Source organism: Magnolia sinica, chromosome 15 (genome assembly GCF_029962835.1).
Source record: "Magnolia sinica isolate HGM2019 chromosome 15, MsV1, whole genome shotgun sequence".
Lineage (NCBI taxonomy): Eukaryota > Viridiplantae > Streptophyta > Magnoliopsida > Magnoliales > Magnoliaceae > Magnolia > Magnolia sinica.
Window position 1 is genome coordinate 16,753,236 of NC_080587.1, and position 72,089 is coordinate 16,825,324.

The following is a 72,089-nucleotide window of genomic DNA, read 5'->3' on the forward strand; positions in this document are numbered from 1 at the left end:
GAGAGATAGCCCTGTGGGCCCCCCTGTGATGTATGTGTTATATCCACACCGTCCATCAATTTTGACGGATCATTTCAGATCATGAGCCCATAAATGAGGCAGATCCAAATCTCAATTGGGACACACCATAGAAAGCAGTGGGGACAATGATGCAGACTGTTGAAACCTTCCTAGGGCCCACCATGATGTTTATTATCCATCCAACCTGTTCATAAGGTTACACAGACCTGGATGAAGGGAAAACACAAATATCAGCTTGATCCAAAACTTCTGTGGCCCCCAAGAAGTTTTCAATGGTAGGTGTTCAATCCCCACTCTTTCCTGTGGTGTGGTCCACTTGAGCTTTGGATCTGCCTCATTTTTGGGCTCAGCACTGAAAATGATCTGGAAAAATCAATGGAAGGTGTGAATATAACACATACATCATGGTGGGGCCCACAGAGCTTTGCCATGTCAACACAGTACTGACCTCGGTTCTGTCTGTGTTCTACACTATGCAATCCCAGTCCGGTGGTGTGTCAGGGTCTGGCTCTATGTCTATCTTTATGTAGTTTGATTTCTAAGAACTTTGGCAAAAGAAGGAAAGAGCCCCTTTTCTTCAACTGTAAGTACAAAAACATTTGAACAAAAATAAAATATATAAGGATTATATATATATATATATATATATATATATGTTCTGATTTTTTTTTTTCTGAATATATATTTCTATATGGATTGATGCTTCGTTTGAGTAGAACACAATCTCTTTTGTGTGTGAATGTCGGGTTTGATGAAAATGATTTTTCCTGTGTTCTATTTTCATTTGGGTGTTGTTTGTATTCATTTCTATTGCGTTTTGATGAATGGGTTTTCAGTTTTCTTTGTTGAGGTTGATGGGTGAGAGTTAAAATGATTTTTACACCTGATTGAATAGAAACCCATTTGTCCTTAAATGGATTTTGATTAAAATATTTGTTTCTTCCCTCCAGTTCAATGTTGTCAAAATTGTTATCGTATTGTAAATCAGAATAGGGGTTGAATTGTATTGAATTGCAAATCGTATATATATATCTGGGAAATGGTACTTAAATGGATTTTGATGAAAATATTTGTTTCTTTCCTCCAGTTCAATGTTGTCAAAATTGTTATCGTATTGTTAATCAGAATAGGGGTTGAATTGTATTGAATTGCAAATCGTATGAAGTTGAGCTGTGTGGGCCCCACCGTGATGTGCATTGGATATCAACACCGTCCATTTGATGGGTCCCCTTTAGGTTATGGGATATCCTAAAATTATTTGTATACGGAACTCAGGTGGGCCATACCATCTAAAACCATGTGAAGACATGCCTAAAACAAATAAAAGCACTTGGTGGAGCCCACCTGAATTTTGGATGCGTTTGAAACTTGGTCTGGTCCCTCATCCAAGCGGGACACACACAATGGATGGTTTGGATTTTTGAACCACATCTCGGTGGGCCTAATAAATGATCGTGAAGATTTTAATGGGTGGGTAACCCCTCTCAACTGTTGTATGTGGTGTGGCCCACCTAAGTCATGGATTTGAACTGATTTTTAAGCCCGTGGCGCACCACGGAATGATGCATCTGACTGGTGGGGTAGATGTTCAACACACATCACGGTGGGGCCCACATACTATGTATAATGCGAGCAGCTTTTGGACATTTTGGCCCCCACAACTAGTTTGGTAGGGCAAATAACTTTTGAATGTGGGAAGACATTTTAAAGGAAGGTAGGGCACTTTAGGAATGGAAAATGTTGTTGGATTTTAGGTTTGGCCAATTTTAACCCTAGAATAAGGAGTAAGTTTGCTTTTTCAAAGAGCATTTTTCTACTTTCAAATCCTTCCTGCAACTTGCCTGCATCACGTATCTTCATTGTTTGTAGTCCCGCATAGAAGGCGTCTTTTAGAGAACCTGTGTGACAAAGGCTCCTTAGGGTCCACTGTAATGACTATGCAACATATAAACCCTACATCTATTGTATTGGCTTATGTTAGGATGTCAACCTAAATGAGGCAGATCTAAAGTTTGAGTGGGCTTTGAGTGGGCCACACCACCGGAAAAAAGTGGGCATAGGTTGCCCATCGTTGATACCCTTCTCTCTTTCTCTCTTTAAGTTTGATAATTAGAATTCTATCAATGGAGACCATGTGTGTGAGATCGTTTCCATTCTTAGGCAAGTTGCCTGCACTATATTTACAATATAAACAATTAAGCTGGTCTGCTTGTTGGATTGTTGGCATGTGTATGAAGCAAATGCATGGTTGAAAAAAGTGATTAACGGTTCGTATACAATGTAGTAATGTGGCCCATCTTAGGAGTAATATGGTTCACATTTCGCTCATGTCTAGTATGTTGGCATGTGTATTTGCAAACACGAGTAACCTTCACATTTTGTTTTGGATTTGTCTTCTTCACCTGTTGATTCTGTTTAAGGAAACCTATATTTAGATATAGGCTGATTTTTTCTCTCTTTTCATGGAACCAATTTTTTTTTTTTTTTTTCTTTGTAATTTTTCTATGTTTGTTGACAGTTTATCTTGTTTGGAGACCCTTTTGAATTTAAAATGAACTTTTCTTTTATGGACTAATTGTTTGGTGGGGTTGAATGAATTTAACACTTTTTGTGTCACATACAGGGTGTTTGGACGCACCATGGATTTGAATTGAGTTACAATTACTAGTCTAATGAACTGGAAATTGTTGAAGGAGTAAATAACCAAATGTAATTTCCTTAGCATTCAGAGCAAGGGCCTAGCTCCAAATTGCAATTGCATGACTTTCAAGAATCCAATCAATATCATGGTTTTCAAATTTTATAATTACTTCATTTGGCAAAATCAGATTTATTGTCTTGCTTTTTGATGAAATGGGCCTTCAACTTTTCATATTGTTCTTGATCTTGCAGGGGTGTTCAAAACCATGCACGCAAAACCCAAGAGGAGAACTGTTACGGAGAATGGCAATGGTGGCGACGAATCGGCCATTGCCACTTTGATAGGGAATGGGGAGGATGTAGGTCCCATCGTCCGGCATGCGTTTGAAATCGGAAAGCCTGAGACCCTCTTGCACCAGCTTAAGATTGTCGGGAAGAAGAAGGAGGTCGAGATCGAGGAGCTTTGTAAGCTACATTATGAGGAGTTCATTGTTGCGGTCGATGAGCTGCGAGGCGTCTTGGTTGATGCTGATGAGCTGAAGAATGCGCTCTCAGGCGAGAATTTTCGGCTCCAAGATGTCGGGAGCTCTCTTCTCGTAAAGCTCGAAGAGCTCCTTGAATCATCTTCGATCAAAGAAAACATAACAGAAGCCATACAAATGTCGAAGGTGTGCGTTCAAGTCGCAGACCTGTGTGTGAAGTGCAATGAACATGTATCCAACAGTCGGTTTCACCCTGCATTGAAGACATTGGACCTGATCAAGGACTACTTGCCGAACATCCCTGTCAAGGCTCTTCGGAAGGTGATCGAGAAGCAAATACCAGTGATAAAATCACATATCGAAAAAAAAGTAAGTAGCGAGTTCAATGACTGGCTTGTCCAAGTTCGGAGCAAAGCCAGGGAAATCGGGCAGTCGGCGATTGGGCAAGCAGCATCCACTCGCCAAAGAGACGAGGAGATGCGGGCCCGCCAAAGGGAAGTCGAAGAACAGAGCCGGCTGGGGGAAGGGAATTGCGTGTACACCTTGGACGTTGAGGAGATCGATGAAGACTTGGTTCTCAAGTTCGACCTCACGCCCGTCTATCGAGCCCACCATATCCACACCTGTCTTGGCATTGAAGAACAGTTTCGTGATTACTACTATAAAAATCGGCTAATGCAGCTGAATTTGGACTTGCAGATCTCATTGATGCAGCCATTCCTCGAATCCCATCAGACGTTCTTCTCTCAAATTGCGGGATATTTCATAGTAGAAGATCGGGTGTTGCGGACTACGGGCAATTTGCTGTCAACAAGCCAGGTGGAGACAATATGGGATACGGCCATCGCAAAAATGACGTCGGTTTTGGAAGAGAACTTCTCAAATATGGATGCTGCGAGCCATCTTCTCTTGATAAAAGACTATGTCACTCTCCTATGTGCAACTCTTCGACAGTGCGGGTACCAAGTAACGCCATTACTTGAGATTCTTGACAGTAGTAGAAACAAGTACCATGAGCTTCTTCTTGAAGAATGTCGGAAGCAAATGCTTGATATTCTCGCAAATGATACATACGAACAAATGATAATGAGGAAAGAGTATGAATACAACATGAATGTTGTATCATTCCATCTTCAAACTTCGGATATGATGCCAGCTTTCCCGTATGTTGCACCCTTCTCTTCTTCAGTTCCCGACACATGCCGCATCGTACGGTCATTCATTGAGGATTCCGTGAACTACTTATCATATGGGGGGCAGATGAATGTTTACGACATTGTTAAGAAGTATATCGACAAGCTCTCAATTGAAATTTTGAATGAGGCTCTATTGAATTCGATCCATAGTAGCGCCACGGGCGTGTCCCAAGCGATGCAGATCGCAGCCAACATAACTGTTTTTGAGCAGGCTTGTGTCATTTTCTTGCGGCACGCAGCCCATCTGTGTGGTATCCCCGTCCGTGTCGCGGAAAGGCCTCATGCTAGTTTAGCTGCCCGCACGGCTCTGAAGACTTCACGGGAGGAGGCCTACCACGCATTATTGAGACTGGCGAACTCAAAGGTGGATGAGATAATGTCCCTCACTGAAAATGTCAATTGGATTGCCGACGAAGCCCCGCCAAATGGGAACAAGTACATAAACGAGCTGGTGATTTACCTCGACACGTTGATGTCCACAGCGCAACAAATCCTGCCATTGGATGTATTGCACATGATAGGAACTCAGGCACTAGAGCATATCTCTGGCTCCTATGTGAATGTTCTTCTCAACGAAAGCATCAAAAGGTTTAGCATTAGCGCGATCATAGGCATTGATAGTGATTTGAAACGGTTGGAATCTTTTGCAGATGAGAGGTGTTACAGTGACGGCTTTAGCGAGGTCCACAAGGAAGGCAATCTGAGAGATTGCTTGGTAGAGGCCCGCCAACTGATGAACCTTCTGTTGAGCAACCAACCTGAGAATTTCATGAATCCTGTGATAAGGGAGAGACACTACAGGGCATTGGATTATAAAAAGGTGGCCACCATTTGTGAGAAATTCAAGGATGCACCAGATAGGCTGTTTGGTAGCCTCTCGAACCGGAATACAAAGCAGAATGCTCGCAAGAAATCAATGGACATGTTGAAGAAAAGATTGAGAGATTTCAATTAAGACCCAAGTATGTTATTTAGACTGCCTTTGGATGTATCAGTACCACCCTAAGTTCAATAAGTGGAAATGACCCAAATGCAGATCTCCCCTAAAATTCATATTGAGAGAATAGCCTCCGAATTGTGATTATTTTCAAGTTGGAATCCTACGGAATGCAACTGTAATTATTTGGTCATTTCCACTTTATTGAACTAATTATTGCAACGCAATTGAATTGCGGATTTGAACACAACTTCGGATTGAATAGTGGTTTTAAATGCAGCTTTGGATCCTATTTTTCGTTCCTCCATAGCTTTTCAGCATTTCAGTAAATTTAGGATGGAAATGATTATTCTCTGTTTCCTTCGTTTGCATGCTCCATAGTAATTTCTTTAAGTCAGGACAAAATGCAGATCATATCTATTTGTGAGAGGTCCTAACTCGTAACAGCATAGGATTGTAGAATGTAGTGATGGAATTTGGAATTTTCAAATCAAGAGGCTTGTTTTTTTTGTAGATATCTGATTGAAGTATCAAGTGGGTTTTGTCCATATGATTTAGTTATATTTATTTCTTTATAGATCCATGAAGGTTTATGTTTTTAAAGAGGAATATACACTGTACAATACCCAACGAACTGTACGTGTAGCCAACCTTTTGGTGATCCAAACTGCTCATATGTGGACCCTATTGTGGATGGTAGATGCCCCAAGAATCCCGAATTGGATAATCCTAACCATGCAATTTGCAGCCCCCATCCTCTTAAAAGCAGACCATTAGCTATGATGTTCATCTGCAAGCCAATGGTCAGCCAGTTAGATAATCATGCAAGGGAGATATTGGAGCATTGCATATACTGTGATGGGGCCTTGCAGATGAACAGCTCATATTACCAAAAGGTGGGGTCATCCCTTGTTGGCTTCATATATTCACTGGGAAATGATCTTTGCACAGCTACTTTAATATGCATATAGTCATATTTGAAACATGGGTACTCTAGATGGTTCAACTAGTCTAATTCTCTCTTCATGGGCCACCAAGCTGAACATCACGGTCATCAGATGATCATAACCAGAACAAGCAATGGGTTGCAGAATGGACGGTCAAAGATGTAGTAAGAAAGATTGAATCCACGAACCAGATAGCCCATAAGAAAGATCTGAAAAATCACTTTGATATGATGATCTTAAGCATCTGACAATGGATGGTTACAAAAAGGAAAATTGTTGGGATGATTAGGATCATCATGCAATGAGAGTATTAGTAGCATAATGGTCCATGAAGAGTGGGTAGAGTACATAGATGGTTCAAATCAATTAATATAGTTCTGTATGAATTTCTCGACCGTTGTATGATATTGGATTCAATCATTGTTCTAAAGCTCGCTGAATCGACTTGAAACTCAGCTGAGTCAGCTCGTGGAGATTTCGAGCCGGGTACCTGGGAAACTCTATGCAATGCGTCTCCATGACTTGAACCAAGTCATTCGTCTTATGAAAGCCAAGATTTTATTGAAAATATAAGGCAAGAGTGAGATTTGAAGCTTCAAGCTCAACCAAGCAACCTACACCCTTAAGCAATTGGGTAATAATGGTGTTGTTGTATACTACTAAATCTAACTATTTTAAATACTTTCCAACCATCCTAATTATTTATAATTTACAATAATTAAATCTAACTATTTTAAATACTTACTAACATTCCTAATTATTTACAATTTATAATAATTAAATATTATGTTGAGGGTTTGAGTCAACTCGACCGAGCTGAACATTGAGTCTAAGTTTTTGGGTTTTTGAACTATGGATTTGATTTAAAATATCCATAGAGAGGAGCTATTGATGATACATTCCAATACTATGAGTTTGTATGGGAATTGCAATGCATTGATGTTATGAAATGATACATAGGATACTTTCTGGTAGAGATTATTGAGATGCAGAAATTTATTTGTGTGGTGTCATTGCATGGATTTATCATAACATACATGATACTTGTTGGAGAAGAGAGGAAGAAGAGATTTTTTGGACTTGCAGTATTGCAAATAGAATGCTTTTGAATGTTTTGAATTATGAAAGTAGATATTACAATGCTTTGAATTGTTGGAAGGGAGGATTTTTCTTCTTATTTTGGTTGTTTCCTCCATGCACATGAAGACCCTTTTTATAGACTCTTGAGGAATGATCTACATACAAGAGTAAATGCACTACAACTTTCTATAATAAGCATTAATTACCTAGGAAACTCAAAAGACACTTTCTAGACATTTCTCAAATATATTTTTTATTTTCAAATTATATTTTCAACAATACTTTGCATTTTGATCAGCTTCCAAAAGATAAAGAGAGAGGTGTTGTGAGCCTGGGAATTTCTTGGAGGTTTGCTCTTCCTGACTGTAGGATTTTCTTAGGTTTTTTCTCATGATTTACTTTATTTTCCTTGTGTTTACTCCAGTGGTTTGCAGTGGGTTTGCTAATCCCCTGTAATAGACTCTGATCCACATTCCTAACGGTTGGATCTTCAATACTCCAAAGAGAAATCCCCCCCTCATGCTTTGGAAATGCTAATCTTCATTAACCTTTGATTTAAACTTTTATTTATTTATTTAAATGACGATAGGGTATCCCCACCCCTTTTTTTAAGGCAGGACTAATCCGGTAATCCCTGCGGATGCACGCAATCACCTGCAAACCACCTTTGATTGAACCGTTGAAAATGGATCTTACGAAATAAAATATCATTTACGATATTGATAATATGTTAAAAGCGATTTTAAAGATATGGATTAATTGACCATTGTGGTGATTAACCAGGCCTCCACCATGAATGGTCAAGATCAATAGGGCTACATGGCCATTGATCCAACAAAAACTACATACACGCCTTCATCTCTTAGTAACTCTTTCTCTGTTTCAATCATAGAGGCGCATGGCATAAGTGCTATAGTTTTGAAGCTTTTCTGGTCCTGAATTTGGATTTGGGTTTTGAACTCTTCCTTTGATCATTAAAGCTTTCCAAATTCTCAGATTATCTACTCTATGTTTCTCCAGATTCCGACTGGTTGCGTTGATACATGGATGCAGAGCGGAGCGGTCTTTCGCATATTTGTAACTTCATGAACGGCTGCTCGAGATGAACGGTCCAGATCTTGTCTTGATTCCAAATCCACACACGACCTACTTGGATGAGAACCTGTTCAATCATATGTGAGTGACACCACCTTGGCTAATACTAATTGAAGGATCTTTAGTCGTCCACTGGAAATGATTTTTTGCACATTGAATGTGGGTTATTCCTTTTTTCATAGTATCCATTTCTAGGTTACTGATGAGATGGTTAAGAAAGTTGGGTCTGCGTTATCTTAACCCATGGACGATTCATGGTCTACCGACTTTATGAATGTGGCCTAGTCACAGCTAGTCGTTGAACTTTTTCCAAACGATCATATGAGAAAAAGAAAGAAACCTCAACTACTTGGGAAAAGCTATGATGATGATGACATGGCAGACCTTTTTAAGGAGTATACTAAGAATGCAACTTCAAAATTGCAATACTTAAATAGGAGTCTGCTAAGATAGAATCCAACTTCATAATTGCAACATGTAAAAGCACCATCCAATTGAGCCATAGGTTCAACCCTTGATATAGACTTATTGTCGCCGATCAGTTTATTTTGTAATTTCATAGGGCAGTGGAAATTATGTAAATCACCCCATTCATTCGTTAGTTTTCAATAGGAGTGAGCATTTCGTGGATCTGTCAATAGGAGTCAAGAGCACAAATGTTTGTATTATATCACTTTCCAGTGTCTTTGTAGAATCTATCGGATCCTCCGTCCTTGTGATTTTAACTCCGGGTTGGCAGGGATTTGTAGGTCTAGAACTTTGAGGTCTTTAGAATCTAAACATGGGATTAAATGGTATGGAATTGTATTAGATGGAATGAACACCATTATTGCACAATGATTGCATGTCTGGAAATACCATGATATTTTGACTGTCCAATCCCACATTTGGGATCAAATTCGTCCTATGGGAAAAGCACTATATTAAGTGAAACCCGCGTTTGGTGGACCATGGAATTGTAATCAACAGATCAAATTCCACAAATGATTCCGGTCACCTGTACACACATGCTACTCGAATGCCACATGTAAAGGGCGCATATGGATGGACAACGTGGATAAAACACATGCATCAACGTGGGGCCCATAGATGTGGATTTTGAAATCCATCAGAAATCCCGCAATGTCTATTGTTGGGACCAGATGATATGATACCTGAATTAATCCAATCATTCCGGTCATTTCCAAACGCTGGATGGAATTTGCATGGGACCGAATGCAATTCCATACCAATTAAGGCCTGTTTGGATTGGTGGAATTGAAAAGGTAGAGATGGAAATAAAAACATCATATTTGAGGAAAACCATGGATGCGGAAATCCACGGAAAAGAATTTTAAGAAGTGTTTTAGTGTTTGTGATTCTCAGGAAAATATGGAATGGTCAATGGTCAAAAAGTGAAATTTCTCTCAAAAAGTGTGGAAATGAGGATTATCAAGTTTTGCTTCTTTGTTTTTCTTTTTTCTCTTTTCTCTCTCTCTCTCTCTCTCTCTCTCTCTCTCTCTCTCTCTCTCTCTCTCTCTCTCTTTTTGGGGTCAGGAAAAGTAAAACACCCATTTTTCAAAAGAAAATCATTGTTAGGAAACAGTTTTCCACGGGTTACTTTATTGTCCCAGTTAGTGGAAAACGTCACATCTACAGAAAGGGCTTTCTTTTCCACAGTAAATCTGATTTCCACCAATCCAAACAAAGCCTATATGTGAATCCCATAGCATACAACCCCAACTTTTGATGTTGCAACCGAAACATGATAACATGATCATACTCATTAATACAATTAATCCTCTCTGCACCCACATCCTAAGAATTTGGGCCATCGAAGATCAATGGGCCCCTCCGCCCCACACCATTGAAGGAAATTCTAGAAATGCTATTGTGCCAGCCTCTTGGAAGTGGACATTTCTTGTAGATCATATTATCCCGAGATTTCTTTTTTGAAGGTTAATTTTTGTCTTGCTCTGAGAGAGGCTAATTCGATTGCCGATTTTAGTTTTATGTATTCTTCCTTGGTTGATTTCATATCCTTTGCACTTTCGTTTAATAAAATGCTTATTACCAATCCTGAAAAGATCGTTGTTATCAGATCCTTTCCGCATTCAATAGCCATACTTGTACTAGAAATATCTCTATTGACAGTACATGCAATTGATGAAAACACATATGAGATGACCCAAGAATGTAATGCGTGCCACGATTTTGTCGGCCAACATTTTCAAGTTGTATACTTACTAGTTGTACTAATCTGAGCTGTATTCATATCCCAGAATTCAGAATTTAAAAGATTGTTGCATCTCCGTACCTATATCAGTATAATATTTCTATTGATTGTTCGTGTCATAGATGAAAATTTCTAGTTGTATACTTACTAGTTGTACTAATCCTAGCAGTATTCATATCCCGGGATTCAGAATTTAAAAGATTGTTTTATCCCCATACCTGTATCAGTATAATATCGCTGTTGATTGTTTGTGTCATCGATGAAGTCACATACAGGAGAAGCCTTCTCCGATGATTTTGCATGGGCCACGATTTTGTCAGCCCACATTTTTTGTTGCTGCTGATTGTGTGGATTGACTAGACCAATTTCATCTAATCTTAGAAAGTCTGCGATTAATGTCAAATGAACTGAGTTGGATTGATCAATGGAAACAGCATGGCTTCTTTCAGATTTTTTTTTTCGATGACTGATTAATCATGTTTATCAAGAAGCTAATTAAGCTAATAATTTCCTATGGAGCAGCCTTTGTCTAATCTATGTGTGGGTGGCATTACCAAATGGTGACCTCAATTACAGGCCCATTAGATAAATTAGGAATATAATTGATCTTATCTTCGCAAGTACGGTGTCTTTTTTTTTTTTTTTTCCCAGCAGTCTGATGCTGTCTGAACAACCCAAAAGGATAATATTATATTATGTTTGTTTTCTTTGATTAAACAGAATATGCCAGTGTTCTAGAGAGGTGTCTTTTTTTTTCCCCAGCAGTCTAATGCTGTCTGAACAACCCAAAAGGATAATATTATATTATGTTTGTTTTCTTTGATTAAACAGAATATGCCAGTGTTCTAGAGAGAGAGAGAGAGAGAGAGAGAGAGAGAGAGAGGTGAAGACAATTGAAATTGAAGGTGAAATACATGGAATAAAAAGTAGGTAAGAATCAAAAGTCATTGAAATGGTAGGCGATTGGGCTTAGGTGCAATGGTAGTTGAAGATTGACTAACATGCCCGATGCAATGGTAAACAAATTTGTTAGAATCCTAAGTCATTAATTGATGAGAGAGAATCCCAAGTCATTAATTGATGAGAGAGAGAGAGAGAGAGAGAGAGAGAGAGAGAGAGATGAAATTGAAAAGGGAATTGTGTAAAGACTGTTGATGTATCTCGGTCTCCAGGCCCGTCGTTGGCGTTTTACTCCTAGTTGCTTGGAGGGCGTTCTTGTGAGATCATCTACTTTGCTCTGCTTAGCCATTTGGTGTTGACGTCTGTCTTCTAGTTCCGTTGTATTGTGTCAATCAAGCAGCCATTCATATAGCCTCCAACACTGTTTTCATGAGCGAGAAAACACAATAAAGTTGTGGGGTCATAGGGTTCATTCCTAATACATCAACAAAGATAATTGAAATTGAGGAAGTTGTATCAAGGAAAATTTGAAATTGAAGGTCAAATGGTAGTTGAAAATTGACTAAGAATCCAATGTCATTATTGTAGAGAGAGTTGAAATTGAAAAGGGAATTGTATTAAGACTATTGATGCATCTCGGTCTCTGGGCCCCGCCACTGGTAATCCACTCCTAGTTACTTTGGGAGGTGATCTTGTGAGATTGTCTATTTTGTTACCTCCCTAGTCATTTGGTGTTGACGTTCGTCTTCTAGTTCCATTTTATTGTGACAATCAAGCCGCAATTCCTATAACCTCCAACCCTCTATTTTTCACGAGTAGATAAAGCACATTAAAGTCATGGGTCTAGCCCCGATACATCAACAAAGACAAATTTAAAATTGAGAGAGAGAGAGAGAGAGAGAGAGAGAGAGAGTTTTTAGTCGAGATAATTTTTAAATTGAAGGCCAATAGTAAGCAATTGTAGTTGCAATCCTAACTAAGAATCCAAAGTCACTAGTTGGTGGGTGGGTGGGTGGGCGGGCGGGCGGGCGGGTTTGGGTGGGTGGGTGTGAGAGGAAAACAATTTGCAAGTGAATAATCCACTAATGCCTACTTGTAAACTCGGCAACTAAAACCCAGTCAGCTCAGGCTCCGGCATAATGAGTTCATCTCATTTTATTTAATCATAATTATGTATTAGAGATCATTTTTTTTTTTTTTGTAAGGATTAAAAATAATCTTAAATAACTAACAATCATCATCGCTAATATATAATTGTAATTAACTAAAAATTAGGGCTGTTAGCGGGTCGGGCCTTGGGTTGTCCCAGCCCAGATTTTGAACCATTTCGGGCTGAGCATATTCAAAAATTTGATTTTGGTAGGATCGGATCAGACCAAATCCAACCGGATTGGATTTCGGATTGGATCTGATTGAGTTGCTACATGAACTGAACTTGACTCGTCAGATTCGAGTGGATCTACTCGATCCGACCTGACCCGACCCTGGCTTTCGGTTCGGATCGGATCCGACCGGTTCAGTGGAGTTGGATTGAGTCAAGTGGGATCTTGCCCACCTCTACTCTTGAAACACTAAGTTATAGTGCTCCTAGTTGAATTGTTCACTTGGACAGTCAATTCGACTGATCTGAACTGTCCATTATTTCCATAACACATTTTGTAAGTGATCATACAAATTTCTTACTATCGGACGATCAATCCATCTTTGATTTGGCCTTATTTTCTACATCCATCCATTTTCAAATCCACGGATGGGATGGTTGCAATTGCCTAATAAAAGTAATTCTTTAGAATCATAAGCAATCGATGATAGACTCTAACAAATAGATGGATCAAATTGTTGATAGGACCTATTTTTGTGCAAATTATCTTGGCCATTCATATTAAAGGCCATTTATCAAACGGATCATATTTGTTAGATCGGAGTGATTTTGTCTATTAGCCCATGAAATTTTCCCTGAACCTATTGAACGGTCTAGATCAATGGACTGGACTAAGTTTCCCAATGCAACTAGGAGCACTATAATCAAGTGGTGTGGTCCACCTTAGATTAGATCTCCCTCATTTTTTGGATCATGCCCTAAAATGAGCTGAAAAATGGACGGGTAGTGTGGATACATCACATACAGGATAGTGGGGCCCACAGAGCTTTTCCAACGCCACATAGCTACACCATGCAATCCATACAGCCCACAGGTGAGTGTACGAAATCCAACCTGTCTGAAAGGTGCACCTCACCATGATGATCAGAACAAGAAAAATCTATCTGATCAAATCATCAGGTGGGCCACACCATTTTACATCATCCAAAAACATCAAAATTCATGTGGAGCCCATCTAATGATTGAATTGCCTAATTCTAGTTCATCCAATGTCAGGTGGTTCGCATCTGTCGAGGGTTGGATGTCATGAACACTACATAGGCCCCACAATCCTGGGCATCCAAAGTGGGCCAAAGATCATATATATATATATATATATATATGGAATGGTTTCAGCTGTAAAGAACTAGAACTAGCTAATTATCACTCTTTAACTAGTTTGAATAGCCAATTATTACTCTTTGCCTGGTTTGAAAGCAAGGAAAAGAGCTGATTAAATTTATGGGCCCTACCGTGATTTATGTGATATATCCACACCGTCCATCCTTTTTATCTGAAGATTTTAGACCATGAGCAAAAAAATGAGGCAGATCCAAAGTTCCAAGTGGCCACACCATAGGAAACAATGGTCTTAAAATGCTAACCACCGAGAGATGATTCCTTCCTAGGGCTCACATTGATATTTATTAAATTTATCTAACCTTTTTCATAAGATCATACAGATATAATTAAGGGGAAAACAAAAATATCAGTTTCATACGAAACTTCTGTGCCCCTAATAAGTTTTCAACTATAGGCATTCAATTCCCACCGTTTCTTATGGTGTGGTCCACCTGAGATTTGGATCTTCCTCATTTTTGGGCTCATGCCCTAAATTCAGTTGGCATAATGGATAAGCCGCATACATCATTTTTTTTTTTCACACCCAGCGTCAAATATTACCCATTTACAAAAGAAAATTTGAAAAGCAAACAAACCCTAATAGAAACTAACGACATGATTTATGGTTTATATGAAAAAAGAAGGGTTTATTTGACAATACTTATGAGAGATTTTTGGTGCATTGGTATATGTCGAAAACTCTCTATTGTAATAAAATGGATTTCACTAGGATGTGTTTGGATCTCACTTATTTTTCATTTTTTATTTATTAAATTTGCAAGTGGCATGTAGATGCCGAAAGCTAGTCTTTCCCCATTGCTTTTTAAATGGGTCAACAAAGCATTGATTGATTATCTCTTATACATATGTTAATGAGACGTAATATTTGACTATATATGTGAACCTTTTGTCACACTCGCCATCCCAAAAAACACACACGGGTGAAATTTCAGGTCCATTGAATACTTGAGTTGGACACAATGTCATATTAAATTCATGTGAAAGCATAGTTTTATTGCCATCCAAACACGCCCTTCGGAAACTGTTATTTTTAGGGTCCTCCATGCCATGTCATGGTGAGAATGCAGGTCCCACCATAGATTTCCATAGGCTAAAATATCCCCTGATTGGATTATCTAGCATGTCCTATTTAGAGAGAATTATGTGGGGAATGTGTGTTTGAAAATCCAAGATGGGTCATGTTTTAAGTTCATACAAATGGGGTCCACAGTTAAGTAATCCAAAAATCTCCTTCTCAAGATAATCATTAAATCTCAATATGTGTCATGCAAATAGGCCTTGAAGAAGGGAAATAGAGCAAAGATCCACATTTAACTGATGGTCCAAATTGCTAGGCTTCTCTAATATTGGTTCACTCATCCCATGGTTTTAAGATTCCTCACTCATATCCACTCTGACTTGGTCGGACCCAATCAGGTTTGAAACCTTGAGTCACCCCGACTCAGACGAGTTGCGACTCGACTCAAGACCGAACGAGTCAGTCCGAGTGGCCGAATCACTTAACCATGATTCCCCACTTAAAAAGAAGAAAGAGAAGGCAGAAGAGCGATCCGACATAATAAATAGAAGGATTTGCGCCTCAACGCATGCAGGAAACATGGTGTGTGGTGATCTCATTTAAACCCAAAACTAGTAACCATTGGGAGTTTTGATCTTTTTGAACCAAGGATAAAAGCATCTAAGCTGCCTGATGCTTCCTAGTTTTGTCCAAATAGCACAGTTTTAGCTGTCCGATATAAGGTAATATGTGGCCATATGACTAATACGGTTTAGGGTTTAGGATTTAAAGTTTAAGGCAACATGTAACGACATGACTAATACAATTTAGGATTTAGGGTTCAGGGTTTAAGCAGGGCTGTACACGAATTGATCAGTTAGCTCGCTCAACTCGACGCGAAAAAACTTGATTCGATTTGGTTCGAAACTGAGTTCGAGCTGTGTCGAGCCGATTTTTTGAGCTCGAAAAAATTTCGAACCGAGTTTGAGCTTGGCTGAGCTCGACTTAACTCGGATCGAACCCTAACTCAAATCGAACTGGAATCGAACCAGTTCGGTGACTCGATTACTTTGATATTGATGTTGCTCACCGAGTGTTTGATGAAACGACCCAATGAAGTGTTGACTAGTGGCAAGGAAGGTATGTATATGAAACAAATATCCATTTTTCTTGATTTTGATGTTACCTACAAGGTGTTTGGTGAAATACCTGTAAAACCGCTGTTGTTGTTTTACAAACTGTGAGAATTTGAAGGTGCAGTCCATGTGTTTGCGAAAATGCCACAGAGGCGAACTCGGCTTGAACTGGCCCAAGCTGCTGATTGAACCGAGTTGAGTTGGCCAGTCAGGCTTGAGGATCAAGCCAAGCCGAGTTCGAGCTGGGGTCAGCTAGTGGCCGAGCCGAGTCGAGCTGTGCCAAGCTCGACTTGTGTACACCTCTAAGTTTAAGGTTTAGGTGCACCAAAACCGATATTTGATTCCAATAGTGAAGGGTTCATGTAAAGGGAATGCGAAAGTTGTTGTGCACCCAGTGCCAGAAGATTGAATTCGATTTACAAACTGGAGTTGATATGATCTAAACAAGATAAAAACATTATCAAAAGATGCCCGAAGCTTACTAATTGTCCTAATTATATTTTTAGCTACATGATGTGAGGCAATATGCAGCGATGTAATTGGTATAATTTAGGGTTTAAGGCAATATGTTGCAATATTATCGAAACAATTTAGGATTTAAGGTTTAGGGCATTGGTGCACCAATCGGCCCCAATAGTGAAGGGATTATGATGCGAACTAAATAAAAAATAAAGAAAAGATGTGGATACACATGGAAATGGTTCTTTCAATCCTACATATAAAAATATGAAAGGTTATCTCAAATGAATGTGACCCACCAAAACTAGATAATAAGGTCTGATTTTTCCTTTAAGAACTAACAAAGTGATAAATCTTGCTCTCCACAATTTCTTTTATATATATATATATATATATATATATATATATATTGTAATGCCCCGAATTTCAAGAACCCGAGTACATGACTCGTATTCCCAAAACCTAGGTGTTAACTGAATAACCATGATGATTAATAGGAAATCAGAGTGCAAGTAGTGGGAAGCAACCATAGCATAGATATAAGTAAAGTGTGAACAATATCTTGGCCCACTAAGCTAGGGGCCAATATACAAAAAATCCTTAAATATAGAAATGATAATCCCAAACATCTAACATAACTGGAAACTACTGATTTAAGCCGTAGTATGTAGCCGCTTCCTGATACGGTTCTTCATCACAAGGCTCCTCCTCGACTGCGGCCTCCTCCTGATCCATCGTGAGTCCATCTACCCCTGCATCCTCTGTATGGTTGATCATTGATGAATGAGTGGCTAGCTCAGTGTGATCTCCCCTCAAGATTACACACTGCTGCCACAGACAAGAAATAACATAAAACATACAGGTAGTCCAAAACATAACGAATGTAGTCTTATTATGTGTATGGATGTATGAATGCAATCATCGCCCCACGGATGCTCATCCGTGCGGTTAGTGGGTTCGTCACCTATGTAATCATTGTCCCGGGAAAGACATCCAGACGGACATTGGGCTCGTCACCCGTGCAATCATTGTCCCGGGAAAGACATCTAGATGGACATATACGTACGTCACGTACGATAGTAATAGATGTTGGTCTGTGCCATGTATGCATGATTAACCATCAATAATTAGTCCGATTAGAATCAACAATTTTAAATAAGCTCACGGTCACTACGGGGAGCTCATGGCTCAACATAGGCCAACGGCTCGGGCATAGTGTCTCATAACTATCATCCCGGGCCCATGAGACTACCGCCTTAGGGTGTGTTTAGTACTCACCAACACGTAGTCAATCAATTCAATATAATGGGGCCACCACCAATGCTGACTGGGGATGAAATGTTGAAATTAGTAAGTACGACGATTAAAACATGACGGCATGAATGGTTCAAAGACGGGTAAACAATGGTATTTAAAAGGTTACAAAGTTCATCCCAAGTCAGTTAGGTGGAACCACACATGGATGGTAAACCCCGTAGTCAAATGCCAACAACCAAAACCTCCATGTCATGGGCCTACTTGTATTGCAACCATTCTATTTACACCCTAAGCACGAACTCTCCTTTGTTAGAGTTTCCCATGGAGAGATTTCAACAATGTATGTATCATAACAACAACATGGATCCTATTATGAGTAAGAAATAGGGAACAACGCATATATTCCTTGAGATTACAATTACATGCTAAATGAACTAACACATGGCGTATGTAACGAATATCTAATTTAATCATTTGGATAATCTAATACACATGTTTAAGCGAATTAAGCAAGTATAAAGCATGGGAGACATCAATTTGAATAAGCATATCAATTAAATACAGTCTATTCCCACATAATTCATTATAAGTCTGAATAGCTAGTAAATTACTATAACAACTACTTCTAGTATAGTTGGAAGTGAAAAACCCAAGGGGAAGAAAATCATCACCAGATAAGTTGTAGGGCGTCCCTTGATATGAGTTCCCTTGAGAAGTTAGCGGCTCCACGTCACTCAAATAGTTCCCTAAGGATTTGTGGTGTTAGACAGCAAGTCCTAAAGCTTTAAGTGTATAGAAAGTTGGTGGGGGGTTTGAAAGGTTTCATGTATTAGGCTATTCGGGCCCGACTTAAGGTAGCTAGGCCCATTAGACTCTTGTTGAAACCGGTGACCCGACTTTGGGCCCAAACCCAGTATTCATTAAGAGCCGAACTAGGCTTAGGCTAGGTCCGCCCACTGGCGTGTAGTAGTGACCCTGAAAATAGGCCTTTACTAGGCCAGATTTGGCCCGTAGGCTAATAACGTGTGGCCCACCTACTGTTAGTGTGTGGCCCACCTACTGTATGGTGAGGCCCACAGCAAAGGGGCCTGCTGCACCTCATGGCAAAGCCCACTGAACCTTTGGTGCGGCCCACCTTTGTATATAGTGAGGCCCACTCATTTTGAAGGTGCGATCCATTTGGGCTGTAAGGTGCGGCCCACCTGGATTTTTAACCAAGGTCAGACCCACTGCTGTTAGTGTGTGGCCCACCGTTATATATGGTGTGGCCCACTTGTTTTCAAACGGGGTGCGGCCCATTATTATATATGGTGTGGCCCACCTGTTTCAAACAGGGTGGGGCCCACTGCTCTGCATAGTGCAGCCCACCCGTGCTGGTAAAGTTGGAATTATGAAACCACGATACACAACGTGTATTACAATGTAACGACCTTGGAATTTTTGTGCTAATCTTTCCTTAAGTAGTTGTTTTGGGGTAATTAGCGCTTTACTCGATTGCTTGTGAAATCCGCATCAATCACTTTAAATTATATCTGCATGACTCTAAACATGTAGATTAGTGAGCGCTACGTTACTCTGAAACCTGGGATCCATCGCTAAATCCAGTTGTTTTGGAGAATTTTTGGAAGATCTGGATCGGACCTAGACCGCGCGTCGAAAGTCCGATAGCGATGATCTTAGGCTGTTGCGGTCACCGAGTTGGGCTTGACCATCTTCTCAAAAATCAAGTCCATCTGATGTTCTGGGTCGATTTGCTTGAGCTCGAAGTGAAGAGTGTGAGAACGGTTGGAATTTATTAAGCTTTTATGAAATCTGAGTCGTGTCGCTTGCGTGACGATTTTAAGCTATCTGACCGTTGGATTCTGACCCAATTTCACCCTCTGATCAGGATAGTTGGCCCAGGCATATCCTAGTGCTTGTGGACCTGATCGAGTTTCCGTGACCGTTGAATTGAGTGTGGTCCGCCACGGCTGATCTGAAGAGCCGGTCGGTATGAAAACTCAGCCTGACCTAGATCCATGGTCAGTGAGCTTAAGTCCGACCTTTCGTGGTTATAGGCCCACCAGAAGTGCTTCGTTGGATCGAGAAATGCTTACTTTGGTTATAACCTAAGTATACCTTGTCCCTAGGGTTATTTTCATCAAGTAAAGGCCTATTTATAGTCCTTAAACCCTAGCTCTCTTTTCCATACGATTTTCTCTAACCCTAGCTTGGAAAGAGAGTGAAAAAGAGAGAGAAAGTGAGAGAGATAAGTTGGTGAATCATCTTGGATTCTTCTTTGTTCTTCTTCATCTTTGAATCTTTGCTTTGAATCGTTCTTCTGACGATTCTGAGTTCCTTTGGGGTAAGTTAACCTAACCCTAACCTGTGTTAGAGCTTAGATTAGACTTGGTGTTGTTGTATCTCATTTCCATCTTTGTTCTAGGGTATTCTAACGTCGTTGACGAAGACAACTCGTCTAAATCAGTTCGGTGGTTCTTTCTTCGCTTAAGGTGCGGACTTTAAGTGTATAGGTTATGGTTTTCAAGGCTTTCAATCCCAATTAATGATTTATTCTTGTTATGGATGAGATTCTGCATGCCAAATGTTGAGTTTACATTGCTTTCCTGATATGCATGTGCTATATTGAGATTTGTGTATTCTATGTGTATTTATAAAGTACCGTATACGTATAAAATATGCACTTATGTTTGCCATGATTATTTGTCATGTATGTGTGCTAGATGCATGTATGATAACTCCTTGGTAAAAGGAATTGTCTAAGTGCATGTATTCCAACATACGTCATGTATGTTGTTCCATGTATGCTAAGTGTTTGTAGAAATGCATGAATGATCTAAAGTGTAACTTATTACACTAGTAGTGGGTGTTGAGAAGTGATTCTCAACACTCCTATTGATGCGCATAATTTCCTTTATGCAGTTACATTCCAAGTTATTTAAATTCAAGCATCTCCTATGCTTACATTTATGTTAAGTCGAGATTCTTCAGATGCGTATTATACCATAGTTTAAGTTGTTGTTCCATTACTGTTTTACATTCCATATGAATATCTGTAGTAGTGTAAAGTGTTTGGGACTATGCCTTAGTCCAGGAAATCGGTAATTGACCCTATATGCGTGGTTGAGATTGCTTTCGCCACGTAGGACGTATTAGACGAACCCGAGCCGTATTAGAGTTGGCGGCAGTGGTTTGGCCACGCGGAGTGTTTGCGTACTCTATGTCGTTCAATTCAACGTGCGCTCGTGTTAGTCGAGTTCGTCAAGTAACCCGATTGTCCGATGTATGTTTACCATGTATGGACGCTATTGCTTGAATCTAGGGTACCGAACTTACCAGTGACATCCTATTAACTATGGTACTTGATCCGCTAAGACTCATGAGCTGGACATGGTGGTATGAGACACTGTGGTCGAGCTGTCGGCCTACGCTGAGGTGACGAGCCTCCCCGTAGTGACCAATGAGCAATTAAACTCATGAGCCGATTATGGTGGTATGGGACACTATATTCGTGCTGTCGGCCTACATTGATTGGTGACGAGCCCTTTGTAGTGACCTCGAGCATACCTGGATACCGCAATGAGGTGACGAGCCGAACTGTGGTAGGAAGGGCATGAAAGGCGTGCATTGATTGGTGACGAGCCCTTTGCTACGACCTCAAACATATGATTGTATGAGATGTCTAGGATTGATGACCCTAGTATGGATTACCGTTTGGATGGTGACATGAGGAAGGTATCTTAGCTTCCCAATCCGGCCGTGTGAAATGGACTAATAACAACTTGATAATCATATCCATGCACCGCATTTGCATGTGCTTTGTAGATGTGGCGCACTTTGAGGCAATGTCATGCGTAACGTAAGATGAAGACGCTGAGGGTGTACGCGTGAGGGCACGCATCATATTGCATACATCCTTGCATTAACAAGAGTACTTAGGATTTATTTAATTGTTCTGCTTTATCATTACTGTTTGATTGAACTGATAACATGTTAACCAGTGCCTTATTGTTCCACTGAGTTGATCACTCACTCCCACGTTTCTGGGGCGGTGTTAAACACCCACCAGACTCTGTCTTATGATGTTGCAGATGTGGATACGACGTTTGAGGCAGAGCGGGAGCTGGATGACGACGAGGCTGCCTTCTCCTATATGCAGTTTTCAGATGGGTTCTAGCGAGCCTTGGTCTGATGCGCGGGATCTTTGGAATTATTTTTGGGATCGGAAATGATGTAATTGATACTTACAATTTTGTTACCAAACACTTTCATACGATCTGGCTTGTATATGTAATTCAGGGATTTACACTTGTACACATATTTTGCTATAAGTCTTCCTCTTGCTTTATTCACTTATCCCTGAATCATATTTGTGTTTTGGCTTAATCTATTCCATATTTTATGCACTAATACAGTCAACATACATTCATCATTAAATATGTTGCATAAGTGATGTTTTAGAACTCGGGAGCTGAGTTATACTCGACCCTCGAATTTCAGGGCGTTACATACAACAATACACCAATCGTTCCTGCCTGTGTTGGCACGGTAATGCATAGAAGCTTCCAATGCTGCACAAGCATGACTCTTCTTTAAAGAGCTCTTAAGTATTCCATGAGCAAGTACCTTAACACTCACCTCTTCAAGTTGAAATTCACCTGTCTAAGAAATTTTTATGTCTAGAATTTATTCCCTATAGAGCTTCCATCTCAAATACACTGTAAGGTATGGATTAACTGTCCATCCGAGTGGTTTCCGGAATTATACAAAACAGCCAGCCACCTGCTGGGAAGGACTGAGAGTCCAAATGGAGGGCGTTACTCAGCCCAAATGTAAGGCCCACTTCTTAGTCCAGTTTGGGCTTGAATGCAGCCCTTTTACAGCTTGGTTTCAGCCCAGCTCTGGGCTAGTCTTTTGCCCAGAAAACGTCCCACTACTGGACTATTTTTGGACCCAAATCTCAGCCATTCCAAGGGCTGATTATTGCATTGATCCAGGGCCCAGATAGAGCCAGCTTCCTGCCACAATCTTGGCTAGAACTCGGCCATTAATTGGCCTGATTTCAGCCAACAGGAGTGTGGTTCCTACCATGGTTGTTGTTGGATCCACGCTCCAGATGAGCCCGGCTAAGGCCGTTCTTGGACCTGTTTTAAAACCTAGCTGAGTGCTCAACTCAGGTTCATTTAAGCTTTGTTTCCGAGCCAGAACATAGCCCGTTCATGGTTGTTGGTTGCCTATCTTGGGTCCCAAAACATGCCCATGGTTTGGACCGATTTCTGCTTCAAGCAGAGCCACCATTCGACCACTGTTTCAGCCCAAAATAGAGCCTAATGAAGGCCTATTTTTCAGCATAAACCACAACTATTAAGAAGGTTGGTTATGGGGCCGGAATGAAGGTGTTGTTAAGCCTGGATTCAGCTCAGAACAGAGCTTTTGTTTGGCCTGCTATAAGTCTGAAACAGGGCCATTGCTTGGCTCGGTTCCAGCTCAAAACAGAGCTTCCCCGAAATGCAGCCATTTGTTTGGCCTAGTCAAAGGCTATCTTTCCCACGAATTTTAGCCAGTCGTTCAGCCCAAAACACAGCCAAGATGTAGGTTGGTTTCGGTTCTTCACTCGGCTAAGATGAAAGCAAGCTTCGGCCCAAGACACAGCCATTGTGGAGGCTGGACCGGACCTTGCTTTGCTGTTCACGTCTACAACAGCTAGGTGTAGCTAAAGGGTAGATGGTTACCTGGTGGTTTTGGCTTTGAAAGGAGGCACAATTCTCACCTCCTTTCACTTAACCAAGTCGATCCACAGACTCAGCTGTCCCTCTCCCTTCACTCTCTCTCTCTTTTCTTTCTCTCTTTCTCTCTCTTTCCTTTCTCTCCTCCTCTCCCCCTTCGGTGTGGATCCCTAGGTCTACAGGACCTTTTTATAGACAGGGAGAAAGGTTGCAACAGCTGGAAACGGTCCAACTTGTAACGGTGAGATCTGAGATCGGCCTTGCATGGGGCCCATCCACTCGTTTGGATGGGAAGCTGACCCCAATGCCCACCAGAAAAGCACTTTTTCTGGTCTGGTGGGGCTCATCTCGTGGTGCCGTTTGGTCTGATTAACGGAGAAGATGAGAGGGCCAATAATGACAACTTTCAATCTATGATGTATGCCTGAGATCTGATCCATTTGGATGGACTAGATGAGTATTGGGCCCACTTCTCGGGCTCCAAACGTCAGTTTGGGAAGATCCCACGAGATCTTCAAGTTCTCACTGCTCTTACTCGTGAGATGGGGTATTTCTCCCCAAAATCTCTCTTCGCTTAATAGGGGATGGTTGGGATCTTTCCACATGGCCAGGGGATGTCTGAGATCGTGCCAGCTCCAGCTCTCCTAGAGAGAGACTCCTCTTTGCTTTCCCATATACAGGCCTTGTTTGGCCATTTCTGGAAAGAGAGAGCACCACTCTCTCAGGCGATGGACAGCTGGGATGGCCAGATCGGGACAATCACGGGCCACCCATGCGGTCCCAGATGGGTCCCATCTTGCAGATATCCACCACGTGCAACCCATTGGACGGTTGCAACCTATTTCCGTCGTCCGTTTACAATGGCTCAAAAGCCTATATGCTTTTGTTAAGTCGGGTCCCACAAGATTAATGAACGGTTTAGATCCCTCGAAAAGTGCCCAGGGTGGGCCACTTTGGAGCCCAAAGACCGTCAGATTCGAATGACTTGTTGGCGGGAAGGAATTTTTGTGTTTTGGCACAGTCAAAGTTGGTTTGACCAACAAGAGACGTCCAGTGCACTTCGTGCACTAGCACTAGGGTATACATGCACTTCGGTTAGGACCCACTATGATGTTTGTGACCAAATCTATACCGTCCAATTGTCTTGGGGACCTTATGTAGGAGTCCAGGACTAGTTGATGGTGACACCCAGTTAGGCAATATTATTCATCTACATCCTTTGTTTGGCCAATCTACCTTGATCCCAAGGTTGGATTGATTTGAAATTGGGTTTCAACGGTAAAAAAGGGGCTCGGATCATGATGAGGGCTTGATTTGCCACTAACTCTTAAGAGTTGGTTGTAGGAGCGTTGTTCCTAATATGATTCAATTAAATGACAATGGAATTCTATAAGTTGGGATTTTTGGTTAGTCTTACCTTCCTGGCTGTCATGGAGTCCGTCTTAACTCCTAGTGCCTCTTGGTGGATGGCTTTGATGCTAGCTGGAGTTCACACCCTGCATGCATCGTGTTCAACTGACTAATTAGCCTGTTCCATTTTCTATTAACGTGGTTTTAAGAAGGTAACACCTATGTACCAGAGGTACGGATATATATATATATATATATATATATATATATATATATATATATATATATATATATATATATATATATATATATATATAATAAAAGGGATTACAAGACTGATACAAGAGAATGAGCTGAAATAGTCCCGGCCAGGACTTACTTGAAAGTGCCTTTGTTTGTTAATATACGTGAGTGTTGAGTCTGTCAGTCAAGTGAGCCCCAAGTTGAAGACATCAAACTCAAGACTCATCAAATATGAAGGCACACGATCGTTCTTAAAAGGTAAACTAAGCTTCATCTACCCAAAACAAACCTTGACAACTATATGCCCCTAAAAGAACCTAACTTACCCTTGACTACTTCTAAAAAGCTTCTAGTAAGTTTGAGTTGTTAGCTTTTAAGTATTGGAGGAAGTATGAAATGAATAGGTAAAACAAAGGTTCTAATGATAGCATTGAGATGTAATCGAGGACATCTTCGATGGAATCAAACGTACATCGAAACCAAGCCCATATAGTCCAGTAATAAACTGAACAAATGCGGGGAATTATCAATTGCATCGAATCCACTTCGATTGAATTGACCTTGGGCTTATTTCCTCCATAATAAAAAATACTCTAAGTGCTCCTCGTTATAATCAAAGCTTCTTCGATAACATTAAGAGTAAGTTATCGATGGCATTAAATACTGATCGATGGCATCGAAATGAGGACCAGTTTGTCCAGCAAGCTTTCAGGTAAAACCAATATGTTCGATCACATCGAAGACCATTCAATTGCATCAAAATTCAAAATTCGATTGCATCGAAGGACTGATCGATTGCATCGAATGTGGGACAAAACTATCCAGCAACCATTGTGTATTTTTCAAATGGAATCCCAATGGCATCAAAACATCCCTCGATGATATCGAAGTGCACGTCGATGACATCGAAGGGTGCTCGATGAGATCGGACAGAATCTGTCCTACACCCAACTGAATACCCTGTGTAGGAGGTCAATGCAATCGAAGAAGGTTTGATGACATCGAAATTCAAATTTTAATAGTATCGAATACCCTTCGATAACATTAACAATATCAGATTTCTGCCCTTTTTCGACCGTTGGGATTTCAACTTTATAAATACACATGGCTTGCCTCTTGTAAAATGAGCTAGAATTTAAGAGAGTTTGAGAGAGTTGTTGCAAGAGTTAATACCCTCATCCTCATTCCTTCTTTTCCATTAGAGTTCATCATTCAATCATTTGCACAATCATTTACTCATATCTTCATTGCTTGGATTGAATCATGAATTCTACTATTCATTAAGTTTTCAGTAGCATCTTTCATAGGCAAATCATTATGCTGAAACTCTTGAATACTTAGCTCATGAAAATTTTCTCTATGTATTTAAATCATATCGTTTAATAGAGAAGATCGGACCAAACCCTAAGCCTTACAACCTCGGAGCATTAATCGAAGCATCAGAAGCGGTTACGGTTCAAAGGAGCACAAGACTCTTCATCAACAAGAAGATCATCTTCAGATTGTGCGAGAAATGGATTCACTCACTTACTTCTAAGTATATAGAGTTCATTGAGTTTGAAGCCATTTCCTTGTGTAGGATTGAGATTCAGAGTTTGAGTTAACAAACTCGCTAAGATCTTTTATAGGCCTCCGACAAGAGAATACGTTGTCCTTGTGTAGGACGTGTAGTCTTCCTATAGGATGTGTTGTCTTTGTGTAAGACATATTGTCCTTGTGTAGGACGTGTTGCCTTGTGTAGGCATAGGTTGCCTTGTGTAGGCTCCTAGTTGTGTCCTTGTCTAAGACTTGTCACCATGTGTAGGCTTAATTATCCTTGCGTAGGTTGTGAAGGTTCATGGTTGGCCTGATTTAAAACCATTGGATAATGAAATCCGGTACACTCTAGGGGAGAGCGCGTCAGTCAGGAGTAGAGTACGCAAGTAGCCAAACCACTATATATGATTGTGTTTGGGATTGCTCTTTGTGCATTGATCTAACTATGCTTATGTTTGTCAAATGTTTATTATGATGCATGATTAAGTAAATGTCTAAGTATTGATAAGAATTACATCCTACACACTCTCACATACACTATCTTCATAGGCTAGTTACTTTACATGTAAATCTTGTGTAGCCTATGTGTTTGGACTCTCTATTGGCTTGGAAGCCATAGAGTTACTTTACCTTACTTATCCTTATTGAAGTTAGACATTGTTTGTTGTTATAAGAAAATAATTTTTGAAAAGTCTTATTCACCCCCCTTTGGGACACTTAGACTAATTCCATACTTCTACAAAAGCGGTTCCACTGCAATTACATTACTATACCTGGAAAATGAGAGAATGCCTCCTTTTATAAATGGGGAAGTCTGAATTTTTCATCGCTTCGTGTCGGCCACCATGATCAGCGAATAAAGATCCGGATTTTATAACTTTCCAATTCCACTACAGTATTTTACCACCCATAGAATAATATATATATAAACAAAAAACAAAAAACAAAAAAACAAAACTGCTAGTGTCAAACAATGACACTATACTACAGTGTTGCCGACACAATAGTAATAATTTACAGTACCGAATTATGACAATATTCAACATATAAGTATAGTAATTGCTAGAATAATTTTCTTTATTTTGACGGCCATATGCAGTAACCCATTCAAGAGAGAGTATGCTTGATCAATCGTTGGACTCTAAAGAGAGAGGGTTGCCGTAAGAGATCTCTTCCAATTTTAAATAGGATATATAAGTTGAGATATTTTTCTTCCAATATAATTGGTACAATCTCACTAAAATTAAAATATTAAACTTATTTATTACCAATTAATAAATAATTCTGAAAATTTTAAATATACAGAAAAAATCAATTACTTTTGAATTTTAAATAAATTGGCCATTAAAATAGCTATATTTCATGAAAATTTAAGAACTGTCCAGATATTTAAAATCTCGCAATATTACTGTGATGATCATTTCATCATTTTTCTGTCTAAATATCATGAGATTTTAAAATTAGTTCATCAATTGTTAAGTTATCTAAGCTGTTGATTTGATGGCTCTCATCATGGATAGACAATATCATCAAAATATATCAAATAATTAGAAGATCCTGGCCACCCCATTCTTCACCTCTTTTTCTTTTTTTCCATTGAGTATAGGTTGTTGGTGTATTTCTTTTTAACCATGTATTTGTATACCCAAAATTGAAAGTTTAACAATTATCCCACATGGTTGATTCTTTAGGCATGGCCCTTCCATGATGGGGCCCACAAACTCAATGATCTAGATCAACAGATATGGCCCACATGTACGCATGGCACATCTACCTCTAATAATAATGTAGGCCATCCATTTTGGAAGCAATAAGATTGTTACAATTTCCTAATAAAAGTAATTCTTTAGAATCATAAGCAATCCATGAAAGTCTCTAACAAATAGTTGATTGGACCCACTTTTCTGTAAATGATCTTGACCATCCATGCTAAAAACCATTGATTGGATGATCCATATTTTTAAAATCCATGTGATGTTTGCATGATAGCCCATTAAAAATGTGCACTGAACCCAATGAACAGTCTAGATCAATATATTGGACAGTCTAAGCTTCCTTAATGCAACTAGGAGAGCATCTCTCGTACACATATACACATTAAAAATGAAATATTTTAAGAAAATATTTCAACACTTGCAATCTTGGTTACTGTATCCGACAAACCATTGACAAGTCTTCTTATTGGGAAGACTTAAACATGGTTATTTTACATTTTATAATATATATTTTTACAAAGGAATAATCAGCTGTAATCACTGGCATTGTAAATACAGTGTAACAGAGTCATCCAATGCTTGTCTCTTGTGGGGCCCACTCTTTTTCCTGATCATGATCTCACCCACGTGGAGGTCCCCACAGCATAGGTTTATAAAGATTCACCTGTTTGTCTTTTACTTAGGCTAAAAAAGCCTGTTCTAGAGAAAATTAATCACTTGCAGCTGGCTGCATGATACACAACTGACGTGCTGTCTCATCTTTCATTGTCAATGCGTCGCTTGTTTCTGACATCTGCGTCGTGCAAATGGTGGCCCCGCCACGCAAAAAATCAAGATATTCCACTCATGAAGTGACCCACACAATTAGAGAAATGACTAAAACAATTCTCAGATTAAAATATTTTTATTCAATGGTTAACAAGATCATCTATATTCAAAGGTTCAAAGGGAAAGAGTCCAAAGATTAAAGTGTTATGTGCTTGTTTACACTCGGCCTTTCACGGCCAGGTCTAACATTCTAGAAGATGCTGGGTGCGAAAGATGTATTTGTATTGGAAAATAACTCTATAAAGTAAAGCAAAATTCCCACAAAAGAAATTTTCTACCTAAGCATTAAAAGCCAAAGTCTAAAAATATTAAATCCTTGTAAAGTAGCATAACGACAAGTCTCTACAAAAGATTCTGCAAAGTAGCATAACGACAACAAGTCTCTACAAAAGGGAAGAGTTCAACTACAAAAGCTTTCTAACAAAGATTGGTATGAATGTTGAATGACGGAAATGACAAGAGGTGTATGAGATTTCTCTCGTACATGTGGCATGATATAATTTGCTATCTTATGTAGAGAATCAAGGAAATTTTCATAGCTGATGATCTAAACTTATCACCATACGAAATCTTATGGTCACCGCCTCTCATAAGGTTATAAAAACAACACTCAATAAAGAGCTCGAAGCAACCAACCGAGCCAACACACAGGGTTGTAAATGGGTCAGTGGACCTGATGAGGCACCCAGACCCGACTCATTTAGACCAGACACAAACCCAACCTGTTTGTTAAATGGTATGGGTCTGGGTCCAAGAATAGATCCGGTTGCTAAATGGGTCTAAATCTAGTTTCCTTTATATTAGGCCCAACCCGACCTGACCTAAACCCATTTAGTAAATGGGTATGTTTGGTCTATGTTGCAAGGGACACATCTAGACCGGAACCATCCCGCATGGTTTTAAACACATGAAGGAGAGTTCATGAAGGCTATGAATCATGGCCAAAGTGGAGCAACTGACCAAGTAAAAATATTCATATCTATCATTATTATCTTTACATCGCTAATATTTGTATTTTTGTTATTATGAGAAGTTGCTAAATTTAATTTTTATTATTAATTGGCATTGATTAATTTTGATATAAAATCAAGGTGACCTAGACCCATTAGACCCGACCATACCCATTAGATACGTTTATAAGTGGGTCTGGTTCAAGGTCTGGATATCCCTTAACTAGGCCCGTTAGACTTAGACCCGACCCATTTATAAATGCGTATGAGTGGATCTTCCTCTACTAGACTCAAACCCATTTATAAATTCATATGAGTGGATCTCCCTCTACTAGACCCAAACCCATTTATAAATGCATATGAGTGGATCTCCCTCTACTAGACCCAAACCCAATTATAAATGGGTTTGATGGGGTTGACTTGGACACAACCCAAACCCACCCACTTAGTAAAAGAGTCCGTGTCTAAAATTTTGACCTATAATCATTCAGTAAATGGGCGGGTCTAGTTTTAGCTAATTAAACTCGCCTCAAACTCAACCATTTACAGCCCTAAATACGCAGAATCTCTCTCACAAAGTAATACCGACTATCTTAGTTTTAGTCGTAGTTCCTTCATTTTTGTCGAGCCCTTATCACAGCAAGTTCGGAGTTAGCATAGATTAAATCCGCTACTATCCAGTGCCATCATTGCAATACACCTATGAGTAGTGTAAATATGTATGATGACTATGATCACTATTAAAAGAAAAGTTTTTAACTTAAGGCAAAACGTTCCATTGAAGAAGTAACCCTCCCCTTCCAAATCACCTAATCGCTGACAGTTAGGTTAACCTTCATAAATTTGATCTTACAACTAATTTGATGCATGGGGTCGCAAGCGTTCAATCAAACTTAAGTTAAGTATAACTCTGGCACGCCTGATACTATCCTAATCACACACATTTGACCGAATACAGGTCAGTCGTTAACATATGTAGTCTCATGTCTGATTGAACTACAATACTATTTTTCGGTACACCTAGTGGGATGACAGTGTGTTATTTTTTGTGTTCCTCAATAAAGACAATATGATAGCTAAATTGAGAAAAGGCCAATTCTATCCCTAAAGTTGTGGAAGAGTTATAAGACGAGGGACAATAAATCGAACCCGTTGATGTGGACACAAAATTTTCTTCTCAACTGACACTAAGAGACGTCATGAATCGCATTCTCGAGATGTAAGGAGACTTGCGATAGATAACAGAAGACAATAGGGTTTATCCAAAGAAAATCGATACGTTATTCGAAAACTTCTTTAAAAGTTACCACTACCGGTGAATCGCCAGTCTACTGATAATTTCCCAACAGGCTTATAGGTATATGGGCTAACTGATCTTTCAATAAAAGTCAATTGGGCGGAACGACAAGGTTGTCCTCCACTTTAACTGGTTGTAAGGGGAAGTGGTCCGAACACCATTCATATGCTTGGAGGCAACTCTACGGAAGCGTTGATCTGTTCGAAGGGCAATTGCATATGCTAGTGGTGCTGCAAGTATATTATATTGGAGGCAAGAAGCTCGGGGGGCAACCACCCATGTCGCTAATAATATAGCAAAACTATACAAGGGTTAATCCACCCAGGGACAATGTTTGATGCCTCAGGCCGCACCAGTCATGAATATAATGGTTTGAAGTCTACTGCTCACAGCACAACCGTAGCAATTAGGTTATAAAGATATAATCAATTCGATGCAAAAGGTAACTCTTCAATCTCATGACCATAGGATTACCGGATCTTTAACGGACGGAACCGATCCAAAAAAAACTAGAACGCCCAAACAATGACTTTTAGAAAAATGGCCAAATAAAATGGATAAGTTAAGTTTAGAGACACCCGAATGACAAAAATGAAAAAACCAATCTCTCCTAAAGAAGATCCACAAAAGAAACTCCACCAAGACATGTATTATGCGAATAATATTACCAAAAAGTATATACAAATGACTGACGTAGTTCTCTAAATAAGCTAGGTGATGAACCACCATAGTTACATCGTTTGCATTAAAAGCCAGTTCCTCATAAAGATAACCCGTCAAAAGATGTGCTACCTAAGTGCATGTTATGGAAATGATGTTGTTACATGATATATGCAGTAGACCAATGCACCACTCCAAGCAAACCAATTCATATGGAAAAAAAACCTCATGGCCATAACGACTGAAAAGTAAAATTTAGCGACCAATGAGAAAATTCTACAACCAATTCAACCAAAATGGTCAAATTATGGACGAAACGTCTAGTTTAACAACCGAAACAGCCATCCCAATGGCTGATTAGATGAAGAATTGTCAAGATCAATTCAATGTCTCTTCACATTCCTTGAATGTAAAGAGACATAGGGCATTATTTACACCCAATTGATCATGGCCATATGTAACGTTCTAGAAGATGCCACATGGCAAAGGTGTGTTTGTGTTTAGGAAGCAACCTTTGAGGTAATAGTCCCACTGAAGAAATTCTCTACTAAGCATTAAATGCTAGAGTTCAAAAACTAAGTCTTCGCAAAGCAAGGAGTGTAGCAACAATAAGCCTCTACAAAATGGAGGAGTCCAACTACAAAAGCTCTCTGGCAAAGCCTCCTACAAATCTTGCATGACTAAAATAGCAAGAAGCTTATGAGATCTTTCTCGTACACGTGACATAATACAATTCGATAAGTTTATGTGAAGAATTCAGGAGATTTTCACGGCTGATCATCCAAATCTCTCATGATGCGTAATCTTACGTGGTCACTGCATCTCAAAGGCTTATAAAAATAGCGTTCGATGAAGAGCTCACAGCCACCAACCGGGCCAACACATACAATTTCTCTCACAACAACGTTATCTATATTAGTTTTAACATTAGTTCATCCACTTATGTCAAGCTGTTACCACAGCTAGTTCAGAGTTTAGCATAACTTAGATCTTCTACTGTCCAACACCATCGCTACAATATGCCTATGAGTAGTGTAAATATATACAACCTCCATCGTCGGTCCTTGATCAACCAAGTCCATACGTGGAAAATCACACTAGTCACATCCTGCTGCCCATTCACTTGATATTTCTTTACGCGGACAATCATAGATAATTAGCTTTTATTTTCTCTACTTATTTTATTTTATTGTCTCTAATTATACTGATGTTCATTCCAAATCAATAAAATCGGTTATTGGCCTTTATTTTTAATTATATTATTTCATTATTACATTATTGAGAAATCTAAGATGCAACAACCTTTAAAAGAAAAGTCATTAGCTTAAGGCAAAAAAGATTATATTAAAGGATTAACCCTTTCCTTCTAAATCGTCTTATCGCTGCACATTGGTTGCTAAACAATTCAATCAACCTTAATAGGTCTAATCTTACAACTGATTTGTCATATAAGGTTTTAAATGTTCAATCAAACTTGAGTCAAGTATGACTTTGGCATACCCGATACTATTTTAATCACACATGTCTGATCGAATTCAGGCCATTCGTTAATATGTGTGATCTCGTGTCTGATTGAACTACAACACCATTGTCCAAGGAGAGGCCCATCATATAAATGGTTTGTGTCACTGAAAAATGACCCCACATCCAAAGACTTAAAGTCCCCATGTACCCAACACCGAGAGATTGGGATGCTACAATGTCATGTTTCACTATAACTTTAAAGGGTCTGTTTGGATTGTGAACTACATCCGAAATATAATGTACTATACAAGTACAATAATTATAGATTACAAAATTTATTTTTATAGATAATTTTTGTCTGGATAGGCATAATAAAATTAAAATGACGACACTTTTACATTATTTCAATATCAAATTATAGAGAAAATACAACAATATTTTAATATCAAATCACAGAGAAGGTTAAACTGATATCACTACAAGAAATCCCACTTTTAGCAACGAAAATTTTCGTCGCTAAAAGCCAAAATTTCGTAGCTAATAAGTTTTAGCGACGAAAATTTTCGTTGCTAAATTCGTTGCTAAAACACCGGCGTAAAAGGGTTTTATCAACGAAAAATTTAAATCGCCGCCAAAGGTAATCTTTTTAGCGACGAAAATTTTCGTCGCTAATAAAACTTCACAAGACTTTTAGCAGCGAAAATTTTCGCTGTCAAAAATATACGTTCCACTTTTAGCGACGAAAATTTTCGTCGCTAAAAGAACTTCATAAGACTTTTAGCAACAAAAATTTTCGCTGCAAAAAATATACGTTCCCCTTTTAGCGAAGAAACTTTTCGTCGCTAAAAAAACTTTATAAGGCTTTTAGCAGCGAAAATTTTCGCGGCCAAAAATTTAAATTCCACTTTTAGCGACGCAAATTTTCGTCGCTAAAAAAACTTTACAAGACTTTTAGTAGCGAAAATTTTCGCTGCTAAAAATATTCAGTCTACTTTTAGCGATGAAAACTTTCATCGCTAAAAAAACTTTGCAAGACTTTTAGCAGCGAAAATTTTCGCTACTAAAAAATATTCGTTCCACTTTTAATAAAGAAATTGTTAGACTTTTAGCAACAAAAGATTTCGTTGCTAAAAATGTTTACAAAACTTTTGCCTACGAAAAATTTCGTAGCTAAAAGTCTCTTTTCAAAAATGAATATTCCGGCACAAAATTTCACAAAAAAAATATTTTTCCTGATATACACCTGTTATAATATATTTCATCATATTTTTCCTGATATACACTGTTATATAGTATATTGCATCATATTCACATTCACATTCACATCCATATAAACCCAAACTAGTAAATTCATCTAAACATAAAAGTACATTCATCCAAACACAAACAATCTTATCCACATCACATTCATTCACACATAAATACATATAAGTTCGTTTATCCATCGGTGGATGTCTATGAAACAAGTGTTCCTCCCGACTCCTATGTCATTTTGGATCAAGCCCTTCATCATGGGAATGTCTATGAAACAAGGAAATTGATCGGCTCCTATATCAATGAAACTAGGAAATTTTCATGAGACAGCTACTTGACTGGCTATGCTTGGGACGAAAGTATAGAATTAAAAATGAGTTCATTGGAACAGCATAAGAATAATTCTAATAAGAAATTAAATGATCTAGAGCAGGTTGAGTGATCGGTCATGTGCAACAAAGACTAGAGAGCTCCAGCAAGGAACAATGTGAGATGTCCTGCGTGCCCAAGCTACTGTTATAATTTTGACTAAGAGATGTAGAGAACGTACAGGAACACTTGCTTTGGGTTCGTCATCGGAGGGAGTCGAAGATGGTCCACCAAAAAAAATCAATGGATGGATGGTTAGGATCGTTTGGTTGCACGAGTTTTAATCAACAGATGTGGGACCCATGTGATGTATATATAAAGTCCATCCAACCCATTCACCATATAAGTCACCTCATATCACTCCCAGGTGAGAAAAATCATCTCGATCCGACATGAGAGAGAGAGAGAGAGAGGACGATCACCCTTAATTTGCAAAAGATCCCATCTGAAATGCAAACCAGCCCGCGCGTGTTTTTGCATGACCCTTCATCCAGGCAAGATGAAGGGTGGGAACGGCCTAGATTCTACATATACAACATGGCGGGCTCTCCATGAAAATCAAGGGTGGAAATCCACTCCCAACTTGTACCCTGTGGTTTGGCTCACCTGACATACAGATCAGCTTGATTTTCGGCCTCTAGACGTAACACTAGCTGACACATCTGATGGATGGGTTGGATTTAATTCATGCATCATGTGGGCCCCAAATCCGCCGAGTACCATTCTATAGCCCTTCCTTTGTGTATATGTTGCAAGGGACGCATCTAGACCGGAACCATCCCGCATGGTTTTAAACACATGAAGGAGAGTTCATGAAGACTATGAACCATGGCCAAAGTGGAGCAACTGACCGAGTAAAAATATTCATATCTATCATTATTATCTTTACATCGCTAATATTTGTATTTTTGTTATTATGAGAAGTTGCTAAATTTAATTTTTATTATTAATTGGCATTGATTAATTTTGATATAAAATCAAGGTGACCTAGACCCATTAGACCCGACCATACCCATTAGATACGTTTATAAGTGGGTCTGGTTCAAGGTCTGGATATCCCTTAACTAGGCCCGTTAGACTTAGACCCGACCCATTTATAAATGCGTATGAGTGGATCTTCCTCTACTAGACTCAAACCCATTTATAAATTCATATGAGTGGATCTCCCTCTACTAGACCCAAACCCATTTATAAATGCATATGAGTGGATCTCCCTCTACTAGACCCAAACCCAATTATAAATGGATTTGATGGGGTTTACTTAGACACAACCCAAACCCACCCACTTAGTAAAAGAGTCCGTGTCTAAAATTTTGACCTATAACCATTCAGTAAATGGGTGGGTCTAATTTTAGCTAATTAAACTCGCCTCAAACTCAGCCATTTACAGCCCTAAATACGCACAATCTCTCTCACAAAGTAATACCGACTATCTTAGTTTTAGTCGTAGTTCCTTCATTTTTGTCGAGCCCTTATCACAGCAAGTTCGGAGTTAGCATAGATTAAATCCGCTACTGTCCAGTGCCATCATTGCAATACACCTATGAGTAGTGTAAAGATCTATGATGACTATGATCACTATTAAAAGAAAAGTTTTTCACTTAAGGCAAAATGTTCCATTGAAGAACTAACCCTCCCCTTCCAAATCACCTAATCACTGGCAGTTAGGTTAACCTTCATAAGTTTGATCTTGCAACTAATTTGATGCATGGGGTCATAAGCGTTCAATCAAACTTAAGTCAAGTATGACTCTGGCACGCCTGATACTATCCTAATCGTACACATTTGACCGAATACAGGTCAGTCGTTAACATGTGTAGTCTCATGTATGATTGAACTACAATACTATTTTTCGGTACACCTAGTGGGATGACAGTGTGTTATTTTTTATGTTCCTCAATAAAAACAATATGATAGCTAAATTGAGAAAAGGCCAATTCTATCCCTAAAGTTGTGGAAGAGTTATAAGACGAGGGACAATAAATCGAACCCGTTGATGTGGACACAAAATTTTCTTCTCAACTGACACTAAGAGACGTCATGAATCGCATCCTCGAGATGTAAGAAGACTTGCGATAGATAACAGAAGACAATAGGGTTTATCCAAAGAAAATCGATACGTTATTCGAAAACTTCTTTAAAAGTTACCACTACCGGCGAATCGCCAGTCTACTGATAATTTCCCAACAGGCTTATAGGCAATCGTGGGATGTGCTCGACCGGTTGAGGGTGCCGCTTGATTGGCCGAGGACTCTGCACGACCAGTCGAGCTTACTCATATTTGAGTCCGGATCTTATACGGATTGCGGAAATTTGATGCGGTTTCTCAAGAAGTGCGAAAGGGAGTTGCCTAAACTATAAATAGATGTCCCTAGGGCTTTTCTAGGGTATGCAAAAGGTAATGTAAGAGGATTTCCTAAAGCTTTACAAAGGTTTGTTAAAGGGTTTAAGGCTATCAAAGGTGTGAGAGAGGGAGACAGAAAGAGAGAGAGGAAGCTTGTGGAAGGGAGGTTATGCTCATAGAGGTGATCTATTGTGCACTTGATATCTCAGCGCTTCTACGCCCTCGTAATCTGTGAGATCTCTCCGTTTTTCTTATTCTTTTATTGTTTATCCACTCTTGCGTGAGTGAAGAAGGTTTGATCCAAGCGGTGTGTACTTGTGATCGGTTGTAATGTTCTACTTCATAGTGGATTGTTGCTCTGGACTAGGTCCCATAGTTTTTACCTCTTTGAGGGTTTTCTACGTAAAATCTCTTTTGTTATGTGGTTTATGCTTTATTATCCCATAATTCTAGTGTTTTTTGAGAGGCTAGATCCTAAGGTTTTGTGCAACGGCCCCCAACAAAGTGGTATTAGAGCTAGGTTCATTGAACGGAGTGGGATTAGTTCTGAATTATGGAAGGTGGCTCATCAAGGATGATTAGTCTCAATGGTTCTAACTAGACCATATGGAAGGCTAAGATGAAGGATTTGCTTTATTGCAAGGACTTGTATTCTCCAATTCAAGGCATATCAGCAAAGTTAAAGGATATGACAGATGATGATTGGAAGAAGTTGGACCGGAAGGCAGTGGGGTTTATTAGACAATGGTTGAACGATTCCGTATTCTACCATATGTCTACAGAGACCTCAGCAGCTAACCTATGGCTAAAATTGCAAGGGTTGTATGAGAGGAAGACAGCCGACAATAAGATTTTTCTGATAAGACGACTTGTGAATCTCAAGTTCAAAGATGGTGGTTCTGTGGCTGAGCACATGAATGAAGTCAGCAATATATTGAACCAGCTCTCCGCTATGAAGATGGTCCTGGATGATGAATTATAGGCTTTACTATTGCTTAGCTCATTGCCTGATAGTTGGGAGACATTAGTGGTGTCTCTAAGTAACTCTGCGCCAGACGGAAAGGTATCCATGGAACAGGTAACTAGCTGTCTCTTCAATGAGGAGACAAGGAGGAAGTCTCAGGGGTCTACTCAGCAAGAGGCCCTTGTGACACAAGAACGGGGGAGAGGAAAGAACAGAAAGGGCGGGAAGGCCCGAGATAAATCAAGAGGCAAGTCAAGTACCAGGAAAGATGTTGAATGCTGGAATTGTGGCAAGAAGGGCCACTATAAGCATGAATGTCGTAAGAATAAGAACGACAAGAAAGGAAAAGGAAAGGAGAAGGAAGATGAATCAGATTCCACTGCGGTCGCTTCAGATGGCGACGTTGTAGTTATTCTTTCAGCAGATCATGATGTTTGTCTCACGGCTACGAGTCAGGACACCGACTGAGTGATTGACTCAGGAGCTTCTTTTCATGCGACTCCACGCAGGGACTTCTTCACAAGCTACAAGTCAGGTGACTATGGGACCGTGAAGATGGAAAATTCTGGCGTATCAAAGATCGTAGGGGTCGGTGATATTTGTGTGAAGACCGATGTGGGCTGCACATTGGTTCTCAGGGATGTGAGGCATATCCCAAACCTTCGCCTCAACTTGATGTCGACGGGAAGGTTGGATGATGATGGCTATGAAAGCCGGTTTGCTGGTGGGCGCTGGAAGCTCATCAAGGGTTCGTTGATCGCAGCCAGAGGAAAGAAGTGTTGCACCCTTTACAAGGCAAGTGTCAGTGTGTGCAAGGGTGGGTTGAACGCAACGGAAGATTCAGCTATTGACATGTGGCACAGGCGTCTAGGCCACATGAGTGAGAAAGGGCTTCAAGTACTATCAAAGAAGCGGCTCCTTTCAGACGTGACAGGTATACCTCTCAAAACCTGTATTAATTGTTTATCAGGAAAACAACATAGAGTTTCATTTATTAAATCTGTTTCTCATGTTAATAAAGTGCATGCATTAGATTTGGTTTATTCTGATGTTTGTGGTCCTATGAGGACAAAAACCTTGGGTGGGGCATTGTATTTTGTCACTTTTATAGATGATGCATCTAGGAGGGTTTGGGTTTATGCTTTGAAATCCAAGGATGAGGTCTTTGGTGTGTTTAAATTGTTTCATGCTATGGTCGAGAGAGAGACAGGTAGATCATTGAAGTGCATCCGCACTGACAATGGTGGTGAATACATCGGTGACTTTCATGAGTATTGTAAGTCCCTGGGTATACGGCATGAACAGATGGTTCCCAAGACCCCCCAGCATAATGGTGTGGCTGAGCGAATGAATCGCACCATTGTAGAGAGAATCAGATGCATGTTATCCCATGCGAAATTGCCCAAGACGTTTTAGGGAGAAGCAATGCATATAGCAGTGTATTTGATAAACAGGTCTCCATCAGCTCCGTTGAATGGAGAAGTACCTTAGAAGGTATGAACTAGACAAGATCCACCGTACAATCATCTCAGGGTGTTTGAATGCAAGGCATCGGTTCACGTACCAAAGGACAAGAGGTCCAAGCTCGATATGAAGATTAAACATTGTGTATTCTTAGGGTACGGTGATGAAAAATAGGAGTAGAGATGTGGTATTCTTTGAAGATCAGTGTATAAAAGACATTGGTAAGTCAGAGAAGAACCAGCCTGGTTCAGATGAGCTAGAGGACATATATCCGATTATTCATCCCGTGGTGCTTGATGACAGGGGAGTATAGTAAAGTGCAGAAGATGAGGAAGTTTCTACGGAAGATGGACCGAGGGAGCAGCCCCTACTTGATCCACCTGTTGAGCCACAGGTGAGGAGGTCATTTAGGGAAAGATACTCATCCAAGAGGCACTCGTCATATGAGATACTCTATGTGTCAGTAGTAGGAAGTTTGATGTATGTTATGGTGTGTATGCACCCAGACATAGCATATGCGGTTGGTGTCATCGGCTGGTACCTTGCCAATCCTGACAAAGAATATTGGGCAATAGTGAAATGGATATTGTGGTATTTAAGAGGCTCATCCAGGTTGAGCCTATGCTATGGTGATGAAAAACTTGTGTTAGAGGGCTACACAAATGCAGATATGGCAGGTGACATAGACTCCAGGAAGTCTACATCAGGGTTCATGTTCACATTTGCAGGGGGAGCAGTCTCTTAGCAGAGCAAGCTATAGAAGGTCATAGCATTGTTGATGATAGAGGCCGAGTACATCAAGTCAAGGGCCAAGAGCATATGGTGTGTAGGCCGAGTACGACAATAGTACAACAAGTTCGACTCGTTTATGTTGAAGCATGGGTATGACGGAATGGGACCACTGTGTGTTCACGCGCAAGCTCTTAGATGGCGGATTCCTCCGAGTTGGAAAAGAGGAGATTTGATAGAACAGTGCTTGACCAGTCGAGGGTCACTTGACTCAAAGTCTAGCGAGCTCAGTGAATAGTGCTCGACCAGTCGAGTGAACAGTGCTTGACTAGTCAAGGGCCGGCTCGACCAGTCGAGTGAACAGTGCTCGACTAGTCGGGGACTCTGCTCGACTAGTCGAGCTTACACAGATTTGAGTCTGGATCTTGTGCGAATTGCGGAAATCTGAGGCGGTTTCGCAAGAGGTGAGAAAAAGAGTTACCTAAACTATAAATAGGGGTCCCTAGGATTTTTTTAGGAGGGTATTCTAAAGCTTTACAAGGGTTTGTTAAAGGGTTTAGGGCTATCAAAGGTGTGAGAGAGAGAAAGAGAGAGAGAGAGGAAGCTTGTGGAAGGAAGGTTATACTCGTAGAGGTGATCTACTATATCTCAGCGCTTCCATGTCCTCGTAATCGGTGAGATCTCTCCATTTTTTTATTCTCTTATTGTTTATCTACTCCTATGTGAGTGAAGAATGTTTGATCTAAGCGGTGTGTGCTTGTGATCGGTTGTAACGTTTTACTTCATAATGGATTGTTAATCTGGACGAGGTCCCGTGGTTTTTACCTCTTTAAGGGTTTTCTACGTAAAAATCTCTTGTGTCGTGTGGTTTGTGGTTTGTTTATTTCATTGCTTTATTATCCCATAATTTTGGTGTTCTTAGGAGTAGATCCTAAGGTTTTGTGCAACGATAGATAACAGAAGACAATAGGGTTTATCCAAAGAAAATCGATACGTTATTCGAAAACTTCTTTAAAAGTTACCACTACCGGCGAATCGCCAGTCTACTGATAATTTCCCAACAGGCTTATAGGTAAATGGGTTAACTGATCTTCCAATAAAAGTCAATTGGGCGGAACGACAAGGTTGTCCTCCACTTTAACTGGTTGTAAGGGGAAGCGGTCTGAACACCATTCATATGCTTGGAGGCAACTCTACGGAAGCGTTGATCTGTTCGAAGGGCAATTGCATATGCTAGCGGTGCTGCAAGTATATTATATTGGAGGCAAGAAGCTCGGGGGGCAACCACCCATGCCGCTAATAATATAGCAAAACTATACAAGGGTTAATCCACTCGAGGGCAATGTTTGATGCCTCAGGCCGCACCAGTCATGAATATAATGGTTCGAAGTCTACTGCTCGCAGCACAACCGTCGCAATTAGGTTATAAAGATATAATCAATTCGATGCAAAAGGTAACTTTTCAATCTCATGACCATAGGATTACCGGATCTTTAACGGACGGAACCGATCCAAAAAAAACTAGAACGCCCAAACAATGACTTTTAGAAAAATGGCCAAATAAAATGGATAAGTTAAGTATAGAGACACCCGAGGGACAAAAATGAAAAAACCAATCTCTCCTAAAGAAGATCCACAAAAGAAACTCCACTAAGACATGTATTATGCGAATAATATTACCAAAAAGTATATACAAATGACTGACGTAGTTCTCTAAATAAGCTAGGTGATGAACCACCATAGTTACATCGTTTGCATTAAAAGCCAGTTCCTCATAAAGATAACCCGTCAAAAGATGTGCTACCTAAGTGCATGTTATGGAAATGATGTTGTTACATGATATATGCAGTAGACCAATGCACCACTCCAAGCAAACCAATTCATATGGAAAAAAAACCTCATGGCCATAACGACTGAAAAGTAAAATTTAGCGACCAATGAGAAAATTCTACAACCAATTCAACCAAAATGGTCAAATTATGGACGAAATGTCTAGTTTAACAGCCGAAACAGTCATCCCAATGGCTGATTAGATGAAGAATTGCCAAGATCAATTCAACGTCTCTTCACATTCCTTGAATGTAAAGAGACATAGGGCATCATTTACACCCAGTTGATCATGGCCATATGTAACGTTCTAGAAGATGCCACATGGCAAAGGTGTGTTTGTGTTAGGAAGCAACTCTTTGAGGTAATAGTTCCACTGAAGAAATTCTCTACCAAACATTAAATGCTAGAGTTCAAAAACTATGTCTTTGCAAAGCAAGGAGTGTAGCAACAATAAGCCTCTGCAAAATGGAGGAGTCCAACTACAAAAGCTCTCTGGCAAAGCCTCCTACAAATATTACATGACTAAAATAGCAAGAAGCTTATGGGATCTTTCTCGTACACGTGACATAATACAATTCGATAAGTTTATGTGAAGAATTCAGGAGATTTTCACGGCTGATCATCCAAATCTCTCATGATGCGTAATCTTACGTGGTCACTGCATCTCAAAGGCTTATAAAAATAGCGTTCGATGAAGAGCTCACAGCCACCAACCGGGCCAACACATACAATTTCTCTCACAACAACGTTATCTATATTAGTTTTAACATTAGTTCATCCACTTATGTCAAGCTATTACCACAGCTATTTCAGAGTTTAACATAACTTAGATCTTCTACTGTCCAACACCATCGCTACAATATGCCTATATATGAGCAGTGTAAATATATACGACCTCCATCGTCGGTCCTTGATCAACCAAGTCCATACGTGGAAAATTACACTAGTCACATCCTGCTGCCCATTCACTTGATATTTCTTTACGCAGACAATTGTAGATAATTAGCTTTTATTTTCTCTACTTATTTTATTTTATTGTCTCTAATTATACTGATGTTCATTCCAAATCAATAAAATCGGTTATTGGCCTTTATTTTTAATTATATTATTTCATTATTGTGTTATTGAGAAATCTAAGATGCAACAACCTTTAAAAGAAAAGTCATTAGCTTAAGGCAAAAAAGATCATATTAAAGGATTAACCCTCTCCTTCTAAATCGTCTTATCGCTGCACATTGGTTGCTAAACAATTCAATCAACCTTAATAGGTCTAATCTTACAACTGATTTGTCATATAAGGTTTTAAGTGTTCAATCAAACTTGAGTCAAGTATGACTTTGGCATACCCGATACTATTTTAATCACACATGTCTGATCGAATTCAGGCCGTTCGTTAATATGTGTGGTCTCATGTCTGATTAAACTACAACACCATTGTCCAAGGAGAGGCCCATCATATAAATGGTTTGGGTCACTGAAAAATGACCCCACATCCAAAGACTTAAAGTCCCCATGTACCCAACACCAAGAGATTGGGATGCTACAATGTCATGTTTCACTATGACTTTAAAGGTTCTGTTTGGATTGTGAACTACATCCATAATATAATGTACTATACAAGTACAATAATTATAGATTACAAAATTTATTTTTATAGATAATTTTTGTCTGGATAGGCATAGTAAAATTAAAATGACGACACTTTTACATTATTTCAATATCAAATTATAGAGAAAATACAATAATATTTTAATATCAAATCATAGAGAAAAAACAATGATGTCTCTTCACTCAGAAGATTTTTACTATAATACAATATAAAATCATAATGATTATAAATTCTTTTATCGTTTCTTATTGCATTTGATCATTAAATTAAGTGTTTAAATAAACATGCATAGTAAACTCTTAATGATGACCGTTTTCACGCTATATTATTAATGTAATTCACAATCCAAAAAGGTCCTGCATAAGCTTATGTTACAACATTAGTCGTGAGCCTGATCTTTATATCTTTTATTTATCTTGGTGAATTACACCTGATTAACGGGCTTGATGATGCACACCATGGTGGTTCACGCACAAACATATGGTTGCCATCCCATTCCCATTGTTCATGTGGTGTAGAGGTTCCCAGTGAGATGTCCTGCGTGCCCAAGCTACTGTTATAATTTTCACTAAGAGATGTAGAGAACGTACAGGAACACTTGCTTTGGGTTCGTCATCGGAGGGAGTCGAAGATGGTCCGCCAAAAAAAATCAATGGATGGATGGTTAGGATCGTTTGGTTGCACGAGTTTTAATCTACAGATGTGGGACCCATGTGATGTATATATAAAGTCCATCCAACCCATTCACCATATAAGTCACCTCATATCACTCCCAGGTGAGAAAAATCATCTCGATCCGACATGAGAGAGAGAGAGAGAGAGAGAGAGAGAGAGGACGATCACCCTTAATTTGCAAAAGATCCCATCTGAATTGCAAACCACCCTGTGTTTTTGCATGACCCTTCATCCAGGCAAGATGAAGGGTGGGAACGGTCTACAACATGGCGGGCTCTCCATGAAAATCAAGGGTGGAAATCCACTCCCAACTTGTACCCTGTGGTTTGGCTCACCTGACTTACAGATCAGCTTGATTTTCGGACTCTAGACGTAACATTAGCTGACACATCTGATGGATGGGTTGGATTTAATTCATGCATAATGTGGGTCCCAACTCCGCCGAGTACCATTCTATAGCCCTTCCTTTGTGTATTGAATGCATTGGACGTGGATTGCCCACTGACACTGCGGGTAGCGACCACGGCGCTCTGTGGGCCACACAATTATATATATGTTTTATCTATGCCGTCCATCCATTTTAGATAATTATTTTATAGCATTAGACCAGAAATGCAGCAGATGCAAATCTCACGTGGACCACACTACAGGAAAACGGTGGTGGCTTCCTAGGGCCCACTGTAATTTTAATTTTCCATCCAATAAGGTCACAAAGACCTGGATGAAGGGAAAACACAAATATTAGCTTGATCCAAAACTTTTGTGGGCCCCATGAATTTTTAATGGTGGGCATTAGATTACCACTATTTCATGTGGGGTGGTCCACCTGAGATTTTGATCAGATTTATTTTTGGGCTCATGCATTAAAATGATCCGTTAAAATAGATGGACGGTAGGGATTAAATACATACATCATTGTTGGTCCCACAGAGCACCGTCCGGTAGTGAGTGGCTCTTGGCAGTGTCAGTAGGCAATCCGCGTCCAAAGCGGGCGCGGCCTGTGGGGTCCACCATGATGTATTTTGCTTACATCCACCCCGTCCATCCATATTGAAATCTCACTTTAAGGCATGATAAAAAAATTAAAAAGGATAAAAAAAAAAAAAAAAAACTGAAGCAGATCCAAATCTCTGGTGGACCATAGTACAGGAAAATGTAGTAAATGGCGACTAAAAACTTCCAGTGGGCAACAAATGTTTTGAACAAAGATTATATTTGCATGTCTCTTCATCCAGATCTTTGTGACCTTATCAACAGGTTAAATGGAAAATAAACGTTCAGGTGGACCCCTTGAAGTTTTTAATGGTGGGATTTCAATTAGGACTGTTGCCCGTACTATGGTACACTTGAGATTTAGATCCGCTTCGTTGTTTGGTTCATGCACTAAAATGAGTTTTCAATATAGATGGGCTTCGTTTTTTGGTAAAATGAGTTTTCAATATAGATGGAGGGAAAGGATGCAAGGTACATACATCACGGTGGCCCCACAGTCATGATCCCACCCACGTGGGTGGATCGTGGGTGGGATCCGGGATCCCTTCCAAATAACACGGAGAGCTAGGACTGGGATCAAAGAAAAAATTAGCAGTGGATGCGTACCTTTTATGCTTTTTTATTTATTTTTATTTTTTTTTATGAAAGGTCAACAACTTAGGTTAGAAAATAGTTTATTAGGGCACGGAAAGAGAGTTATGAATAAAAATACTTCTAGTTTTAGGGTAAAGTAGTTGAAAAAAGTAAAAGTATTTTTATTTTATAGGTTCATTCGTATAGGTAGAGGTCTAGTTTGATAAGTAGGTTTTATTCGAGTCCAATAAAAAAAGGGAAGGATGGTAATAGAAAAAATTAACACAGTGGATGAGTATATATAATAGTTTTTTTTGCCGTCCAAAAACTTATCTCAGCAAAGACGATTTTTAGAATATGGACATTAGTTTTTTGATGAAAATATCCCTGTCTATTAAGATAAAGTAACTAAAAAAGTAAAGGTATTTTGTCTTTCTTACTGATATAAGTCTTCTTTGTTGCTTAAAGTTTTTGACGATCCACTGGAAAAGGGCCGGTATTACGTTGGGTCTGTGCGACGCAAAATCCTAGTAAAAATTTACCCGGGATCAGAGGCTAGGAATCTTATGTGTTATAGTTCACTAATATTGTAAAAATGGTGGTGACCTCACACATGTCCTGGTTGGACGGAAATCCAGACCGTCCAAATTGCTGACCCAATAATGGATGGATCATGACCTAAAACATAAACTGAAAGCTAACAGTAACAATCTGATTTCGCACTTGGAATTTTGACCACTCACTATATTACTTTTAACCATCCATTTAATACCCATCAATTGGACGGTTACGATTCTAGATCAGTATGATTTCAGAGAATTCTTCAAGAAAATGGGCCCCACAATTTGGATGGTTTTGGATCACCATATATGAGTGTGACGTGTGAAGAGGATGAGCATCCACCGCCTTTGGAATGACGCATCACAGCAGGATGCTCGCAGCGTCATTTTGTAATGTGGTCTCCAGCTCAAAGGTTTGGACGAGAACTTACCATCCACCCACCAAATAAGTTTCAACATGTATGTATATTAAAAATCCAACCCGTTTAATATGTTGGTACCATCAATTGGATCACATTTTGAAAGATATCAGCCCTATCCACTCATCAGGTGGACCACACATATAATTTGTTATTTGTAGTGGCTATACAAATCTGCATGGAGCTGAATTTTTTCTAAAGCTGATCCTTGCTGTGGATCCAACCTATTAGACGGATTGTAGGTCAAAAAAACATGACATTTCAAAGTTATCCACTAAGTGGACAGAAACTCATCGTTCAACTGGTTGGACCGCAGATTTGTCTTTCATTCTTTTTGTAATTAGCCCGGTGGTGGAACGAGTACCCATCCCACTGGAAGTGGATTGTGTGGTGTGAGACACAACTGGATAAGTTCGCTCGACTCAACTCGAAAAAGCTTGATTTGACTTGGTTCGAAGTTGAGTTTGAGCCAAGTTGAGCTGATTTTTTAAGCTTGAAAATGAGTTCGAGTTGGCCCCGGCTCGACTCGACTCGGATCGAACCCAACTCGAATTGAACTCAGATGAAACCAGTTCAGTGACTCGGTTACTTTAATATTGATGTTGCTCACCAAGTGTTTGATGAAATGACCCAAGAAGTGTGGCTGATGGCAAGGAAGGTATGTATATGAAATCGATACTCTTTTTTTCATGATTTTTATGTTTATTAGAAGGTGTTTGATAAAATACTTGTAAAACCATTACTGCTATCTTAAATACAGTGAGATTTTGAAGGTGAAGTCTAAGTGTTAGTGAAAATGCTGCACGGGCGAACCCGGCTCGAATGCCCGGAGCTGCTAACCGAACCGAGCCGAATTAGCCAATCAAGCTTGAGGATCGAGCTGAGCCGAGTTCGAGCTGAGGCCAGCTCGACTCAGTTCAACACGATGTACACCCCTAATCCTCACTACTTCTTCAGCGTGGTCCACTTGAGATTTTTATTTACCTCATTTTCGGACCCACGCTTTGCCATGTTCTTTCACAAATCCCTAGGACGGGCATCGCAATCCAATGAAATAAATATAAAAAATTACCTAATAAAACAAAATTAAAACACTGTACGCCTCATCTGTACATACAATATATATATACATCAGATCCACTCATTGTCTCCACCCTTGGAAAATCAGTAGCTGTGTAGTGAAGAAAAAATGGGTGATGATGGAAGAGAAGAGAATGAGAAGAAAAGAAAGGTTGGAGGACTCAAAACAATGCCTTTCATCTTGGGTTGGTTTTCCTAATACCATTTTCATGTATACAACTTATGTTTCATTTGCTTCTATTTCTTTCTTTTACTTGAAATTCAATGCATCAATAATCTTAAAATGATGTATCTCTACCCATTAATTCATCCAGTTGGCAAATATGTCGATTGATCTGGACCGATCAATTGATATGTGGGGTCCACTTTCCAAGATTGCTATAGTTGTTTATTACTTCAACTAGTTCATGCGTTCCTCGGATGGATCTCTGACTTGTTAAAGCTTATAAGTAAGCTAGATATGTAAAAAGGCCAGATTAGTTTGAACGTTTTTTGGGTTTTATAGATTTTTTATAGACCATCCAAAAGATGCGATGATTTGGACCACTAATCCGTTGATCAACGATTTCTAGGGTATGCTCCCAAGATTTTTCAAATTTTTGTCTTTAAAAAAAATAAAAAAATTTGCAATTTTTTTTTTTTTTTGTGAAATTATCATAATTTAATGAAATAAATATTTAAAAATTTAAATTAATTCAATTTATTCATATTTAAAATTTGTTACAATATTTATTATTTTTATAAATTTTAATATTTTATTTTCATGCAATGACATTTTTGCAATAATATTGCTTTTAAAACATCAAAATTCATGAGAAATTCCCTTGCTGAGAACAAGATTTATTACTAAGTGTTTAATTAGTTCTCTCCAGCAGATGTAATAAGTGTGGCTTCTATCATTGTATCAGCGGTTGAAATTGTGATCATGACTGTGGTCCACCTGTTTATTGGTGGAAGCAGATTAAGTTTTACCCGGATATTTGCTTGGTGGGTGTGCCCTTACTGTGGGGCCCACCTTGATGATGTGTTGTATATCCACATCGTCCATCCATTTTTTCAGCTCATTTTAGGACACGGTCCCAAAAATTAAGCAGATCCAAATCTCAGGTGGAACACACCATAGGAAACAGTTGTGATTGAATGCCTCGCCATTAAAAACATCCTAAGGCCCATCGTAAGCTTTTCGTAATGTTTACTTTTGGTAATGTTTATTTTCTAACCTAATGTTTATTTTCTAACCAACCTGTTGATAAGTCAACTAGACTTGGACGAAGGATAAAATACAAATATCAGCTTTGCCCATGAAAAGTTTTTAATGGTCATTCACTACTGTTTTCAGTAGTGTCGTCCACTTAAGAGTTGGATATTTTAAGTTTTGAAATCGCATCATAAAATGTGATGGAAAAACATAGAGACAACATGAATATACAAACAAAAAAAAATAATAATAAAAACCAGCAAGGTGGGCCCCACATGGTCAGGGTAACACCTAATCAGCTCCCTTCATTGATGGCCTAATGTTTCAAGAGCAGCCCTTGCAATGGTGCATCCCGGGATTGTTTCGATATAAAAAACATAGCATGCATTTGCATTCGAGCTCATGTCGCTTTCAATTGTTTAAAAAAAAAAAAAAATTATTATTATTAAGTAGGGCGTAGAAATCAAACCACCTTATTGTTTGATGGCACACAAATAAGCACATATTATTTTTTTAAAATTTGATTCTAGTATTTTGGATATTAAAGAAATTCCAAAATGGTTGCTTTGATGTGTGTGTCTATATATATATATATATATATATATATATATATATATATATATATATATATATATATATATATATGCTCACTTGCACGCCTATGCATGTGCACACCTGCACACGTGTCATAGGTATCTAATCTGAACGGTCCATGTGATGCTGAATCCCATGAAACCCCTAGATACAAATTTTCATCTTAATCTAAAATTCCGATGGAGCATAGTAAAGAGAAATGCAAATCAAGGGAGGAAACTGTTTTCATTTTTCATGGCCCACCAAAGTTTTGGATCAAAGTAAAAATTGGGCCAGGGATTTCATGAGGTGCTTATTCAGGTGGACCATTCAGATTTTGAAGTCACATCACATATGATGAGTTCTCAAACAAGTTTGCACAGAACTCAAAGCATTTGGATATATATACACACACACATGTTCACATGTGCACTTAGGCATATGCGCACCTTTGCACGTGTCGTGGGCATCTAATCCGAACGGTCTATATGATGCAGCATCCCATGACACCCCCATGACCAATTTTCACCATAATTTAAAACTCTAGCAAGCCATAAAAAAAGAGAGATGAAAATCAAGGGAGGAAAATATTTTCCCTTTTCATGGTCCACCACAGTTTTAGATCAAAGTAAAAGTTAAGCCTTGGAGGTTTCATAGGGTTCTGCATCATGTGGACCGTTTAGATTTTGGACTCACATCCCTATGATGAGTTCTCAAAAAGGTCGCACAATATCCCTGTAAACTGGTACTCAGCTGAGCATTCGGATATATAGAGTGTACACAATACTGAAGTATATTGATTTTGGCTATGGTTGTCTAAGTTGATTAATAGTTTTTGGTTGTCCACTATCATTGCAGCCAATGACTTTTGTGATAGATTCGCTACAACTGGTTTCAATGCAAACATGATAACGTACTTGACTGAGCAGCTACACATGCCTCTCGTCCAAGCCTCCAACACCCTTACAAACTTTGGCGGCACAGCATGCTTGACACCGGTAATAGGTGGTTTGATTGCTGATTCTTTCGCGGGTCGGTTTTGGACCATAACCATTGGTTCTCTTTTCTATCAGCTGGTAATCTTTCTATAACATTTTAGCCTCTCTCTTTTTCTTTTTTCTCTTTTCTTTTTTACTTTTTATTTTTAACACACCCACACACCCCACCACACACTCACGCGGTAGTGGAATTTCACCACCTATGGATACTCGAACCCTTAACCAGGTGTTGAAACTCCTAAAAGTCTACCACCGGAGTAAGAGTAAGGACCCTAGTTTGTCCTGAAAGCTGTTACAGGGCTGAGTTGTTACATGAAGATAATAGTGCGTCATGGGGTCGTAACGAGCGCAATGGCTACTACAAAAGTAATAACATGTAACAGCCTCAGATTGGCTGCCTATTATGAGGCTGATATAGATTTTTTGAGTTTTTTTATTTTTATTTTATTTTTAAGACTCCGTGATTGTTATTATGAAGTTGTAATGGCCAAGCCGTATAATAAAGGTACCGTTATTGTTAAAATTTGATGTATGGATACATCGAAAATATAAAAAATAAATTGAAAAAATATTTCACTAGGCTGAATCAAGTATAAAATACGCCATCCTTAAAGCGTGATTTGTCCCCTTATCAATTGCTAATGGGTTACAAGCGAATTACTTCCATGATAAGACAAGTCTTATCTGGATCCAACGTGCAGCAATCACGATAGGTCCACTATGGAACAATTTTAACGCAGCAGATTTCTTCTGGCAGACTCAAATGGTGGAGATTTTTAAGAGTATTGTATGAGAGATATTTGAATTGTATCTGATTTGATAGGAGGGATGGTGTGTTGAGATGATGAAATTGGACTAGAATGGTCTAGTTTATATAGGCATCAGGTATAGCATCGTTGCTATGTGGTATTCAATGGTCTAGAACGTTTGAAAATGTTTTTGGTCGTTGCTAATTAATCCCAGACGTTTTTGGTCGTCGGATCAAAGGATCTGACCATTGGATCATCATGGTCCGTCTGTCTTCGGACCATTTGGCCTTTCAGGCTGAGAGCCATTTTCAAAAACTGCTGAATGTTTCGGATTTATAATCCGATCGTTCTCAATCTTTTATAAAACTCAGACCATTTCAAAAGTAATAGACTTGCTTTCATAGGAAAATTCCTCTTGTGGAAGTTATAGGATGGTCAGATTGCTACATCCCAACCATCAATTTTCTCTCAACACAAAGCCCTGAGATGTGGGGCCATGTTTTTATTGTCCAAGCCATTCATAGAGATGGGTAGGTGCATGTTTTAATTGTCTAAGCCATTCATTGAGATTGGACTCATCAATGATCTATCAATGGCCCACCAAACAATATTCAAAGGGATAGTCATCTCAAATAAATAGTGTTAAATGATAACAATATTGAAATATTCCAACCACCATCAGATGCATGGTATATGAAACATGGCCCCACGTCCAACAACTACTGTTCCCACATAAAATAAAAAAATAAATAAAAATAAAAAATAGCCGCCATCCATTTCAATGTATTAAATCTCCTTGACCCGAAGCGTGGGCTTTTCTTTTTTTTTAATTTTATTTCTTTAATTTGTTTTCGATGCCGGCCCGCTTTGGTTAATAAAATTCACTTGCCCTAAAAAAAACACCTATCGAATACGGGCCGTCGAAGAGATCAGTTCAAAATCCAGGCCTGATCCAACCTTAGGCCCAGCCTATTTTCTCTCTATTGTTTATCCATCTACTATATTTCTAAAACTTGGTGATTCGACTTGAAACTCAGCCGAATTATCATGACTCGGAGAGAAATCTAGCGAGTAACTGGGTCCCACTGCCCATCTTAACCATTCAAATGATGAGTGGACCGTAGGGATCTCAACAGTCTGGGCCCAGCTCTAATATTCCCACAAAGTAAAAATAGTTACGGTTGGGCCCACTTGTTCAAATGGCCTGACCCGCTTGTTAGCAGGCTTGGGCCAATTAATAAATGGGCCTATCCTTAACATTCACCATTTTCCTTCCAATGATCCTAACCACTGATTGGTACTTGTAGGGAATGATCAGTCTCACATTATCGGCGGTCCTTCCGGCACTACGGCCGAAGGCGTGCAAGCCCACCGAAACTTGTGAAAAACCATCCCCATTGCACCTGTGGATCCTATACATCTCGCTCTTTCTTACAGCCATTGGATCCGGTGGGCTCCGGCCGTGCGTGGTTGCTTTCGGGGCGGACCAATTTGAGATGGGCCACTCCAAAAAGAGCAACCAAAGTGGAAAATACTTCAATTGGTACTATTTTTGTATGGGGTTAGCCGCATTGACAGCCCTAACTGTGGTGGTCTACATTCAAGACAATGTGGGCTGGGGTTGGGGTCTAGGCCTGCCAGCCATGGCCATGGGCCTCTCTGTGGTGGTCTTTGTAATCGGGTACCCGCTCTATCGGATTTTGAAACCCGCTGGCAGCCCATTTACCAGACTGGTCCAGGTGATCGTGGCCGCAATCAGGAAAAAGAACGCGATCAGACCGTCGGATCCGAACCTTTTGTATCAAAGTAGAGAGCTTGATGATGCTATTTGCTACACTGGGAGGCTTGTTCATACGGATCAGTTGAAGTAAGCTATAGTTTTTTTTTTTTTTTTTTTTTTTTTTTTTTTTTTAGTTAATGGGATTTTGGTGGGCCCACTAAAAAATCCTGCCCCTACATGTTGCCACACATGTGGAAATGGTGTGTGTGTGTGGAACATCTGAGCTGTGATTAAGGTGGGCCCCATTGGGTAGAAGTCAGGCTGGTGAACTATCATGTGGCCAACACATGAATTGAAAAAGGACAGTTTGATAAATGCCAGGGATCAATGAGTGGATCAACTTTCTTTTGTTGACCTGATTGTATACATGGTAGGGCCCACCAGATGAATGGCTCAGATCTTCCATACAAGTACCAGCTTAGTAGATGTGGTTGTATACTAGAAGAGTCGGAGTCTCCGGCTGGGAACGGGCAAGATCTTTGAGTGGCCACCGTGATGTATGGATCTTATCCACACCGTCCATCCATTTTTTTCGTATCATTTTAGGGTCTATAACAAAAAATGAGGCATACATGAGGCTCAAGTGGACCACACCACAGGAAGCAGCGGCAATAATGATTCTCACCGTTGAAACTTTCCCGGGCCGCCGTGATGTTTATTTTCCATCCAACCTATTCATAAACTTACATAGTTCTGGATGAAGAGAAAACACAAATATCAGCTCCATCCAAAACTTTTGTGGGCCCCAAGAAGTTTTCAATGGTAAGATCTTAATCCCCATTGTGTAGTCCACTTGAGCCTTGGATCTGTCTCATTTTTGGGCTGATATCCTAAAATTATACGAAAAAATGGATGGACGGTGTGGATAAGATCCATACATCACGGTGGCCACTGAAAGCCCCTGGGTAGGACGCAATCCGCGTGCCCCTTGGGCCAGAGTGGGCGGGTCCCACAATCCCAACGGATCATCTTGACCGATCGATAGCCCCTGTCGGAATAGCGGGGCCCATTGACCGTCCGGAATCCAGGCATGGTGAAGATCCTTCATCAGTTGCATTGGTCACCACCCAAACTTGTTCAAATGGACGGTTAAGAAAATTACGGATGCAATCGCAATTAAAGAGTCAAAATTCCTATCGGACGGTTAAGATCAAAAGGGGTTTTTTGCCTCACCGATGTCCAACATATGAACGGTTTGGATCATCCAGATATTATAGCCCAATCATGCTTAATATCATTTCTCATTAATATCTTAACACACTTCAATTATTTCAAGGTTCTTTGATCGAGCTGCCATAGTAACTCAAGATGACAATCTACAATCTGGCCCACCAAACCTTTGGAGAATCTCAACCGTCCATCGAGTCGAGGAACTAAAATCCATCATCCGTATGTTACCGATATGGTCGACCGGAATCCTACTCGTCACCGCCTCATCTCACCAAAACTCCTTCGCCATCCAACAAGCCAAGACCATGAACCGCCACCTCTCTCCCACCTTCCAAATCCCCGCCGCCACCATGTCGATCTTCAACGTCCTTACAGTGCTCATCGGAATCGTCATTTACGACCGCCTCTTCGTTCCGATCATCCGCCGCTTCACCGGCAACCCTTCTGGAATCACATACCTACAACGGATGGGAATCGGACTCGCCGTCGCCGTAATCTCAACGGCCGTCTCAGCTCTTGTAGAGATCAAACGGAAGAAAGTAGCCGTTGATCATGGCCTGATCGACGATCCACATGCACAGATCCCTATAAGTGTGTTTTGGCTCATTCCTCAGTATAGCCTTCATGGAGTGGCTGATACGTTCATGACAGTGGGCCATCTTGAATTTCTCTACGATCAGGCGCCTGAGAGTATGAGGAGTACGGCTTCTGCGCTTTTCTGGTTGGCGATCTCAGCTGGAAATTATTTAAATACTCTGGTGGTTGCATTGATACACAGGTATTCAGGTAAGAAGGAGAATTGGTTACCAGATACGAATCTCAACGAAGGGAGGTTGGAAAACTACTATTGGTTTGTGACCGTATTGCAAGTGGTCAACCTCGTATATTATATTGTATGTGCTTGGTTTTATACGTATAAGCCGTTGGTGACGGTGGACCCAGATGACCCACCTGAGGGAACGGTTGATAATGGACAAGTGGAGCTTGTGGGTAATGGCACTTGTAAGGATGTGGTTGGTTGTCATGTGGATGGTGGTGAAGGGAAGGGGAATGGAGATGTGGGCGTGGAGGTTGTTTAGTGTGACACGTGTAAGGATGATATTGGTCTGATTGTAGTCAATGGGGTAGGTTAATTCAGTGTCCACTTAGGAGTTGACACGTATAAGTATTGGAGAAAAACTGTGTAAATACGATTAGAAATTTGCAAGCAAGGAGAGGGCATTCTAGTGAGTGGGCCCCAAATGAATAAATTCAAATCTAACGTTGAAATTGGCTGAGGTGGGCCACACCAAAGAAACAGTTGGGAGAGAGACATCCATCCTTTTTATAGGGTCTACCATGATGATTACATGAAATCCACTCCAACCATTAGATGCCATATTAAAATTTACACCTGGGTTTCAAACATTATATCTATTCATGATTCAGGTGGGCCACGTTAAGGGAAAAGGTTTGGAGGGTGAGGATTGACCTGTACCTTTGTTCAGCAATCTATCCATCTTGAATACAAAGCTTGGTTTCATTTCTCTTAGATGTTTGGTTTTTTGTGCATGTGTGGCCCTCTTGATCAGCGGATGCATTAAGACCATTCGAGAAAGACCCTTTTATTTTATTTTATTTTATTTTATTTTTATGGCTCAAGCATGGACTGGGCTCTTGCCATGGGTCGTAGGTGTTAGGCGAGGCGTAGTCCTAGCTTGGCCTAGCCCAAATCGGGCCCATTTTAGTGGCTGGTCCACCTCAAACCAGTCCAACCCCTAGTCCAATCCATTAAAAATTAATGGGATTTTTGTGGCAAAATTCCTTAAAGAATTTGCCATTTTCCCAATAATGTCTGGACAATTAGAAATTCTAATTTGGGCCACAACATGCAAAGAAAATTGACGGCTAGAAAGACTTGTTTTAACCGTGTCCCACCTGAAGAGTGGGATGCATGCCCTAGTTTTTTCAAGAACTGAAGGTGAAAACGAATTTGCTATTTAAATACATAATTAAAATTTATGTTTATTTGTTAATTTATAATGCATTATGGATTCAACCTCGATCTTATCCAGATTATTACTACATTGTGACCTTACACTTAGGGTTCTAAATAAACTTTTGAATACACACACGCACACACACGCTAAGATTTAAAAAATCTCATGATAATAGCCTAAAATATATGATAAATGATATTAGGGGGATATGATCTAATATTTTCAAAATATTGATAGATTTTAAAATGCTATTAATGGGAAAATAGTGAAATTTTTTTTACGAATTTGCTATTTAAATACATAATTAAAATTGATGTTTATTTGTTAATTTATAATATATATTCGAGATTTTCATGAAAATATTCTTTTTGTGAGATTTTCATGAAAATATTTCGAGAAAAAACTCAAAATTGAAAATCTCTTAAGAAATTTTTGAGCAGAGATATTCCTTGAGACTTTTCACTCTCTAATCATGAGGCACAATTTTTTATTATTTAAAATCAAATGGGTTGTATATATGCAAACTTGATCAATTAAAACCCACTAAAAATATAAATATATTTTAAAAAAAATTCATAATAACATCCGATCATTCATTTGATTCAACATCTTAGATATGTCTCTTATACATCACTGTTATCGAGTGAGCATTTACAAGATTCTTTGTACCCATGTACATGATTTATGTTGATTCAATTTTTTCCCAATTGTTTTAATTCGGCAATCCGTGCACATGCCTTTGAAAATGCACACCAAAATACCATTACCTCATTGCGACCTTGCCATAACATAGATAGTGGAGTTACCTACAAGAGTAGCGTACAGGCAAAGCAATTAGATTAGAATTAATCAACCACCTGTAGGTAATTAGTCTCTTGATACTTGTGGCTCAATTATTGCATTGTAACTGCTCAAGTATTCATTATTTATGAGATCATTAAGCAGGTTTCATTTGATCAATCAATGATCTATCCCTACGGAAACACATGCTTACACGATTTAATAGATTACGAAGTTGATTGTGTCAATCTCTGCTATATCCTGACGGTCTTATGAATCAAGATAGAGGTACATCTCATATATAATCTCAATATGCATAACTCCTATTACTTATACTAGCACAATGTTAAACGTTGCGTGGGAAGCAAACCAATCCTTTAATCACGTAATACTGGTCATACCTCATCCTAAAGGCCCATATGAAATCTATACATATATTATTATAATAAATCAATTCATCCATACATAGCAATTCAAACATAGAAAATTTCAATACAATTCATTGAATAAATAGGTACATATGTACGTAATGAAGCCCCACAAAGTCTCACACGAGGGACTCACATACGCATGTCATTTATCCACATGCCTGGCACGCACACATATAGATTATATAGAAAAAAGATAGAGAGGCATTTAAGACTTCTTGGTGCAAGCAATAAATTAGTATTTTAAAATAATAAATAATAGAAGTGAGATTATAATACTAGTTCATAGCTATTTTTCATCGTCATGTGAGGAGTTGCGTCGGGAGGCAATTAGGTATTACCCAGGGTAACATCTTAGTGGGTGTTACCTTTACTGTGGGGCCCACCATGATGATGTATTATATATCCATGCCATCCATCCATTTTTTCCATTTCATTTTAGGACATGGTCTCAAAATTTGAGCAGATTGAAATATCATGTGGACCACACCACAGGAAACAGTGATGATTGAATGCCCACCATTAAAAACTTTTCATCACCCATCTTAAGAAGATCCGTGATGTTTATTTGACATCCAACCCGTTGATAAGGTCAATCGGACATGGATGAAGGGAAAATACAAATATTAGTTTGATCCAAAACTTTTATAGCCTTAAAAAAAAAGTTTTAAATTGTTATATACCACTTTTTCCAGTGGTGTGGTCCACCGGAGATTTGGATCTGCTTAAGCTCCGGAATGGCGTCATAAAATGAGCTCTAAAAAGGCATGAAAGGTGGGCCCCACACTGCGCTAGTAGCTAGATTACACACTGCGGATTGGGTGGTGTGTTGGCGTCACCAACTTCTATGAATGATATATTCGTATCATTTTGTGAGATGATTTCAGTGCATCGCCCCAAAAATGAGTAGATGTATATTATATCCACACCGTCCATTCATTTTGTGAGATGATTTTAGTATATGGCCCCAAAATGAGTAAATCCAAAGTTTAAGTGGACCCACCATAAAAAGCAGTGGAGACAATAACGTCTACCATTGAAAACTTCCTAATGCCCGTCATGATTTTTATTTACCATCCAACCTGTACAAAAGGTCACACAGAACGGGATGAAGTGAAAACGCAAGTATCAGCTGATCCAAAACACATGTGGCCTCAATATATTTTTAATGGTAGGCGTTCAATCCCTAATGCTTTCTGTGGTGTGGTCCACTTATGCTTTGTACCTGCCTCAGTTTCACTTTCAGTATGTAAAATGATCTCTCAAAATGGATGGACGGTGTGGATATAATACACACATAATGATGGGACTCACAGAACTTGGTGACGTCAACACACCACCGGGTGGGTGGTGTGTGGCACACCACGCAATCAGCTTCCGCCTGCTGGGCTAGTACTAACCATGCAGCACGTGGGAGATAACGTATAAGATCCACCCCGTTCATCAGGTGCATCTGGGATTCAGAAATCAGGCAGGTCAAATGCTTACTACTAATCATTAAAGACTTCTATGATTTCTAAGTGCATGCATATCAAGCCTCATGTTCTTTCAGACTATCAAATAACATCATTCACCGGACACTAATATATGGAACCCTATCGGAAGAGTCCAAAAATTGTGGAAGGAACATAGCTTAAAATTTTCACACCCAATGAGTGACCTAAATTTATTTTTTTAAATACCCACGCACACACACCCCACACACTCACGCCGTAGTGGGTTTTCACCACCTGTGGATACTCGAAACCTTGACCCGGTGTTGAAACCCCCCAGAGTCTACCACCCGAGCAAGAGTAAGGATCCCTTAATTCAATAGTCACAAATTTCACGGTTAGTATCATTCAAGCTCCTACATCTGCAGCGGTGCCTATGATTTGGATGGTATAGCTAAAAGTCAGGCGGGTTCAACTAGAATGACTCGTGACTGACCTGACATTGGGTTGGGCTTGGGCTAGATGTATCGAGTTTGGTTTTCAGCTTCGGCTATGCAATCAGCAAGCTGATAAAACTTGGGTCAAGCTGGGATTGAGGTCTTGGGTTGCCCAACTCAACCCGAACCCAATTGATACATAAGTTACTTATAAATTATAATTGAGTGTGGATTGTCCGTGGTGAAGGCACAAGAAATTTTGATACTATCAAGTTTCATTGATCCATGTCGTTTCCAATGACTCAAGCTAACAAGAAATACTGGATTTCTCTCTCCCAAATAGATTGCATGCTCCACAATACGACTTTTAAAGGAGTAGTTGTCATATATCTTAGCTTGTTTGTTAAAAAAAATAAAGTTCCTTACTTTAAATAACTACATATATAATTAATAAAATTATAGGTACCAAAAAATTAAAAAGACTTCGATTGAAAATATAATAAATTAATGTAATAACAAAAATATTAGCATGTATAAATCAACCCAACCAACCGGATCGAGCTCACTCAGGTTGAGCTTTGGTTGATAATTCCTAAACCAAAGTTAGGTTGGATTGGGTTAGGGTTGAGGTGTAGGAACCTTAGGTTGGGCTCGGGTTGAGCACCAACCCGACCCAACCTGCCCGACTTTTAGTGGCCTGCCTATACGGAATTAGTCCAGGGAGGGGTTCTATAGGGTCCACCGTGATGTATGAATTTAATCCAAGCCATTCATCCATTGTTCCAGGTCATTTTAGGGTAGGTGCCCAAAAATGAGGCATATCCAACGTTCAAGCGGACCACACGATGGGGAATGAAGGCCCACCACTGAAAATTTCATGGGGGCCACAAGTTTTCAAACGAACTTACATTTGTATTTTTTTTCCTTCATCCAAATCTATGTGACCTTATGAACAGGCTGGATTGCAAATAAATAGCACATTGGGCCTTAGGATGGTTTCAACTATGCATATTATACACCCTGATCCATAGCTCAAGTGGCAGAACACTTAGGTCATGACACCCAGATTCATACCTCAACTGGCAGACCGAGTGGAGATGCCTCGTTTCAACACTTGAGGTCTTGATATCTATCCCCGGCGGCGGTGGCTAACATGGAGTGTGTGTACTGACAAGCTAACCTAAAAAAAAAAAAAAAAACTGAGGTCATGATATCGATCCCTAGTAGGGCTGGCTAACAGCGTGGTGTCAATTGACAGTGGGGTGTACTAACAAGCTAAAAAAAACAAAAAATAAAATAAAAATAAAAACCAAAAGAGTCCGGATCCTCTGTTATCTGGTAAACAGGGATTTCCTGTTACCCTAGTGGTTTGGCGTCCGAAGCTTTATTTTGTCTTTTTAATTTTTAAGTGAGTGGTGACATGGACCATTGAGGATTAGGGTAACAGGAAATCCCGACCCAAACCAAAAAACTATGCATATTATCACCGCTGCTCCTTTAGGATCTACCTCATTTTTTGGGTTATATATTAAAATGACCTGTAAAAATGGATAAACTGCGTGGATAAAACCGATGCATGTATCAAAAGCTGACCTTTCAACAACTTAAAAGGGTTCTCAAAATTGTGAACTTTTATTCCTACAAAGAAGAGGTACTATAATTAAAAGGTAATGTTTCAAGTCTAACCAGTTTGACCATGATATGGTTCACCTAGAAAATAACTTCCAAGCTATAATGTCCGTGCAACATCCAGCCCTTCCACTCCGTTGGCCTCACATGAGAGTTTTCTTGTGCAAAAAATACCCCATCCACATATTAATCGGGCCATCCCCTAGGAAACAATTAATATAATGTTTAGCCATTGATAAATAAAAAATACAAGTATGGCACGCTCAGTTAGTTTTTGTGGTTGGATTTTGCCCAAGTTAATTCCAAAATATGGATCAGTCTATTGGACGGGTTGGACGTCGTATTCACATGAAATATGGAACTTATTTGCTGAGTGGACGGTGAATTATAGTCTAACCAGATGGATTTTTATACCTTCTCAACTAAGAGAGGTGTGCCCGAATACGTACCGATGCACCTTTTTACGGAAACGGATTGGCTACTTCCCCTGCCACCAGCCCGGGGTGGTCGGTGCTCTGTGGGCCCCACCATGATGTATGTGTTTCACCCATTTTTACAAGTCATTTTAGGGCTTTATACAAAAAATGATAGGGATATAAATCTCAGGTGGACCACACCACAGGAAAACAATAGTGATTGGATATCCACCATTAAAATCCTCCTAAGGCCCAATGTACTGTTTATTTGACATCCAATCTGTTGATTAGGTCATATAGACCCAGATGAAGGGAAAAAACAAAGATAAGCTTGATCTAAAACTTTTATGGCCCCTAAAAAGTTTTTAATGGTTGACATTCATTCAACACTATTTCTTGTAGTGTGGTCCTGTTGAGATTAGAATATACCTCATTTTTCGTCTCATATAATAAAATAATCTAGAAAAATAGATGGAGGCATGGATGAAACACATACATCATGTTGAGGCCCACACAGCACCGACCACCAACCAAAGGTGGGTGGCAAGGGGCGAAGACAATCCGGCTACGTTTTTTACCAAAGCAATGTGGTATAAAACTCACGTCATTAATTCTTACGTTTGAGTGGATACCGGCAATCATAAAATCATGGTGGTACTTCCAAATCACCTTTAATGGCATGGATTGGCAGATAGGTGCTGACATGACATATTTTGGCAGGCCCAACATGATGCATGTGTTATATCCACACCGCCCATCTATTTTAAGTGATCATTTTGTGGAATGAGACAAAAAATGAGGTAAATCCAAAGTGAAAATGGGCCATACTATAGCTAACAGTGGGAATTGAATGCTTGCCGTTGAAAACATATTAAGGTCCATAAAAGTGTTGGATCTTCTTTAATTTTGGGACACACCCTAAAATGATATTGCAAAATGAATGGAAAGTATGGATATAACATATATTTACAATATTACATCCAAGTATATATAACTAATGAAGGTATTTTACATGTGCCGAGTGAAAATACCAATTATTACTGTGTAATGTTACAATCATGTTTTATGTTGATTACATTCATTACTACAATAATAATAATTAGTATAATGATTGTTGGTGCAAAAATCACGTTCACTCTCTTTAGACTTTCGTGTACCTGCACAGGAAGAAGACAAAGGAGACCCTGGCTAGAGCAGGGGACCCTCCGATGCCAAAGTCAGGCTAGGAATCTGGGTCTTATCGTATTGAGGGATTTTAAGGGAGAGTTTTTGTGTACCTTTCACTCTTTAAGTATCTCTCATTTATAAGAAAGGGATGATCCCGCTGTACAAGGATTCTCTCCCTGATTTCTAAGAGATTTGATTTAGCTTTAGCCGTAACCTTCTTACGGATGCTTCCCGATCTCGAGATCCTCGGGATCGAGAATCCTTTCCCGTGATTTTCGGAACGGTATTTAAGCTTACACCGTTTCTTCCTTGCTCGGATCGGCCTTGACCGACTCAAGTAACAGATGAGTCTCGGCTGGCTGCAAGGATAAAACTTTCTGCCCCTCTGTCGGACGGAACAGGATCGGCTTATAGCCGACGTTCTTCCTTAATCCGATACCTGACACTGTAACCGGCCTCGTATGGGTCGATTTTATGGTTGGTCAGGTTGCTTTTAGCCTTCAGGGCCTCAATCGGCCCCTTTAGACATTGTTGCCTCATTAACCGAGCTAACTTTATGTGTCTTACTTTGCCTATGACTCCTAACTCTTAAGGTCTCGGTCGAGATTCATTTCCTGGAAATCCGAGCTAAGTCTCTCCTCTAGGCTTCGTCTCGTACGTTGCCTCGGACTCTCAGGCAGTGCCGATAGAGTTGGTCCATTCCATAACCAGGTCTCCGGACTTGGTGTTTTTTTCCCAACAGTAAGCCCCCTACTCCTTGTGTTAGTTAGGTCGGCACTAAGAAGTAATGAGTTTTTTAAGTCAGTGTGCCCTGGAGACCGAGGTTATGATGGGGCATTTAATGCTTCATGTGTCGTTCTTAACTGGCGTCGGTTCGGTCCTCGAGGTCGCACGAGCGGACAGCCGTCAGAACGTTTCGTCCGCTTATGAGCATCGAACGCGTGGCGAGGGCGTTACTTGCGTCAGTCGGCGTGCGCCACGTGTCGGACGAGGGAGTCGAAGCAGGCATCGATTTGACTCCTCCTTAAATGTCGTTGTCACGTGGCTCGGGTATAAAAGGGGAGAGCGGGATTTGTTTTCCATTTTCGCACGAGCTTTCCTTTCCCGTTTTCTCTTCTTCTTTTCTCCTCCTCTCTGCCTGTCTTCGCGTTTCGCCATCTCCTCTACCACTTTCGCTCTTCTTCTCCTTTTTACTTCCCCAACTATGCACTTTCTGCCTCTCCGGTGAGTTTTCTTTCCCTCCCTTTCCTTTTCGACTTTTTAATGGCGGCGCATTCTTCAAGTCCCCAGGAAGGAATTTCCGGTGATGAGGACGAAACGGGACATCTCTGGAATGTCTCGGAATCGCCCTCATTGCTGGCGGAGATGGCGATTAGTGCAAATGAAGCTTTTCGGTTCTCCAAAAGAACATCTGGAACTTCAGCGGAACGTCCTGCTTCGGCGGGTCCTTCCATCGGAGGGGTGTCTCTGGTGACTGCCCTTGGGAGACCTAACCCCCGTTTTTCTAGGGATGACTTGGAATAAGAGGATGAGGAGTTGGAGGAAACCACTGAATCGGTTCCCCTCAGAAGGTCGGTTAGAGACACTTATTCGGCAGACGAAGAGGGAGATGCTGCCGAGGGAGAAGTTGGAGACGATCAGAAGGGTCCAATCCCATCAGTTTTAACTGAGGCGGATTTAGACAGGATCCGAGTCGGGTATCATGTCCCCGACTCGGTTATTATTCGTCTTCCCCTTCCAAGTGAATTTCCTGACCATCCTCCTACTGGGATGATCGTAATTTTTCAAGTCGTAATGTAATGTGGCATACGTCTGCCCCTCCAACCCGTTGCTCGGGATTTTTTATCCCGACTCCGAATCGCTCCTGGGCAGATAGCGGCGAATGGGTGGAGAAACTTGTTTGGATGTTCAGTATTGTGGGCCTAGACAGAGCAACACCCACTGACTATAGACAAGTTCCTTTATCTGTACCAAATACGGCCAAACCCTTAACAACTCGGCTGGTATTTCTTGTGCGCTTGGCGAAACAAGAGCGGTCTGTTAATAACCGACCCTCCTACTTCCAACAAACACTGAAAAAAGAGGTGGTTTTGGGCATGCGGTCGTTGGGAAATTGCCGAGCCTGGGCTCTTCGACTCTCGTATTCCCTGGGCGTTTTTTGAAGCAGGTGACTTGGCATTTCCTTTCTCCGTATCTTTGTTGTCTTGACATTCCTGAGTCTAACTGAATGCGTTTTGCAGCTATCCCCAAGAGAAGGCTGAAGCTAGGAGCTGGTGCTCTAGCTCGGATCAAGGATCTGAGGGGACTAAGTCCAGAAGATCGGTCTTGGAAGACTCTTCTTCAACCGGAGCGTCTCCTTCTCTCGGGCTTGGACTTTGCCGTGACAGGTATCCTCGATTTATTCTGACGCGTTTCTCTTGGATTTTATCTAACTCTTTTACCTTATCTGATACAGGGATGGCCGAAGCTCGACCCTTCCTTAAACTAGCGTCGAAAATGAAGGCTCATCCGAGGTCGGTGCTTCTGTCAGAGCCTCATCCTTCAAAAAAGGTGAAGACGGCTCCGAAGGCTAAGGAGCCATCCGCCCCAGTCCCCCCTGCTCTGGTTGTCCTGATCGTCATCGTGCTTTCTGACCCTAAAGAGAGGGCGAAAGAGACAGAAGCGGCTCATGCCGAGTCTCAAGTTGCTTCTGAGGCGAGGCCCGTTGCAGAGCGGCTCTCAGAACTAAGAGAGGAGGGGAGAGGGGAGACTTCAGGAGGGGGGATGGCTCAACAGGAGACTTCGCCTTTCCAGCAGGTGGTGTCGGGAATGATCCCTTGGGCCATCGCTCATGGGAGTGAGAGAGACTTCGCTAGTCTCTACAACGCCCCTTCGCTGCAAACTCTTGGTCATGCGGTGAAGATACTTCTTGAGGGAACGTCGGTAATCTCTCTTTTTTTTTGTGATTTCTTTTCAGTCTAATCTTATATTTTCTTTGTGCAGTTGGCTCCTTGTTTAGTTAAGGCCTGCTCGGATCTAACTGCCGCTCAAAAGCGGGAAGCGAAGGCGGGAGTAAAAGTTGAAGCTTCCTTGCTCGGGCTGGAATTCTGTTGAGCGAGTTAGGACTTGCTCGGAAGGCCACTACTGATGCGAAAGCTGAGTGCGCTCGCTTGGCTTTGCTACTGACGGAGGCTCAAGAAGAGAGTCGACGAATCCGTCAAGCTCACGCCTCTTACACGGGCAAGTTGGCTCGGACCAAGGGTGAGGCTGAGGCAGCCATTCAGAAGGCCATTGACGAGGCTAAGGAGGCCAAGGATCGGGCTATGCAGGCCTTTCTCGAATCCCAAGAATTTAAGGAGGAGAGGGATCGCTTGTATCAGAGCAGATACACGGCTTGCATCAAGGTGATGAAGGAATCTTTTTCTAACCTTGATCTGTCGAGGTTCGATGATGATGTCTCTGGTCCTGAAGGCGTGGAGGCCAAGGCCGCCGAGTCTGCTAATGCCGCGGCTGGTGTCGAGGTCGAGGCCGAGGAGCTCCTGAAGCTGCTGAGGTTGCTCCCAGTGGTGGTAGCTGAGTCTAAACCACTTCTTTTGGTACCATCATCAGTTCCATTTTTGGCACTCACACTAGCTCTTCTAATAGACCAAGCTCCAGGGCAGGCTCAAGAATATCCATGACTAGGGAAGATGCTTGCATGTCACAGTCGACCTTTCCTTTTGCTTTATCGATGTCATGCTGCAACAAGATGTAGCTCAATGTAACAAACGTACTGATAAATGAATATACTTAGATTTCTTTTATTTATCTTGATTCACTTTACAGGTTTGTTGGTTTTGAATCTTTCTGAACACTTCGCAGGGCTGACCTAGGGATAGTAGATTTTTAGATACTCGGCGTTCCATTGATGTGGTAGCAACTGTCCAGTTAAGTCTTCCAATCGATACGTTCATGGTTGGATGGTGCTTGAGATAATATAGGGTCCTTCCCAATTGGGTCCTAGTGTGCCCGCACCAACTTCTTTAGTGTTGAGGAATGTTTTTTGGAGAACCATGTCTTCGACTCGAAATCGTCTGACTATAACTCGGGCATTATAAAACCAAGCCACTTGTTGCTGTCGAGCCATAGTTTGTAACCGAGCTCTCTCTCTCTGTTCGTCCACAAGGTCAAGTCCGAGGGCCAAGAGTTCTTCGTTATCCTCTTCGTTAAACGAACTGATTCAGGCTGAGGGCAGCCCGATCTCGACCGGGGTAATGGCTTCCGAGTCATAAGCGAGGGAGAAATGGGTTTCTCCTGTAGCGGTTCGAACCGTGGTTCGGTATGCCCACAATATCTTTGGGAGTTCTTCGGCCCACGCTCCTTTGGCTCGGTTAAGCTTAGTTCGGAGATACCGTTTGATGATCTTGTTGACCGCCTAAGATTATCGCACATTTCACGAAAGCCCTTATTGTCAAACTGCTTCCCGTTGTCGGTAACAATGGTCCGGGGTACCCTAAAACGGCAGACAATGTTCTTCCATACGAAGTCTGTGATATTCTGCTTGGTTATTTTTGTCAGTGGCTCAGCCTCGGCCCATTTTGTAAAGTAGTTCACTGCTTCGACGGTGAATTTAATCTGCCCTTTTCCCCTGGGTAGTGGCCCGATAATATCGATTCCCCACTGCGCGAAGGGCCAAGGACCGATCATTGGGGTTAGCTCCTCCGAGGGTTGCCTCGGAATGGCTGCGAACTATTGACATTTGTCGCATCTTTGGATGAGTTTACGACCGTCGTGCTAGATGGTCGGCCAATAGTACCCCTGACGTAAAACCTTATGCACGAGTAATCGTCCTTTTGAATGATTTTCACATATTCTTTCATGTATTTCTCGCGGTACGTAGTCAGCTTCATTGGTATTTAGGCATCATAGTAACGGAACGTAATAACCTTTCTTGTACAGCACCTCGTTGAGTATGGTGTAGCAAGAGGCTCGGATTTTTAATCGTTGAGCCTCGACGTGATCTTCAGGTAACTCTCCGTTGTCGAGATATCGAATAATTAGGTCGAGCCAAGTGGGCTCCGAATCAATTGTGTGCACAGCCAAGCTAACTGGTTCACCGATACTCAGTTTGGCGATGTACTCGATTGGAATGGACCTTGGTATGTCGTCCTCGTCGGCTGAGTCGAGTCTCGCTAACAGATCGGCTTTGGCGTTCTCTATCCGAGGGATCCGAGTAACCACACACTGTTGGAATCCATCGATTAACTCTTTAGCTTTCTCCACGTATGCTTTCAATTGCTCTTTACGTATTTGATACACACCAACGACTTGATTGACGACCAATTGTGAATCGTTGAAAACATTGAGATGCATAACGCCCAAACTGGCCGCGAGTCAGAGGCCGAGCAATAAAGCTTCATATTCTGCTATGTTGTTTGAGGCTTGAAATCTAAGTCTTAAGGCATACTGCATGTAGGTTTGATCAGGAGTTTTCAAGACTACTCCTGCCCTACTTGCCTTAGAGTTGGAGGTGCCATCGACATACAACTTCTAAGGGATTGGGTCGGGCACTGACTCGGGAGAGGCGGTGGTCAATTCTTCAACAAGCTCGGTATTACAAGCCATTGAATCTGCTCGTGGTGTCACTTCAGCAACGAAGTCGGCCAGAGCTTGCCCCTTAATTCCTACTCTCAGCTTAAATTTGATATCGAATTCGCTGAGTTCAATCTCCTACTTCGTGAGTCGGCCTAAAGTTTCTAGTTTCTGTAAGACCTGACGTAGTAGGAAATCAGTCATGACAATAATTGTATGAGCCTGAAAATATAGCCGAAGTCGTTGCGAGGAGACGATCAATACTAGGGCCACTTTTTTCAGGAGTGGGTATCTCGTCTCTGCCGGTAGTAGTGCTTTACTGACGTAATAAGTCGCCAGTTGTTTTCCTTCGTGCTCCCGTATCAGTGCCGAGCTAACCGCTGCCTCGGACACCGCAAGATACAACAACAGGGCTTCTCCTGGCTCAAGTTTCGATAAGAGGGGCGGAGACCCGACGTAAGACTTATTGGAACGCTGCTTCGCACTCTTCCATCCAATCCACCGTTTGTCGTCTCTTCAATTGTTTAAAAAATGGGAGACATTTATCGGTGGCTCGGGAGAGGAAGCGGTTGAGTGTCACTACTTATCCAGTCAATCTTTGTATATCTTTTATAGTTTTCGAAAACTCCATGTCAAGCAATGCCTTGATTTTCTTCGAATTTTTCTCGATTCCTCGCTGGCTGACTAGGAATCCAAGGAACTTTTCAGACCTCACACCAAAGGCACATTTGCTCGGGTTCAACTTCATTTAAAACTTACACAAGATCAGGAACATTTCTTCTAAGTCAACTATATGGTCGGCGGCGTGTACACTTTTAACGAGCATATGTCAATGTACACTTCCATGATTCGGCCGATCAACCAAGCGAAGATTTTGTTCACTAATCTTTGATAAGTCGCTCCAGCATTTTTTAAATCAAACGGTATCACTCGGTAATAATAAAGTCCTTTGTCGATGACAAAGGTGGTCTTAGATTTATTAGACTGATGCATTACAATTTGGTTGTACCCTGAATAAGCATCCATAAAACTAAGAAGTTCATGCCTCGCAGTGCTATCCACCAACTGATCGATCCTCGGAAGAGGGAAACTATCGTTTGGGCAGGCTTTATTCAGGTCGATATAGTCAATGCAGACATGCCACTTCCTATTAGTTTTTTCCACAAGTACGACATTGGCTACCCATTCCGGGTAGTATATCTCTTCTATGAATTTGGCCTTGAGGAGCTTGGTAACCTCTTCTTCAATGATTGCGTACCTTTCAGGACCGAGTGGACGTCGCTTCTATCGGATCGGCCGGTAGGTCGGATCGATGTTAAGTCGATGTGTGATAATGGATGGGTCGATTCCTGGCATATCTTCATGGTTCCAAGCAAATATGCCGGCGTATCGCCGGAGAAGGGCTATCAAATTGTTTTTCATTGGCGATCGCAGAGACGAGCCAATTTATACCGTTTTAGATTCGTCGATCTCAACCAAAGGTACCGAAACAAGGTCTTTCACCGGTTGCCCTCGCTCGTGAGTTTCGGCTCGGGGATCTAATGACTCGATCACTGATACCTCGGTTGGGACTTTCACGGCTGTTGCGTAGCAGCGTCTGACGTCTTGCTGATCTCCTTTAACGATTCCTACTCCCGACTTAGTCAGAAATTTCATGGAGAGATGGTATGTAGATACCACAGCTTGGAAGAGACTCAAAGAGGGTCGGCCAAGTATCGCATTATAAACGGATGACTGTCGACTATCAGAAAGTCGACCATTACTGTCGCCTGATACGGAGGGTTTCCAGCAGTAAGTGGCAGCGAGATGATACCTTCTGGGAGTATTTGTCCTCCAAAGAATCCGATCAAAGGGGTAGGCACCGGCCGTAAGGTCGATTGTTCAATACCCATTTTGTCGAATGCCTGAGTGAACAGTACGTCAACAGATGATCATGTGTCGACGAGTATGCGGAACACCCTTCGATTTGCGATGGTCAAAGTGATAACTAATGTGTCATCCTGAGGATAATGAATGCCTCGAGCATCTTCATCGGTGAACGAGATGCAATATTTTTCTCTTCTTTTCCTTCGAAGGTCGAGCTATGATCAAGATCTCGGATTCGGGTTGACTAATGTTCCTGGCATGACTTTTTCGAGCATTATTTGAGTCGCATCCGCCGCGGGGACCACCGACAATAGTCTAGATCTCCTCCGTGGGTCGGTTATCCCCCGAGCGTTCTTCCGCTGTCCTGGTTCTCTCGACATGTTCTCTGAGCCGGCTTTCTCGGATAAGCCTTTCGATCTCTTCCTTCAAGTGATAACAATCACTCGTACTGTGGCCATGATCGCGATGGTAGTGGCAATATTTATTCTTATTCCGCCGGTTCGAATTACTTCGAAGCTTATTCGGCCAGCTGACAAATCCTTCACTCTTGATTTCTATCAGTACCTACTCTTGAGGTTTATTAAGCGGGTTGTATGTAGAAAACCTTCGGTCGAGTCGCTTACCCAATTTTTGTTCATCGCGTGTTCGGTTATCCTTACGCTTCTTTCCTCCGGTCGAGTCAACTTCCTTTTTGGCTGACTCTTTGGCTCAGATTTTTGCGTTCTGGGCAGCCTCACGCAAGTTTCTTGTTTCCTTGACGTTCGCATATTTATCTGACCGAGTCATGAATTCAGCCAAAGTCTCAGGTGGATTCTTGTCCAGGGATGCCAGAAACGGCTTATCCCTAACGTCTTGCATGATAGAATTAAGTGTCGTCTCCTCTGAATGTTTTCGAACTTGGAGTGATTCAAAGTTGAAACGTTTGATGTAGTCTTTCAGTAGCTCTCCCTCTTTCTGAACTATGTTGTTCAGATGTGCAGAGGGCTTCAACTTCTTCTTTCCGCCAATGAAATTGGTGAGAAAGGCATCACTAAGTTCTGCAAATGTGCTGACGAACTTTAGTTTCAGCTGCTTGAACCAAAGTCGAGCCACGTCGGCTAAGGTGAGGGAGAAAGCCGGACACATGACGGCATCTGAGGCATCATGCAGTTCCATGTACATTCGAAAACATTCGATGTGTTCAGTTGGGTCGGTTTTTCCTGTGAAAGGTGTAATCTGCGGGAGGCAAAACCTTTCTGGTAGCCGAGCTTGCATCACTTTGAATTGATATTGATTCTGGTTTGATTAATAAGGAATGCTTTCAGTTTTTAATAGTTTGTTGTGACTTAAATTACAATGGATTTATGATAGCTTTGAGCATGTTTTTAGCATTATAGGGTTTGTGAATTTTGGAACCCTGTTGTTCACCATTGTCTCCTGGGCATGGTTTTGTGATGGAA

At 40.5% G+C, this 72,089-nt stretch overlaps 2 protein-coding genes across 4 annotated transcripts; both read left to right on the forward strand.

The window, feature by feature from the left end:
- Positions 1-2,240: 2,240 nt before the first annotated feature.
- Positions 2,241-8,577, forward strand: LOC131227593 (exocyst complex component SEC15A). Of its 3 annotated transcripts, XR_009162377.1 has the most exons (3): positions 2,242-5,301; positions 6,680-6,857; positions 8,357-8,577. XR_009162377.1 is itself a non-coding variant. In XM_058223401.1 (2 exons), exon 1 carries the CDS (start codon positions 2,928-2,930, stop codon positions 5,292-5,294), a length of 2,367 nt encoding a protein of 788 aa, XP_058079384.1. In that variant the 5' UTR covers positions 2,241-2,927; the 3' UTR covers positions 5,295-5,301; positions 8,324-8,577. The 3 variants fall into 3 exon arrangements, 2 of the variants coding, with proteins under 2 accessions (XP_058079384.1, XP_058079383.1); XM_058223401.1 differs by lacking the exon at positions 6,680-6,857 and having other exon boundaries at positions 2,241-5,301; positions 8,324-8,577; XM_058223400.1 differs by lacking the exon at positions 6,680-6,857 and having other exon boundaries at positions 2,244-5,301.
- A 39,955-nt stretch (positions 8,578-48,532) lies between these two features.
- On the forward strand, positions 48,533-56,498 carry LOC131227151 (protein NRT1/ PTR FAMILY 3.1-like). Its single transcript, XM_058222875.1, has 4 exons — positions 48,533-48,682; positions 51,127-51,344; positions 53,323-53,882; positions 55,072-56,498. Exons 1-4 carry the CDS (start codon positions 48,607-48,609, stop codon positions 56,042-56,044), a joined length of 1,827 nt encoding a protein of 608 aa, XP_058078858.1. The 5' UTR covers positions 48,533-48,606; the 3' UTR covers positions 56,045-56,498.
- The last annotated feature ends 15,591 nt before the right edge of the window (positions 56,499-72,089 follow it).

Excerpts from the sequence above, each read along its gene's own strand:
- LOC131227593 (XM_058223401.1), top strand. The coding sequence starts at position 2,928 with ATGCACGCAAAACCCAAGAGGAGAACTGTTACGGAGAATGGCAATGGT.
- LOC131227151 (XM_058222875.1), top strand. The coding sequence starts at position 48,607 with ATGGGTGATGATGGAAGAGAAGAGAATGAGAAGAAAAGAAAGGTTGGA. Across the intron at positions 48,683-51,126 it reads AACAATGCCTTTCATCTTGG|CCAATGACTTTTGTGATAGA; the intron begins GTTGGTTTTCCT and ends CTATCATTGCAG. Across the intron at positions 53,883-55,071 it reads GTTCATACGGATCAGTTGAA|GTTCTTTGATCGAGCTGCCA; the intron begins GTAAGCTATAGT and ends AATTATTTCAAG.